Source organism: Pseudochaenichthys georgianus, chromosome 15 (genome assembly GCF_902827115.2).
Source record: "Pseudochaenichthys georgianus chromosome 15, fPseGeo1.2, whole genome shotgun sequence".
Taxonomy (NCBI): Eukaryota; Metazoa; Chordata; class Actinopteri; order Perciformes; family Channichthyidae; genus Pseudochaenichthys; species Pseudochaenichthys georgianus.
In genome coordinates, this window is record NC_047517.1 from 4,789,441 (window position 1) to 4,861,529 (window position 72,089).

Below are 72,089 nucleotides of genomic sequence, written 5' to 3' on the forward strand. Positions count from 1 at the left end.
AGTTATAGCTGATTTTAGATAAACAATTGAAAAGACAAAATCAACCAGCTAATGTATTGAAAGACCAATCTTTATTTTAAGGTGCCTTTTCTTTAAACCTTCAGATCTGAGATATTAGTTATGCAGTAATAGTATTGACAATACAAAAATACTGACCAATTGAGACTGTATTTCCCGTCAGGTGTCATCTCTCTAACCGGAGTACTGTTTTGGATGAAGCGGCTCCGGCACAAACATTACAACATCAGATTCCCCAATAGTAGGTGTAGCAGTACGTACAGCAAGTTGCATTACATAGATTCATTTGAACACACCTACAAAATAGCATTGTGATTATATTACTGGATGGAAACTGAAAGCACGGGAACATTAATAAACTACATAACAGAACGTATGAATAACAATAATGAAATTGTGACTGTAGATATGTTTATACTTTATATTATTTACTGTAAATGTTTAATTTAGATTTAATTATTGTGATTATTCTTTATTCTTTCTATCTATCTATCTAAATCTATTTAAATTAAGATTCCCCAATAGTAGGTGTAGCAGTACGTACAGCAAGTTGCATTACATAGATTGATTTGAACACACCTACAAAATAGCATTGTGATTATATTACTGGATGGAAACTGAAAGCACGGGAACATTAATAAACTACATAACAGAACGTATGAATAACAATAATGAAATTGTGACTGTAGATATGTTTATACTTTATATTATTTACTGTAAATGTTTAATTTAGATTTAATTATTGTGATTATTCTTTATTCTTTCTATCTATCTATCTAAATCTATTTAAATCTCACAATGGGGTAGGTTACAGGAACTTTTCATCAACAGATTGCTTTAGTCTGGCTTAACTCTTCACTGATTGGTTGCACACACTTTAAATGTACTGGCTATGCAAAACAGAAGGTGGGGCTCATTATCCTATTAAAAAACATAGTGGCACTTTGGGCATTCGATAGAAACGGGCTTTTTACGCGCGAAAAACGTGCGTTTTAAACGGGCAAATAGTGACACTTTAGGCTTTCCATACATTACGCAAATTGACTTGCTTGATGTGAACGAGCCTTTTGGGGGGCGTGGTTAAAGTTGCGCATGCTCTATGAGCGCACATACGGGCACTTCTCAGGCATGCTGGGTAATCTGTGACGTTTCACTCTCAAAAGTTGGGCCATTTTGTCATCCATGCGCCAATGAGCAACTCTCATAGGCCCCGCCTTCCACGCTGTATCCAGGGTTGCGTTCCGATAATCCAAAAATCAGCTCCTAAATTCTAACCCTATCTCCTATTCCTAGACCTCTGAGTGAAACGTCACGGGGTTAAGGGATAGGAGAATTCAAAAGGACTTAGGAGAAGAGACTGCGGTACTTTAGAGAATCCGAATGCACTTTCACTATCCGACGTGTTTATGATGCGACAGCGGACGTCATGAATGTGCGTCTGCTGCTGTGGGGGAACCATGGAAACTACAGTTTTCTATACAGCGGACTACAACATGGATGTTCAATAAGAACGAGGGACTACCGTAAACTCATCTAGAGACTCTGCACCGTGCTCTGTTGCTGTTGTTTTGCTTTATGAACGTGGACAACAGAGAAACATATTCCTCATGACCAAAGTTGGATTTGAAATAAAAAAGGAAAGTGAAACTTATGCTCATCACCCTCTCCCTCCGGTCCACATTAATACAAATGATCCCAATACGTATGATTGTATGAACTATGAAAATATCTTAAAATCAATACAAATGTATTTATTATAAACGTTAGTCCTTAACATCTATCACTGTGTATATCACCATTCAAACATCTTTTAAAAGTTGAACAAACTCCACACAGCTCAGTAAAGACTGTGAAATGTTGACTTTATTTGATAATTTCAGTAAAAACTAACGTTCATATTTATCTTTTTGATTATAATACTGATGAACGTTCAGAACAAAGCACTTTGGCAACTTACCACCTACGTTTTAAAATGCTTAATAAGCACCGTAACGTTCATGATATAATTTCTCTGTCATAATCGGTTGTTTCCGTGAACGGCCGACTGTTGAGTGACGGCAAATGCTACGGCTGCAATGCATTGTGGGGCAGCATTTTCTCCTCTCTTTTGTCAAGGGAGGTCCAGTGGTTCCTAAGCTAAAGGAGGTTATAAAGGAAGTTTGAAACCTCCTTTCCTTTCATTTGGAGAATTGGAATGGCACTTAACATGGCTGGATTGGCTGCCACTGACGTACTTCCGGGTCATTTCACTTGGTTAGGAAGGTTCCTAAGCTAAATGGGGCCCTTCTCACTTCTCTTATTTTTCATATCCTCGCTCCTCGGTCTCGGTCTCACCGGAAGTTGATTTGTCTGCGCCATCTTGAGTAGCCGGAGGACCGAGCAGCGAGGAGCGAGGAGCGATAATGGAGGAGCTATAACCGAGGAACCATCAAACCATCCTTCGATGAAATCCTCAGACACTCGCCCCGCCCCCTTACTGTGTATCGCTCACTGATTGGACGATGCAGTGCATGCACTGATCTGATGCTTCTTGACATGAGAGCAGTTTCCCAGCGGAGTGAAGAAAATACATGAACCTCACGGGACTCACTCCTCAGTTTATACCGTGTTTTGTTTCAATTCATGTATCATTTAGTTACAAATATGTGATATATCTGAACAACAAAGTGGTCAAAAATCATTTTATTCATTTTTTGGAAACATTTTCATGATCGCTTTTTTCGTTTTACATTTTCATTTATTGTCATTTCCATTCAGTCAGTCATTAAGTGCTATTTAAAATGTTAATTTGCTACATATCCACACAAACAAACAAAGTGTGTAATCCAATGAATGTTAATCTAACTGGGTTTTATCTAACATATCTCTTTTTCTTCTCTGAATTATTTTTATTTATTTTGTGCACTCTAATCAATATTAATCCAACTAATTTTCGTTTATACATTTTAAGAATGGCGTTTATCTTTTTTGAGAATTATTGGGTCTACAACAGATGATACAAATGTTTGTGTCAGTAAATGTGTACTAACAGAGGCGGGGGGGTGTGTGGAAATAACTGGGACAGAGCTGGCTGCTGTGCAGCGTCATCACAAACGGACGTCGCTTCACGTGACACTCCGGAGGAAAGGACGTCCCATTGCTCTTAAAACTCATTTCCCTGCTTCTTGTGGTTTCCTTGCATCTCTCCATGCTTCCCTGGTGGGAGGGACTAGTTTCAGGGAAAATACGCAAGTGAGAGACGCAAGGAATCCATTTAACCGAAGTGAGAAGGGCCCATAGACTATTGGAACGCAACCCTGTTCTTATTATACATCCATGGTAGTGACCTGTAGTGACAGTTACAGCGGAGGGCGGAGCTGAAGTAAAGATGGCGAGTCTTCAACAACTGAGCTGCCGTTACAGCTGGATGTGGTGAGTGTGAGTGTTTCTGTCTGTCTGTCTGTCTGAAAGACCTTCTGGTATGAATACTTCAACTTATCGGAAGCAGGAAGCACGTGTTTAATGGCTTCATGTCAGCATGCCACGGTGTTTTACTTTCCGCTTAATAACTTCGTGTTGCACATTTTCATCTCCATGCCATCACAGATCCAGCAGTGATGTGTCGCTTCCGGTCGGCTGCTTGTTGTCATCGTATCCTCCTCAGGGCTGCAGGTGTGGTTAACATCTGGTGCTAGCTAGCCAAGCTAACGGATATAAGGAGCTTTTTCAACAACAAGGTGGAGGGAGAACTATCTCCTGTCAGACGGAGAGTCTCAGGTAACCTCAGCTCAGGTGAAGTAAAGGACTCTCAGTGTTTAGATAGTTAACTTTAGTCTAGTTATCTCAGTGGGTCTCAAACGGTTTGTTTTAAAAGGGGAGTGATTTGCAAAATATCTATAAAGAAATAGAAAATCTGTTTACAGTTCTGTTTCATATGGGTGTTGTTGAGAGATGTATCCATAGATCTCTTAATGTTTCTCTCAAAGTGCACCAGATTGATGCTTTTAACTTCAATATATTAAAAAAATCTTCCCGAGGAAGCATGCCCCCGGACCCCACTAGAGGAGGTGAGGACCCTCCTAGAGGAGGTGAGGTCCACCACCCACTTGTAAAAATAGCACTTTACCCCGCTTACACCTATATGCCGTGAGCTGATTATCGAGCCTTCATTGTAACAGTCGTGGGTACACTGTGTGTATGTGTGTGGGGAGTGTTGCAGTAGAAAATGCAACTGAGAAAATCTCTGGCGCCGCCACTGGCTACAACTACAACAAGATGAACATATTTGACCATGATTTAATTGTAATACACGTTTCAAAATGATGCCGAAGTAACAACATACTCATACCGGTTAGTAAAAACCATGAATTAATGCTTTGACAAGTCTGCAGACAGACGGCAGGCGAAAACCCCTTTTTTTAAAATGCGTGTTTTCTAAATGGAGCTTGGCTAAGCTAACGTTATGCTCCGACCGTCCACACTCACAACAACGGCCTATACAGACATAAATAAACCAGCGACTGTATTCTCCATGACACAGGCAGTCTGTGGTTTGTACTTGTTTAACTTTTGTCTAGTTTCTGAACAGATATGAAGAGCTGTGAGCTCTGAGAGCTAAGAGCTAACGGCTGTGTTGTTTTTCTGGGGCTCTCATTGAAGATGACGTCACGGGTCCGCCTACACTGCATTACGATAGTAACTACCCCAGTTCCTAAACTGTAATGGAAGCGCAGCATTTAAGGGCATAAGATATTCTAAAAAAACATTTTTTTTTAAATATATTTAAAACAAATATTTCTTTAGTTATATTTTTCATTAGTATTACCAAAATAGCTTGATTTTATTGTATTTAATATAACATTTCCAAAGAAATAATTCCTTCGAATCTGCCTGTTCAGTTTCTTTTTCTATAAAAAGTCACGGCTCGCCACTGAGTTTGATGACGTACCAATGTTAATATTTCAAGTAAACGCCAATAGAATTAAATAGCTCTAATGTAGAATTGGACTTACGGTTCCCTGCACACACATAAATACATGTTTCAAGTTGTTCTTCAAAAGTTATATTTAAAATGACTACAGTGAGTGATTAACCTTACGTGCTTACAGGTTTTGTCTTTGTAGAGTTTTGCTATCTCCCTACCATAAACGCAGAACAAACTATGCATTTTTAATAAACAGATTCTGTATTTGTATGTGTGAGGGCGTAATGCCATGGTCCATGAAATCATAGTGTGAGTGGAGGAGGAAGCCAGCTCTAAGAGATATCTATCTGTAACCATTTGGTCAACCATGAGACCCGGGATTTAGCTAATTTCAGACATGTTATAACAGTAAAAAATAATACAATTAATATTTACAATTTGGGTCTAAAGACTCGACTTTAACTGGTGCATTACAAGTGTTACATGACACTCTCTCCTGGTTCCAACAGTGCTCTGCTCTACAGAGAAGACAGACTGTAAGAACTGTAACCTCATAAAACCGCTTCAGACCATCGTCCTCGTCCCTTAAGGTCCTCTACCTAGAATGCCTGTGCCTGGGATGTCTTTTGATATTGTATCATAAATATTAATAAACATGCTTATTGAGAATGATGCCAATCGATACTTAAAATATAGTATTTTCTTTTAAAATAGAAATTTCATATAAATTATGAAATCAATCTTCTAATTGTATCAGCCTAAACCCCTGATCAAGGACAGTATGTTTAATGTTCATGAACATTTAGCACAATTCAGTAAACATTTCCAGAGTTTTCGAAATTGCTATTTTTCCTTGTCAAAACAGTTGAGTAATTATTAACAAACCACCCAATAGTTCACACAAAACAATATTTAATATTAATACTTCTGTGGAGCAGTTTTCTTCGCCCATAGAATGTTGCAGCATTAAAAACATGATCCAGGAACAGGTGAGCTGGTGAATAGGGTTAATGTACTAAAATCAAGCATGTGGTTAACACTGCCTCTACAGAATTCAGCATCAGTTATCAGATCATTTCTTATCATTAGAACTAATATAGACACTATACTTCTAGCTTTTTGCATGATTATTGAAACCACTGACTCATGTAGACTCATGTTTTGAGCAGATGTGCTAAACCATAAGCCCATTGTCTGCTTCACACCAAGTTTGATATTACAAAACACACATTTATCAAGAACTACACACTGTTATCTTCAGACACATCATAACCAGAAGCCTGTGTGTTGTTTGTCAAACATTGAGATTAAAATACCAAACTAAACTATCTGCAGCCAGATAGCATATTGAAACACCGGTAGATAATCACTTGGAAAGCTTTGAATAGGATTACATTTTGGTTTTTGTTGTGCAGAACAATGGAGGCCAATTTTAGAGATACACTCTTTGTTAGTCCCTACAGGAACCATGTTAATTTCCCCTTCAGTTATAGTGAGGTCATTGTATCTGATTCTTCAATAAGTATTGAGAATAAACATTTCTGTTTCCTTATTGTGTTTGTTTTCATAGTCTTTATTTACAGTGTGCCACCACAGACAATTCCAAAGCCTCTAGTCTAGATAGTCTTTTTGAATACCTAGAACAATCAGTGTGCATTTGGAGTGTGGACATAAATCAATATTAATGTGTTGTTGACGTAAAAATGCCACTTTTCAAACGATTATATAGTTTTTGCTGTTGCAATAAATTAGAAATATTTTGTAAGTTTGAGTCGTTTTTGTTTTTGTTTATACAGTGTTGTGAAATCGGGCAAATGGCTTCAATAATTGTGTTTTAGCAATTAAAAAAAAACTACAAAATAGAACAGAAGCGAATAATTGAACTTGTCTGAGAAACTTGTCTTTGCATATGGCAATATATCCATTTGAATCGACTAATATCTTTTATCTAATAATCACCTAACGGACAATGTTCAGATTCAGTTCACAAAGTAGTACGTACACAAAGCATAGATTAAGAGATCGAAAAAAATTATATAACTACATATCATTTATTATTATCATTATTATAATTATATCATACTTTTTCATTCTAGACACATTGTTTGTTTATTGTATTTTACAATCTTTGACTATCCAGGGACTGCAGATAAAAAATAGCCTCTTGGCTAACTCTGGCACATTTACAGAAATGTTGATTAATGTGCAAAAATAACACGGCTACTGTGATGCCATGAGCTAACAGGTTTCTTGGCAACATTTTAACATGATTTAAAGGAAAATGTTCAAAAATTACATTGGATAAATCAAAGATGAATCATACATGATATACAGTATATATATACATTGGGGTCCTTTGTATTTGTATGTGTGTTATAAAGCCTTTTGTTGTTATTGTTCATTCAAATCAGTGACATGAAGATGACACTTCTATTTAACATTCAAATATAATATACCTAGTTTTTCCTTAGGATGCCAAAATAAAGTGATATTCGAACTGATCGAATATGAATGAATCAAACAGCCCCCTGGCCTGATTTGGCCTTACGGCTGGTGTGATTCACTCATTGCTCGATGATACTTTTCAGGGAGACATCAGGAATAAAACAGCCTTTGATCAGTTCACCCAGCTTCAGCTTCTATTCATTTTGAGCTTTACCCCCCAGGTGTTAACACTTTCCTGCATAGCTCTAACCAACATGTAGCATGGCCTGATGCTGAAGAGAGCTGACTCATCATATGGGTTGTGTGACGACTAGGCACATAGGCATAAGTTATGTGCAAAGCATAGAGACATGGTACACATTATTGTTCCTGTACACTCCCAGACGAAACAATGCCTCATTTCCATCTGTAGACTATAACGGTTTAACTGGGAAACAACATGGAGCCTGCAGCAGATCAGTCTGATATACTGAAGGAGGACTCGGGATCTCGAGGGGACTAAGCATGCAGGGCCTCACGATTCTTAAAGATGGGTAAAGTTTGTGTTGTCAGGCTCCCTCAAACAATGCTGTTACTAAATCTATAGGGCTTCAACAAACGACTAATTTGATGATCCATTAATCTATCGATTATTTCTACGATGAATCGATTAGTCGGATAAAAAACGTGCAAAAAAAAACGTTTTCCATTATTTTATTCAGAAAACTGCATTTCCAAATTGACAACATCAACACACAAACAACCCAAATGTAGGCTATAAAACATATGCAAAAGCTATATAACAGCTTGTTTTGAACAAAAAAGATGTCTCTTTAGGTTGCTCGAACAAAAACAATGTTCTTTCAAATTATCAACAATGATAACTAACCTAACTGTTATTGTTTTTTAATGCTTTAATGGACCTGAGCCGTTATAAATAATAATACATTATAAAACATAGAATTGTGAATCACAAACCAGAAAGTGTTTACAGGCTTTGCTACAACCAGAGTTGAATATTTTTTTGCCGGTCAAAATGTCCGTTAAAGTTGAAATCTTCCGGACAAAATGAGAAAAGTGCCGGTCAAAAGTCTTCTTTGTTATTTATTGAGATTTAAAACAAATTGATATGATTCGATATTAAACAAACTAATTATAGTAGATTAACTACATTATTCAAAAGTGTTCAGTAATTTATAATAACACGGAATAATAAACGGAGCACTCTCTCCCTCTCCTGACAGCCCGTCAGTATCATGCAGCTCGCGGATCCAGTAATGAGTGACCCGACAGTAAAACTAAACATATCTATAACTAGCTTAGGTAGTTTTGAGAAGTAATTAAAATAGCTACGTGTGATATTCTAAACTGAAGTGTGTGTTTTGCTCCACTCACCGCTGCATGTGATCATGCAGAGCTGCTTGTCGACTCGTCAGCAGCAGCTGATCTCTCTCTCCCGTCAGATTAGACTTCACTCGCGTTTATGTCCATATCGATCAGATCCAGCTAGTTCTAGCTAATGATAGGACTACCTGCTTATTAAAAGACACCTAAACAATAAGTGTCGCTATGCAACCGGGTGAGGCCGCAAAGTATAGCGCAGCATTATGCATTTGTTTACATGCCCACCGGAACCGAGGCATTACCAACAGATCAACGCACAATCAACCCACGCAGGACATCTCTTTCTCCACATTAAAGCTGGGGTAGGTAAGTTTCAGAAACCGGCTCGAGATACTCTTTTTGTTATATTCCATGGAATGCTCTTAACATCCCGATAGCAATGAATATCTTAAGTGCTTTGACAAAAAATCCATAACAAATTTTCATCTGTAGAAGCCGTAATACTGTAAAAAGTACAGCCGGCCCGGCTAAACGGATTGGATGGCCTACCTGCCTGTCAGCCTTCCATCGGGGCACAAACTTATCTCGTGCCCTCATTGGTCATGTGCGTGTTCGTGTGTGTTGGAGGAGGGGCTCTGTAAGGAAGTGGCAGATTTTCTCCGGTTGTGTATTTTCAAATTCTAGCGATCTCGAGCCGTTTTCTCAAACTTACCTACCCCACCTTTAAGTGTTAGACATTAGAATTAGAGATGTCCTGATCCGATCACGTGATCGGGGATCGGAGCCGTTCACGTGATTTAAAAAAAATCGGGGATCGGGAGAAAAAAATCGGGGATCGGGATTTTTTTTTTTTTAGATTTTTTTTTTTTTGGATTTAATGTTACAAAACAAAAATGACCATGTTCACGTCTTAAAGTCATCCTGAGGACTTAGTTTTGGTTTAAAATTACACAATATCATGTATGTGTTGCTTGGGCTTGTTTTCAGACCTGGTTGCTTATTTCTCTGACATCTGGCAACAGAGTGGGCGCAGTGTCTAATAGTAGCAGTAAGCTAACGAGAGGCTACGTTCAGCTGGTGACTCGGGAGTCGGGACAGAGAAAATGTCAGGAGTTTGGAAGTATTATAAAATTGAAAGCGAAGGCAGTGTAACAGCCAGATGCAATGTTTGCAAGGCAGAGGTTCCGCGTGGTGGAAAGAACAGAGCTACGTTCAACACGACTAATCTAATACGCTACCTGAGAAACAAACACCAACAACAACACGACGAGTACACAGCGGCCACTCAGATAACGGCACTGAAACAACCGACACTTTCAGAGACTTTTAAAAGGAAAGAGAAACTGCCCCAGAACAGTTAACAGCCAACAATAACAGCCAAGATAGCTGAATTCATCGCGTTGGATGACCAGCCGTTATCTGTTTCCTTTTTTTTCTCTTAATGCATTGCATAAAGATCAGATCGGGAAAAATCGGTATCGGCAGATTGTCAAAATCAAATGATCGGAATCGGATCGGGAGCAAAAAAAGGTGATCGGGACATCCCTAATTAGAATGGACTATTCTTGTCTGTCACATACTATTCTTGTCTGTCACATAAGTGGGGCAGCTGATGAGGTATTGCGCTAAGGGGACATTATTTTGACCGGACATTTTGACCGGAGAGATTTAGGTTTGCCGGTCTTCAGCATATTTTAGCGGTCATAGTCCGGTAATTACCGGCTAATGGGGACTCTGGCTACAACAAATAGGTAGAGTGCAGTTACACTTTTGTACACACACATAAATATACAGCACACATCCCGACCTATTTTCTGCAAATTTGCAAATACTTTGAAATAGCTGAATCAATAAATTGGCATAGTATAAATAAGTCAAGTTAGTCGTTAGTTTGTTTAGTATTTGGCCGCGTAATGTGCAGCAAGCAAAAAAAAACACCGGCAGTATGATCAGAGACCGACGCTAAGCAGAGGGATCTTGATTGGGTAGTTGTTTTTTTACGTTTGAGATGTTCCCGCATCACTGTGGTGCTCCCGTGCCATGCAAGTTTGATTTTACACAGTTTGCAGGTAACACACTTTTACTGTTGTTTAAAGTGAAGTGCTCCCACGCTGTTGAAGATTTTAGTCGGACCGTGCTTCTCTCCGCCTCCGCCATTTTTCGAATGTTTTTCTTCTTCCGATGGACGTAGCCAGCTCCGCAAACAGAGAGTAACAACTTAGACCCAACAAATCAACGATTGAATTAGTTTGCAACTAATTTGGTCATCGATTAACTCGATTAGTTGTTGCACCCCTATATGGAATACAAATCATGCATTCCAAATACAAATCCAACAAATAAGAAAAAAACACATGGTGCAGACAAATAAACACATGGAGTTCCCCCAATGTGAAACCAAAAGTTCTTCAATGCATCCACAGCTCTTCATTTCAGTATCTTTGAGGGTATTATTATATATGATATGTAGTTATAAAATATTTTTGGATCTCTTAATCCTTAAGCATTAATTATGCTTTGTGACCTTCCCTTCACACAGGTACACCCATAGGGCCCCATTCTGATGGCCATTTTGGCTGCAGGTTAGCTGTTATGCCCCTTTCACACCAACGCGGTTCCAGGGCCGGTTCGGAGCTACAGCCTAAAAAGCACCGTTTTTCCCTGTTCAAACCGCAGCGCCTCTAAGCTCTGAAAACCGGTGCTTTTTAAGCACCAAAAAACTGTCGGTCTAGAAGCAAGAACCGCATACGGTCAAGCTTACGTCGGGGGGGCAGGGGTGGGATCAACCTCCTGAACAACAACAAAAAGCCCGCGTTTTAGGCAGTTTGTACACAACGATGGAACACCTAAAACTATAGGTTACTTACGTAACCCCAGGCTTCAGAGTAACATGAAGTGAGATGTCTCACTATGGGATGCGCCTCATCGCGGAGCAAACAGAAGCATCAATCTCATTACGCCAATCCTGATTGGCTGGTGATCTTGACGTCAGCGTCAGGGGAAATCACCCCCTATAAGTAGCTTGCGCCACAACGCATGTGTCATTCAAAATAAGCACCTCTTCTCGCTTCACCATAGCAAGGAGGGCCGTCTGGTGAGACATCTCACTTCATGTTACTCTGAGAACTGTAACCTATAGTTCTCATTCATAACACTCCGTTCGATGTCTCACTATGGGATATTGTAGCTCCCGTATTGCCAGACGAGCTTATCTCGAAAATCGCCAACCAACCAGAATTTTAACAGGTAGGACTCCGACTCAACCAGGTGCCCAGCACTGCGTGAGTCAACCTGGGAGTAGAACGCCCAGACTATTAAAAGGCGGACACAAGTGAGCAGCGAGGACCAGCTCGCCTCTTGCACCAATGTCTTGAAAGGGAGACATCCTGAACAGAGCCCAGGATGCCGCCAGACCCTGAGTCAAGAGAAAACTCGCGAACCTGAGGGTGCCTGTGAGCTCTGACTTGTACGGGCCCCACAGCATTTTGCTTCCACACAACAGTGCTTAGTAATAGGCTTGCCCTTGTAAGGGATAGCCCAGGACACAGGGGGCTTGGTCATTATGACAGAGCACCCCCGATCATGGTACCGCTCACGGGCCAGGCCCATAGAGCCAAGCGCTCTGGGTGTGGGTGAAAGATCGCCCCCCCCTGCTTGGGACAGTATGTCCCTGCATAGTGGGAGCTGCCAAGGCTGCCCGCACAGCAGCTGATATATCTCCGCTAGCCAGTACATAGCTGGCCAGTGTGGAGCTATCAGTGTGTGGCGTTGCTCTCTCACTCTGGCCAGAGTTGGAGGTATCAGAGCCAGGGGTGGAAACACGTACAGAAGGCCTGGGGGCCAATCGTGCGCGAGTGCATCCACGCCTAACGGTGCATTTAGATCACGCATCGAAAAGAACAGCCGACACTGAGCATTGTCTTTTGATGCGAATAGATCCACCGCGGCTCTGCCGTAACGCACCCACAGCTGGCTCACAATCCTTGGATGTAGAGTCCAGTCTGCATAAAGTGGTGCACCTCTGGACAGCAGATCTGCCCCGAGGTTCATCACTCCCGGTACGTGCGTCGCTCTCAGAGAGAGGAGACGTCTACCGCTCCATAGGATAAGTTTGCGCGCCAGTGTGTGTAACTGGAGAGAAGGCAAACCCCCATGGCGGTTAATATACGATATTGTGGTCGTATTATCTGTCCTCACGAGGACGTGATGTCCCTTGAGGAAAGGCAGAACGCGTTTTTAGGGTGAGAAACACCGATTTTAGCTACCGCTAAAAGCTCCAGGTAATTTATGTGCGCCCACTGGAGGTCTCTGCTCCAGAGACCCCTTACCGGGCAACCTTCATAAATACCTCCCCAACCTGTCAGACATGCGTCCGTGGTGACCACTTTCCGTGAAAGGACAGCACCCATGGGCACACCTCGTACTGCGTGAAGATGGACGGTGTGGCGCAGTGCGCTGTGCAATGATCATCAGATCAAGGGGTGAAACCCGCCGCTGCTGCGTCTGTAAAGCCGGTGGGTCCTTGGGCAAGACCCTTCACCTGAACTTGCTCCTGTGGGTATTGTCCACAGTTTCTGACCATTGCATGTATGATGTGCAATGTGTGTATATGTAAAGCGCTTTGAGTCATTGATAATGCGCTATAATAAATGTAAGGAATTATTATTACTAGAAAAGTCGGGTGCAGCCAGTGGCGCAGTGCCCTTACGCATCTCACAGTAACCATCACTCTTAGGTTTAGTTTTAGAGCGGCCACCCAGCGCTGAAACTCCCTCATGTGTAAGCGTCCCAGTCTTACAACCAGGATGGCTGACGCCATGAGCCCCAGCAATCGCAAGCATGATCTGAAAAGAACATGTTTGCGCAGCTGGAAAAGAGCAAGACAAGCTCTGAAAGCTTTCACTCTTTCCGCTGACAAGCGAGCTGAGTTCAGGCGTAACCCCAGGAAGAGTATAGTCGCGCGGGACACAACATGCTCTTCTCTGTATTCGCTTGGCGGTGGTGCCTTCACAGACCTGTCAACAATCCGCCTTTTGAGAGATGCCGTAGCTGCTCTCAGAAGGGGAACAATTGGCGGGCTGTTTATTGGCTTTATTGATTTTCTATTCATAATTTTTTTGAGCTGCGCCCTCGGCCTGAAGTCTGGATGCGTCAGCGGAAAATGTTTTATGACAGAATGATCAACCAATGTGTGACATGTGTTTGTGCAGACTTGAGGATGGTGTTTAGGCATCTCTCGAGGCGGCGGGAACACATTCACGGAGGGGAGAAGGAGGGGCTGTCACGCCGCTCGCTTCTTCTTCCTCGACTGCTGGCCGAAATTCTGGGTTGGCTGAGCCTGAGCTGCAGCCGGAACAGGAGAGTTTCTAGGCCAGCCTGCCCTTGTCTCCAGCCTGGGCTGGGGACTCAGGGTGAGCTGCGACCTCTGCGTCTTCGGTGTTCTAAACCGAGCAGAGTTCGAGGCAGCTTGGGCAGAGGACTGCTGCTGCGAGAGCAGCGGCTGGGCCCTACGAGGGAGGCAGAGGTGGAGTGCCTCGTCCTCCCTCTGCTTCGTCTCACACCTCCTTTGCATGGAGGCGAGAGCAGAGCTGAAGATTCCCTCGGGAACGATGGGCATTTCCAGCACATCCTCCTTTTCCCGGTCTGAGAGAGTGGTGAGGTTGAGCCATCTCGCTCTTTCCTGCACCACCAATTGCTCCCAATTGCTTTGCCCGTGGCCTGGACGGCGCAGCGTTGGACACGGAGACAAATGTCCGTGACCGTTGACATCTCGTCCAGAGTGGCTGCCCCCGGGTTACCCGACAGGTCCTCGCAGAGCTCCTCTTGGTAGGCGGTTAACAGCGAGGACACGTTCAGGGCCCTAGGGGACAACGCTGCCGAATATATATAATATATATATATTATTCTGTTATTGTTATATTTAACACTGTAACCACCAAATGAATGAAAATAATGTTTTTGTAAATGAAAGAAGCAAGAAACACTTATTTGTACTCAACAAATAAAATAGTTACCGTGATGGTGAGGTTCGAAGTACTCTCCTTCCTTCTTGTATAGGGCTCTAAAAACTGCAGCCTGGTTATGATCCACTGCTGTCTGCCCGTCCTTTGTGCTCCACAACTACCCGAAGGGGCAAGTCTCCTGTACCGGGTGTACTGGGTTCGCAGAGAATCCCAATTCCTCAGCTCTTTCTCTGAAGCACACAAATAAACGATGTAAGCATTGTGGCTAGTTAGCATGTCCAATTCATATCTATATGCAGTGCCAAACTGCACAGCTAGCAACAGCTAGCAACAAGATAACAACAAAACACAAGGTTGAAATAACATGTTACATTTCACATTAACGTCACTGTACGCTGGCAAACAATAAAAAGCCAACAGTATCTGCTAAAGAGCTCAATTGATTAAAAAGATAATCTTACCCGAGAAACCAAGTTGCGTTTCAATCTCTCGCCAGAGTCCGGTTTTCACTACTCGGTTAGAGTATCTTTTCTCCGTAATATCGTACAGAGCTGGCCTCTCCTGGATCAAGGTGATGAGCAGGTCTTCGTTTGCGTCATTCCAGATCGCCATGATGAGATGAAAATGAATAGCAGTCTGTGTGTGCCTTCTTAAATAGTTTGTTTACGTCCCTCAGTTCCGCTTCGCTTCTCATGCACTGATTCGCTAGCTGAACAGCCAATCAGAGTGATTATTTGGTCCGACTGCCAGACCCGATGCATGGCCGATTAAACATGTTGAATCGGCCATGCATCGGGTCTGGCAGTCCAAATAAGGCGTGTCACGGTCGACGGTGCGGGACACACCAACCTGACTACGGCGCCGTGAATGCCCGACAGCCTCTGACGGCCTCTGACTCCCAAAATCGGGTTGGTGTGTCAGGGCCTTTATGGACATCAACATGACACTGGACACAAATCGGCTGTTCCTTCAAGGTTCATGCCTTAAACCAGTGGTTCCCAAACGGTGTGCCGCGGCACACTGGTGTGCCGTGAGGCAAGTCCGGGTGTGCCGTGGGATTTTGTGACAACCATACGTTATTATTGCAATTATACAACTACACAAAAATAATTATTTTTTAATTTACTATATCAGTACTTTGTAGGTTTATATGTACGTAATCTGCGCGATTTGCGCCTCCACGTGCAGTGCTGCATTCACATGGCTGAGTCAGCGATAACTCTCGAGGGGTGGAGGTCAGCCCATTACTTTGAGTTCATCCGAAGAATAGACAGGAATGTGACGGTGAGGTGCAAACTGTGTCCAGGCCAGAAGCTGTTATCCACTGCTGTGAACACCACGTCAAACCTCAACAAGCACCTGCAAAGAACACATGCTAAGGTGGAGCTACCGCACACGCCATTTGTTGTTTGTTTATATCACAGTCTGTTCTTCTTCTCTGTCTTCCGGTTGTTGCCTGTTTTGAATGACGAATACACACTACCGCCACCTGCTGGTAAGGAGAGTTATTGTCACTCGCGCATGCGCAGTTCGTACGTGCTCGGCTGAAGTCTTTGCGGTGTCTGGTTCCAGTGCAACATATGGCCAACATGCAGGAGAACACGCCGACGCAACAGCGTGAGCAGAGATAGACTGCGCAAAATATACAGATAGTAGGAGACAGAGGACAGCCACGGTCAGATAGGAAAACGAGTAAAGTAACGAGTTACTTTATGTAGAGAGTAACTAAGTAGTGTAATATATTACTTTTTTTTAAAGTAATATGTAATATATTACTTTTTTTTTAGTAACGACCCCATCTCTGCTGAAATGTTACATTTATAATGTGTAGTTCAGGACCATGGACCGTGCAGCTTCCTTGCATTGACAGTTCTCTGTGCTGAATTTCCTTTCTCATTTTTAATGTTGTTACCTGTCTGGTTTAAATGAGTGTGTTGCTGCTTTGATGAAGCCTAATTTTGATAACGTTTCTAATTAATTTCTGAAATATTTCGTTAATAAATATTTCATGAGTAATATAGTTGTCTTTGTCACATTTTATTTGGCATTAGTAAATAATTATGCACATTTACAGATATTTTACATGATATGAGAGATAACACGTGTTAAAATAGCCCTTATAACTTATAAGGGCTATTTTGCACAATAGGTGTGCCTTGAGATTTTTACTTGTCCTTTGGTGTGCCTTGGGCACAAAAAGTTTGGGAACCACTGCCTTAAACTACGAAATAAAGCAACAAATCAAAACTTTTTTTTAAGGTTTTAGGTGGATTTATTACCTCAGTTGACAGGACCTTCCTACAGTTCCACTGTCCAATGGAAGCTAATGGGTGCAGCCAGAGGTGGGGGGTGCTTCTCCCAGAGTATGAACAGAGCAGGAGAGGCTCCAGTCCTTCTTCACCACACACACGTGTTACTGTGGCTGCAGACAGACAGTATGTCAGGAGGACGCCCCTGTTCTCTGCACATCAACATGCGTCCATCCTAAAGAAGCACACAGACAAGGTGGAGTACACACTTCATCTATCCCTTTAATGAAGCTGCATCTAACTAAATACCTATGCTTATTATGAGGACTATAAATGTCATGTGATCTCCTGTATATATCTAAAAGTCATACCTACAATTTCCCTAACAATGGTCAGGTCAAATGAAGAGTTTTAAATACACAGACTTGTTGTATATACACTATACTGTGAGCTTTATACAAATGGCTGAGAGTTTTCTTATGATTTTACTCCCAGTGTCCCATACACGTTGTAATATCGTCTGTTAATATTAGACACTTAACCGTCTCTAATGAATGATGACATTGAGGATTCACTGTGAGGCAAAGCCAGTTTAAAAGTGTGAATACAGCTGTTGCAGAACTTCTCTAACGGAGTGACTGCTTTAAAGCCTTCCCTGTAACAGATGACGGCTGTCTGTGCCTTTTAGGAGAACCCGTTGGCTGTCAGCAGACCTGAAGAACAGCTCACTGACAGGACCTCCTGCAGCAGAGTGAAGGAGGAGCTCAGCCTAGACAGCTTCAGCCTCTCTTACAGGGACATGTCCCCTCCTTCACCCTGGAGGAGAGACCTTGCCTCACCCATGGTTGTTTCAGATCTCAGGGACCGGCTGTCCACTCTCCCTGGCAGCAGATCCGCTCAGCAGAGCCTCTCCAGCTCCAACATGAAAGTCCAGAGACTGAACAAACCAGTGCGCCTGCAGCTGACCTCTGCCGTCCTGCATCCGACATACAGCCCTCGCTCAGGGGACTCCAGGAGGAGTCGTCGGGGGGTGGGCAAACTGTGCCCTTCTGGAGGACATCCTGTGACTCCCTTTCAGGCCGAGTACTGGGCCTGTGCCATCCCCCCAGCTCTGCCTCTATCTCCGGACAGACGGACCGCGAGCTGGGATCCTAACAGGGAGTACCAAGCGCTGTTGGACTACAGCTACCCTCTGAGAGCGGGACAGCCGCTCTGTGCGTGGGCCAGCCCTGAGCACCAGGAACACACTCTCAACCCGCAGGACTCAGGGATAGAGCAGGACCTCCTATGTAGCTCTGCCAGTCTGTCTCTCAGTGGGGGGCACAGGTCTCCTAGCCTACGGGGGCTCAAAGCCTCTGGTACCTCGCTCTCCCTTGCAGACTTGTACTGCAGTCCTCATCAGCAATGCGCACTGTCCAGGTGTGCATTTGAGGAGCTGGACGAGGTCTTCTGTCCTCTTCCAGAGCAGCTGGAGGGGCTGCAGCTGCTGCCCAGACAGGTGGGCACACTCTGAGACCACTGACCTACATCTGGTTCAAACGGCTGCTTCCTCATATTCAAGATTCTAGATTCAAAGGCTTTATTATCATACGCACAGTAGCTACAGTGTAGTTATGGCAATGCAAATCTGAAGTCCAGGCTCCACTAACAATGGAACATTATATATACAGATGAGTAAATAATTATTTGATCCTTTGCAGATTTGGTAAGTTTGCCCACTTACAAATAAATGAATGGTCTATAATTGTAATGGTAGGTTTATTTGACTAATGAGAGAAAGAATATTAAAAAGAAAATCGATAAATTGACATTGACAAGATTTGCATTTAACCATGGGAAATACATATTTGACCCCCTTGTAAACATGTGTTAGTACTTGGTGGAGAAACCCTTGTTGGACACACAGAGGTCAGACGCTTCTTGTAGTTGGTCACCAGGTTTATGCACATCTCAGGAAGGATGTTGGTCCACTCCTCTCTGAAGATCCTCTCCAAATCCAGAAGGTTTTGAGGCTGATGCTTGGCATCTGGAAGCTGCAGCTGCCTCCACAGATTTTCTATGGGATTAAGGTCTGGAGACTGGCTAGGCCACTCCATCACCTGAATGTGCTTCTTCTTTAGCCACTCCTGTGTTGCCTTGGCCGTATGTCCAGGGTCATTGTCCTGCTGGAAGACCCCTCCATGACCCATTTTCAGTGTCCTGGCTGAGGGGAAGGAGGCTATCTGCCAAGATTTCAAGGTATACAGCCCCGCACATCCTCTCCTCGATGCAGGAAGTCCTCCTGTCCCCTTAGCAGGGAAACACCCTCAAAGCGTAATGTTTCCAACTCCATGCTTGACGTTGGGGATGGTGTTCAGCATTTTTCTTCCTCCAAACACGGCCTGTCGAGTTAATTCCAAAGGTCTCATCTGACCACATCACCTCCTCCCAAGCCTTCTCTGAATCATTCAGATGTTCATTGTCAAACTTCAGACGGGCCTTTCATGTTCTTCTGGAGAGGGGGGGGGGGGGTGCCTTCAGGCGCTGCAGGATTTGATCCATTATAGTGTAGTGTGTCACCAATAGTTTTCTTGGTAACAAGTTCCTCCTGTGTAGTTCTTGGCTGATACCTCACCTTTCTCATGATCGTAAATACCCCACGGGGGGGGTGATCCTGTGTGGAGCCCCAGACCAAGGGCGATTGATTGTTGATTGATGCTCATTTTGTGTTTCTTCTATTTCCGAATAATCACACTAACAGCTGTCTCCTTCTCACCAAGCTGCTTTCCGATGGTCTTGTAGCCAATTCCAGCCTTGTGCACAACAAGTTGATATTAGGAGTACTTTTTTAAAGGAAGAGGAGTTATGCTACCGGTCTGTGGGAGCCAGAATTCTTGTTTGTTGCAAGGGGATCAAATATTTATTTCCCACAGTTAAATGCAAATCAATTTTTATCTTTTATATAATGTCAATTTGTGGATTTTCTTTTTGATATGCTTACTCTCACTGTTAAAATAAACCTACCATTAAAATGATAGATCGTTAATTTCTATGTAAGTGGGCAAACTTAAAAAAAATGCAAGGGATCAAATACTTATTTCCTCCACTGTATATAAGACATAAACAATTGAACAAAAGAAATAGTGCGAAAAGAAGAAACAGAATAGATATACAATTGTGACCAATGTGCAAGTTATGCAGAACTAATGAACTATATTAATGGAATGGAATAAGTTGAGCTAAAACCAACATTTTAAATAAATATAGTAAGAATATAAATATGTAACAACAGTCCTATATTGCAACAGCAAATAATACTGTGATCATGGAGGGTAAATCTTTGTTAAGGCCTCTGAACATGGCCGAAGTCAAATGCTCCTTTCATATCCTTATTCAGAGACTGCAGGATGTTTTTAAATGGTGTTTCTGGCCAACTAATATGCAGGCTATATATCCAGTAGAATAAAGATAACATTGGCCAACATTGAGTTTTAAATACACCTGAAAAAAACAATTGAACCGCTTGAAACTCATCACATACAGAGCTAATACGGCTACATATCTTTTGATCAGATACCAAATTTTGACTATTTTACAGATTCATTGTTGATACATCTGATCTAATCAGTTACAGCTCTTTCAAATGAAGTGGTGTTTTCCAGCTTTAATCTGCAGTTATCAGCTAAAGATGAAATGTTTTGCTGGTGTGTGAAGGTGAGGGAGGTCACAGCCAGCTGGGAGTCTGTGCAGTGGGGGGGCTCCAACCTCTCCCCCGTCCCCCTGCCTGAGACACAGGAAGCGCTGCAGGACACACCAGAAGAAGAAGAGGAGAAGAGAGCCTCAGGTAGTCTGCTGTCTATCTGTCCGCCTGTCTGTCTGTCTCGGTAGTTCAGATCAAAATAAAGTTTTAGTTGAAAATAGCCGTTTTCTGAGTCATTAAGCCCCCCCCCCCCCTGCCCACACACACAAACACACACACACACACACACACACACACACACACACAACATCTATGACCACTAGTATGATCCCATGCAAGATTGAATCCAGTTTGTCTCTAAGATTGTTGTCTCTATCCCAAAATCCTGTCCATCAACAGCTGACCACAGGGACTCTGCAACAGTGAGGAGCCCTTCTGGAGCCTGGGTAGAGCCTGCAGGGGGGGGTGGGGGAGCCTGTCCATCCAGTATCAGGGTGCTGCTTGGCAGCCAGGAGAAGCAGGAGCAGCACAGTGACTCCCTGATGCAGCACATCCAGGTAGAGACACTGGCTGTGTAAGAGTGCCACTGCAGTATTCCTGAAAACATTGCCTTGGTGTTTGGATTCAGTGTTTTGAGTGGCTTCGAAATCAAATTGTGTTTATCCATTTTTTATGTTTCAGGTCTTCTGCTCGCAGCTGGAGCGGCTCATTCGGCAGCTGCATGCAGTGTCAGAGCAGATGGAGCTGCAGACTGTGCCCACTGTGGATATTGCCGGTGTCAAGTCCTCTCTTGCTGAGTACCAGGTGAGCCTGCTCCACAATGCGCACTTCTGTGGCTGTCTGCATAGGTGGGCACATATCTGTGGGGAAAAACAGATCTTCTCTTTGACTCGGCTCTTTGCACTTCAATAGATAATGGTTGTGTGTGTGTTTCAGAGAGCAGTGAGGGTCCAGCAGCCCCTGACCTCTGTGACCTCCAGCGTGCTGTTCAGCGGTCAGCTCCTCCTCCGCTGCATTGATCACATGTCTCCATGTACGTCTGTCAGCTGCTACCATGCAACACTCTGAACTCACATTTCCTCTCAGCATTTCATCACTCATTAAGTCTCTCTGTTTCCAGTTTTAAGAGACACCCTGCAGCTGATAAAGAGTCACTGTGGAGCTCTTGAGAGCCGCACACAGCACCTCCTCTGCTCCATCCAGTCTGCCATGGAAAGCCTTAGCCATCAGAACCAGCAGAACCATCAGAACACCCAGACCAAAGTAGAAGAGGCTGCCTCCTCTCTGTCATAGGATATGTTACACTTATCTTTGTACGATCTAACTTTGTTCCAACAATTCACATACTGTATAATGCACAGCTCTCATTTGAACATGTTGGCATCTTGTGTGTCGGCTTGGTATGTGAAAAAGAATGTCTCAACCCAACTTATCACATTGAATATTACATAAAAACAATATTCTATTATGTTTTTTCTTAATCATATAGATGTTCACCATGGTATTGATTTGTCGCTTGTAATGTAAATGTAATTGACCTTTTTCAACTGTTTTGAGATGTAATCATCATTCAAAGACAAAACAACATCATGGAATCTATCCAGTGTATAAGTTCAATGTTTACTAATTCGAAGTAACACTTTCTAACACCTAATTACTGCTGAGTCAGCCCTGATTTTTTGTTTTGGAGAAGCAAAGCTGTGTGTATGATCAATTGACTTCGTAATGTTTTATTATCAGCTAGTCCAACATTTCCCACAGCCGTATGGTCTGTTGTCACTCTTTTCAGTCCCTTGTGTTCTAATGTTAAATAATCACGTTTAAGCCTGAGTCAAACGCTCTGTTCTATCCAGGAACACAGCCTCCACCACAATATATATATAATATGAATTATCATATTATAATAGACATGAATGGGATTTCGTTTTTGGTGCCCACAGTATCGACAAATGATCTACCAGAAGGACAGAAGAAGAGGGCAACTTATATAAGTGCATGTTGTGAATAAGAGAGTAACAGTCAAAGCCGAAAGATGACATTTAAAAGACTAGGTCATAATAATTCCCTTGTTATTTTTGGGTGGCAAGAACAACAGCTACCATTTGCCCTTCTGAGGTCGGACACACCCATTCCTGTGGCAATGCATCCCTTAAATACCTGTGCCCTAGGACAGCGATACCCTATGGCACACATTGAATTACATACAATTGTGCAGAATTGAACCCAAACAGAACACTTCATTGAAATGGCTCAGTTACAGTTATAAAGGGTAACAACATTTGTGTTGTGTTGTCACTACTCAAAACCTTCTCAAATAATTTGAATAATTTTGTGTTACATTCGTAACTTGTTTCTGTGGTCGTGTAATAAGTCACGGAATGTTTTTAAATTATTCTTAATTTCACAATATTGATTAAAACACTAGCAGTCAAATGTGACATATCTGTCCGTCCCAACGTGCAGGACTCAATTCCTTCATTTCAGAACCAAGCACCACCTTTTAATATATGTAAATACATTATCATAAATACTGCTAATTTCCTCTCCTAGCTGGGCCAAAAGACTCAATTGCTGGTGAGTCAGTGGAGGGGCCTCTGCACCCCAACCGGAGGTTTAAAAAAAAAGGGAAAGGTTGTTGCACAAGTGTTTTTGTTATAATTGATATTCACCACAGAGGTACATTATTTTGTATTTGTCCCTCAAAAAGAAACAATTGTTGGAGTTTCCATACTGCTGCTGGATGTTATTGTCTTTTCTCCACAAAACCTTCTTTAAATTGTAAAATACGTTTACTGAGGAAGACCCTCTACGTCTCACACAGTGTGTCAAATATTTACTTCAGGCTACAGGGCTAAAAAATGTAAATTCATAATAAAACAGACATTAAATGAGTTGCACTAATGACAGCTATTACAATAATACTGACACTAATATTTTAAGATAATTTATTAGAAAAACTATTACATTGATCACATTTATTGTGGTAATTTATGTTCAGTGATAAATAAACATAAATATATGGGATGTAATGAACAGGGAAGTGAAGCCTGCAGGGAACTAGATGCAAACTGAAGGACCGGAAATGGTAATAACATCGTTGTCTGTTTTGGTTTATGCTGAACATGGATGTATAATAAGAACGATGCTGAAGGGTCTGACCGGAAGTTGTGTATACCGTTCAGTCAGACACCGCTGGTGTCTGTTCTTTGCCACGTTTCACTAATGACGTGATCCCTCCCGGTGACAGCTCTATTGCGGTAACGACACACAGACAGTTGGTTACCGTTCCATGTACGGCTGTACACCGAATTAAAAGCCCCAGACACACAAGGCATCTTAAAACCACCTGGCGGATCTGTGATATTCAGTACTCGATTCATCAGCTGGCTGATGGTAGCTGTTTCCTGGTTGGAGTTGCAGCCATTTTGGATTTTTAACAAGAAACAACTAGCCGGCTGTGTTTCTGGAGCAGTGTGAGCTAGCTGTTTATCTGCAGACAGGGATACACTATACACCGCATCCACAATGAATCCCGAATAGTAAGTATCAGCCTTAAGAACACTGTGTGAGAGCTCTGTGATAACAAACTACCGTGTGAAAAGAACTTCATATTAGCAACTAACTAAGTTAGCGGCTAATATCAGCTGACATTAGCCTTCATATCTACTTGTGCCAGTCTGAGATACTTTTAACATTACTATGGATATGGTGGGATATTCATGTTAACACCTATTAGTGGATAGCTATATGTAACGTTCAGGCTACAGGATATTAAAGCGCAGGACGTATTAAAGATACTCTATTGTCAGGGACAATCTAAACTAAGCTAGAATGAACTGATTGAATGTATCCTATTGAAAATTCCCTTTTGCCGATGTTAGTAATGGTGCGTGTGTCAGTTTCCTGCTGCTACACGCTCACGTACAGCTGCAGCAGTCATCCGCTGTTTATGCCCAGCAGGGCAAAGCATTAGAAACCAGTTAAATGCTAAAATGTGCAAGTGGCTAGTAAATTGTTTCACGTACTAGCCAAAATGATAATGGTAATCTATTGAGTGTCTGGTAACACGTAAACTTGCACTAGCGATTTGAAGAAGTAATGTACGTGTTTCTGTGCTGAGCATGACTCAGTGCAATTCATGTGATCTGTGCTGAGGCAGCTCTCAGTCATGTCTAGCTCACATGCTATAGGCCGTGGCCGTTTCTCAATCGCGAGTACACATGCTGCAGAGCAACTATTTCAAGTATACTACGTCATAGAGTGGCGTATAATGCTGGGCATTTAAACAGTCCTTCGGCGCCACTCGATGACGTAGTATACTTGAAATAGTTGCTCTGCAGCATGTGTACTCGCGATTGAGAAACGGCCACTGTCTCAATTCAGGGGCTGCAGCCTACGCGGTCCACGGCGGACCCAGCCCACGTAGACCGGGTAGGCTGGACCGAGCGGCCTACGAAATGTGACGGTCTAGCCTACGGTGCGCTTCGTATTTACGTCACGTGATACGCGCTGTTCTGTTGCGCTGCTCCAGCAGCCTCCTAGCAAATTAGCTTACAAGCTAACTCAGCTGAAAAGGATCCAGAAACTTTGCTTTTTTACTTTAACCATTTTCTGGAGATCACCGTCGGCGATGAAATAAAGAGGACCATGGGCAGGTAAATAAGATTAAGCTGTTCCTTTAGCCCCCAGTAATGTTACATTAGTAGGTTAACAAGTACATTATATATATATATATATATATATATCTGAGATGTAATTTAATCATATTATTTCATATTTAAAATAAGTCTTAATTTTTCTGTACTAATAAAACAATGTTTTTTCAAATGAACAAAAGCATGTTGTATAGATTGATTCTTAACAATATTAGTGTTCTAATCTTAATAGCTGTGATTATAACAGTTTATGTTCTCCATCCACCCCTGAACCAGCCTAGATGATGTCCCACTGACTCCAGATCAGCACCTCCAGGTCCAGCAGCACTGTGACCCCCCGCTCTGCTGAAATACACAATTAAAAATGTTCTATGACCTATTTTTTGTATTAATAAAATTAAACTGAACTTAAGACGGTTGAATGACCTAGAGATATCCTATTATTCCACTGCTTATGTACACATGTTGTAAATAATGGTTAAAACCTCAGTGAATGAAATAAACAATGTGTTTAACAATTACTATTTTAATTTGATTTTGTATTTTTATCTAATCACAAAGTAGAGGTAAGAATATATCCATCCTCTCTCTGCAGCTTCATGTATTCTATTATTATAACTTTCATCATTGAGACAGAGGAAGTCAATCATGTTATTTAACATCACCAGCAGTAAAACAAATATCAGCAAAAGTGTGTTTTATGGAGTTGTTTATTTGTAGTGTATGTGCAGCAAGTACACTGAACAAAAATATAAATGCAACACTTTTTGCTCCCATTTTTCATGAGATGAACTCAAAGATCTAAAACATTTTCTATATACACAAAATAACCATTTCTCTCAAATATTGTTCTCAAATCTGTGATAGTGAGCACTTCTCCTTTGCCGAGATAATCCATCCCACCTCACAGGTGTGGCATATCAAGATGCTGATTAGACAGCATGATTATTGCACACGTGTGGCCACTCTAAAATGTTCAGTTTTATCACACAGCACAATGCCACAGATGTCGCAAGTTTTGAGGGAGCGTGCAATTGGCATGCTGACAGCAGGAATGTCCACTATAGCTGTTGCCCGTGAATTGAATGTTCATTTCTCTACCATAAGCCGTCTCCAAAGGCATTTCAGAGAATTTGGCAGTACATCCAACCGGCCTCACAACCGCAGACTACGTGTAACCACACCAGCCCAGGACCTCCACATCCAGCATGTTCACCTCCAAGATCGTCTGAGACCAGCCACTCGGACAGCTGCTGCAACAATCGGTTTGCATAACCAAAGAATTTCTGCACAAACTGTCAGAAACCGTCTCAGGGAAGCTCATCTGCATGCTCGTCGTCCTCATCGGGGTCTCGACCTGACTCCGGTTCGTCGTCGTAACCGACTTGAGTGGGCAAATGCTCACATTCGATGGCGTCTGGCACGTTGGAGAGGTGTTCTCTTCACGGATGAATCCCGGTTTTCACTGTTCATGGCAGATGGCAGACAGCGTGTGTGGCGTCGTGTGGGTGAGCGGTTTTCTGATGTCAATGTTGTGAATCGAGTGGCCCATGGTGATGGTGGGGTTATGGTATGGGCAGGCGTATGTTATGGATGACGAACACAGGTGCATATTATTGATGGCATTGTGAATGCACAGAGATACCGTGACGAGATCCTGAGGCCCATTGTTGTGTCATTCATCCACGACCATCACCTCATGTTGCAGCATGATAATGCACGGCCCCATGTTGCAAGGATCTGTACCAAGCGGCAAACTCTGGGGAACAGCCGGGACGTCAATACGGAAGTGCCACACACTGCAGTTCATACATGGGCCGCTAGGGACTGGCTGCAGAAAGGAGCAATTTCCATAGACCCCCATGTTAAAATGCCCAACTTTACAGCAGAAAAAAACATGTTTCTACTAATGCTGTCAAAATTATCGCGTTAACGGCGGTAATTAATTTTTTGAATTAATTGCGTTAAAATATTTAACGCATTTAACACATGCACAGAATGGCCCGCCCCATACATCCCACCAGTGGCAGCACCAGGGTATGGCTGGGGTAGGCTACACCTATACCAAGAAATGGCTTAGCCCCACCATGAACAATGATGTTAAAGTAAGCAAAATAAAGTCCGCCAACTCGCGCGGAGTAAATTGCACAGACAGCAGTTAGTAAGATTGATTTCAGCAGCCACTAGTATGGAAATACCGAAGACTAGAAACGGTTTTGAAAACTTTTGTCACGTAGTGATCGTCTTCTCAATAGAACATCTTTGATAATGTCTTCTGGCCAATCAGAATTACGATAACGGCGTGGTGTTGTTGCAGGAAGTCCCGACGGAGAATACTTTTGCTGTAGTCCATCTCTATATACATCAATACAACATTATGTGTTGATAGAAATCAACACGTAATGAAATAAGACCCCACGGTTTGATGATTGATAGGTGTGTGGGCTGTCTTTCATTTTGACACACAGAACAATGTTATAATAAACGTATACTGTATGTTAAATGGATATATCCGCCTTTTTTCATTTATCTTTCCATTCCCACAACAATATACATAAAGAAATGGCATAGTTCGAATGGTGATTAATCATGATTAATTAATTTCTAAACTGTGATTAATCTGATTAAAAATGTTAATCGTTTGACAGCCCTAGTTTCTACCCATGGATGCAATAAATATTATTATCGATATAGTTAGATTCCACCTTCATGATTATGAATCTTTGAGTGAATTGTTTTCTAACACGACCCTTTTATTTATATTAGGTCTTAAAGTTTTTGCATAAATTAGGTCACTTTGATGGACATGTACATGCTTCACTGTCAGCTAACAGCAACGTGTCCACTCTGCTAGGCTACAACGTTAGTTAGTCATAGTACTGTACTTGACCCTTTTAGCTTTAGCCGTGTTCGTGGTGATTGTGCCTTTTAGGGAATATTGTTACAAATACCAGACAATTAAAATGTCGTGCTGTGCGCTTGAATGTACTAACAGAACTTCCAAGAAGTCTAAAATGATAATATTATACATGTTAACCCCGTTCGCAGGTGTTTGTGTGCTTGGTAGCTTAGCTTCTTACTTATTAGCCAGCTAAGGACGTAACCCTTTATGCATACATATACATTTTAGTTTATGATTCAGCCTTGGGTAAGACTTTTATAGTCTATGGCTATGACACCCATAATGCTAAACGGCAGCAAATGTTAATAGGGGACCAAATTATCCCAGTGGTGGCCGCCGGAGCTAACGGAGCCGCAGGGGGCTAGCTCCAGCCGGCGTCCCGGAGCTAGCCCACTTGCTGTCAAGCCATTAGTGGCCGACTCCGCCTACTAAGGGCTTCTCGGCAACTCTGCAGAATCCTATGGGTGACGTCACGGACACTACGTCCATTTATATATACAGTCTATGATCTGTACACAATTCCTGAAGGCTGAAAACATCCCAGTTCTTGCATGGCCAGCATACTCACCGGACATGTCACCCATTGAGCATGTTTGGGATGCTCTGGATTGGCGTATACGACAGCGTGTTCCAGTTCCTACCAATATTCAGAAACTTCGCACAGCCATTGAAGAGGAGTGGACCAACATTCCACAGGCCACAATCAACAACCTGATCAACTCTATGCGAAGGAGATGTGTTGCACTGCGTGAGGCAAATGGTGGTCACACCAGATACTGACTGGTTTTCGGACCCCCCCAAACCCCCCCAATAAAGCAAAAATGCATGTTTCAGAGTGGCCTTTTATTGTGGCCAGCCTAAGGCACACCTGTGCAATAATCATGTTGTCTAATCAGCATCTTGATATGCCACACCTGTGAGGTGGGATGGATTATCTCGGCAAAGGAGAAATCTCAGATTTGTGAACAATATTTGAGAGAAATGGTTATTTTGTGTATAAAGAAAATGTTTTAGATCTTTGAGTTCATCTCATGAAAAATGGGAGCAAAAACAAAAGTGTTGCATTTATATTTTTGTTCAGTGTATATAGAAGCAGCTGTTTGGAGAATCAGACAGACTCGAGCTATAATTGTTAAATATCTATTAAAGAAAGGACACATACAAAAACAAATTCTGAAACTAAGACACAAGTCTGTAGGACGGCAGTAAGCAGAGGTCTGGTTGGAGGATGCTCCTGATCGCCGTTTTGCTTTCTCCAGCATCTCGGGGTGTCCAGGTGGATGGCAGCTCTGTCCTGATGATCCGCTGGGGTTAGGAGTCCTTCTCCAGCAGATCCATTTATCCAGAATTGTCCTAATTACAGAGAAAAACAAGAGAAAAAGAAAAAAGTGAATTAATCATATTAAACACAGGGTTGCAAAAGTATTATTGCAAAATGTAACTAAGCATTTCAGACAATCCTTAAAGGATCATTTAAAAAAATGTACTGTTTTGGTTTTTAAAAAAACTAAAGAGATGAAGTGACAGTCACACTTGCATCCCTTTGACAGCACTGCACAAACATCAAGCAAAAAGCTGCTGTCTATTTGTGATTGTGTTATTATTATTATTATTATTATTATGGGATTAGGATACATTACATAAACTTTAACCTAAATAAAAGATGATCAAATCTGGTGGAAATATTAAAAATAGGCTTTTTTTTTAGCCCTACCTCAAAGCAGCATGAGCTGAATAAAAAGTAAAACATTGCAACATGTCAGAGAAATAAATAAAGCAAACAGCAGCTACACGTCAGGGTAGCATTTTATAAATCCCACCGTACTGTAGCCTATACCGGTCTAAATGTTTTCACTTTGGTCTATTTATGTAATATAAAGTATAACTTATCTATAACAGAGCCAATATCTCTGTATGACTTTAGTAAACTTCTGAACTGAATTTAAAAACAAGTGTAAACAACAGTGCAGTACGTCCAGCTAGCTTGTTAGCGTCATTAACGTCACATATTTAACCGTATTATTTACGTTGTAATGCCCCTTGGGTTTGACGTGCTTGAGGTTAGTTAATTTAAAGTAAGTTAAAACCCAATACTCACATTTATTAGTGATTCCTCCGCCTGCTGCTGCTTTTAAATCCACTCTGCTAGGGAGACGGGACCGTCATTTCATTTGAAAAAAACTCACTCTTCCCTGCGTGCATTGCACCCTGGGATATGCTATACCGCGGAGTGTACATCAGATGTATCCTTCAAATTGGGGAAAAGTAGGCCGCATTCGGAGGACTCTCGTATTTTTTTTAAATTGGGACACCTTTCTTTTTGCAGAAGTGACGTATGCGGTCTACAAATGCAGCCCCTGAATTGAGACACGGCCATAGAGTGTAGGGCTGCAACAAACGACTAATTTGATAGTCGATTAATCTATCGATTAATGAAACGATTAATCGATTATTCGGACTATTACGCCTTGCACAATTTCTCAAGCGCTCTTATTTAGCCATCAACTTTTAGATTTAGCTTGAGGTTGTTTTAGGCATGTGGAAACTAACAATAAAGACAATAAAGATGAATACTTGATTAAAAAATACATATTATTAAATTAACTAAACAAATTGTTTACAAAATGAACATGGCTTTTCATTTAAATTAAATAAATAATATTTCACATCAAAAGAAACAACAGTGTTTTAGCAAATAATAAATAATGTGATGACAGAACTGTAAACAGAATAGCTGAAACTTTAACAAACTAACTAACTCAGTTTCCTCTAATCATTAACCCATGTTTGTATAATGGAGTTAACTCCGTGTGCTGCTGCTAGCATACATAACACCTGACGTGAAAACGTTGCTCGTGGACGGGGCTACAGAGCTGCTAGAAAGACAGTGGAACCCGGTGCATTCCTCCGTCTGGATGTGGAGCACTTTTGATAAATGTTTAGATAAATTGATCGTGTTACCGCCCTTACATGTTAAACTCTTATTGCACTATTGGCAACGAGCATCGAGACGGGTAAAGTTTAACAACACCTCGGAGCGGCGTTCTCTCCGCCATCTCCGCAGTGTGTTGCTGCATGTAGCAGCAGTGTGTGTGTAAACTGCCCCGCCCCCTCCCACACAGACCAGGGAGAGAGATCTCGTCTGATCGAAAATACATCATAGACGCATTTGTTTGTCTTTTTGCATATTAGAAACGAGCTGGCCACACTAAGACTGCGATATAATGTTTTTGTATCAATAATACATGACCTATATTTTTTTAATGTCCCCAGTACCGATAACGTTGTAGTTTAACGGCGCGTAAACGCACCTGATGACGTCACCAATGAATCGACTGAATTAGTTGGCAACTAATTTGGTAATCGATTTTAATCGATTAAGTCGATTAGTTGTTGCACCCCTAATAGAGTGCCGTCGTGACATGTCCTAAAACCCGGAAGTAAGTTAGCATTTTACCACTTCCGGTTCCTTCGACAAAAACCAATGCAATTTCTCCATAGGATTTAGGAAAATAGCTCAAAATAAGATCTGTGGTTGACACACATTTAAGAGACAGATCACGTTTTGTTCAGCCGGATAATATCCACATGTCTACCCTACTTTTATAATTTTCGAATCATAAATCTAATCGATAGATTTATGATTCGAAAATTGGTGGACCCACGGCACTATCAGAAACGTCGCTGTATCGGAAACAATTCCCGACGTGTTTTGGACGTAATAGTCTTTGTTTACTTTAGCAAGCTTCGCTAACACTCAGAGCTAAGCTGTACTGGAGAGAGCATGTGTAAGAAGCAGGAAATAAAAAGGAACTCACCTTGTGGTAAACCCGCAAGAGAGAAAGCTCCGCCCCCTCTTATTTTTATTTTTTCCAGTTTAAAAAAGAACAGCTTTGTACCCAGAATCAGCACTTTTGTAACAGGAAGATAAATAGAGGGACATGAGGCATGGCTAGAATGGGTGATCTGTTTGGTTTTTTGACCAAAACACTTCATAGACATGTTTTTTATATTTATCTGAGACCTATGCTATTGCCTAAAAAATAGCATGATAGGTGACCTTTTAAGTGATAATAAACATAATACGCAGGCACAGGTCCCTTATTAGGTGTAAGGGATTCTCCTGCCGACGTGAGAAGCACATGGAGATTTATTAAAAAATGTTCCCTTTTATAATAGACGAATACAACGTTTACTTGGCCCAGACTTTTTTAACCAACTAACGATTGGTAGACTATTATGGGCCTTTACATGTCTAGTTTAAATGACAAACAAGCATGATTGGCCTGCAATAACTTTTCATCTATGGCATACTTTGGATGTCATAGTGAATAGAGTTTGGAGAGTGGTAATTTGAATTGGTGGGTTTGAAGTTAGATAAACAGTTTGTATTTAGCAATGACGCTCTAAATCAGGGTTGTCAAACTCAAATGTATACACAGTGGGCCAAAATTTAAAAAAGTGGGTACTAGTCGAGGGCCGGACTGGTTCAATGTTTATTGCAAAACGTATTGAAATGAACTTATTGCACATATTAAACCTGGAACTAACGAAGCTTAAATTATTGCCTATAAAAACAACATTAAACATTAAATAATTCAGTTGCATTAATTTCTTATGGCTCTATCTGCAGCTTTTCCGGAGTCATTTCTTATGATTACATTTTTCCCAACTTCGTCAAGCCGGAACCTCTTAGCTCGCTACTTCCGGTTTCCGGATAAGGGGTTACCAAAATAAGAGTTCTGCGTGTAGCAGTATAATTAAACATAACAGGTTGTGAGTGACATTAGTTATCATATTTAATTATGCTTGGTAGGTTGTGGAAGTTTATTATAAATTATTTATTTAAAAGTAGATATAAATGTATTTATTTTATAATTTATTTTATTGGTTTTTCATTATACTTAAAGTTCAGGGTAATCAACTGTTAAAAACATACTGTTCAAATAAAAAAAATGTTTTAATATCAATAAATGGATGTTTTCAAAGTCAATGGATAATCGTTTTTAATAATCGAGATATTAAAGGTGGGGTAGGTAATTTTGGAGAAACCAGCTCGAGCGCGCTAGAATTTAAAAATACACAACCGGAAAAAATCTGCCACTTCCTTACAGAGCCCCTCCTCCAACACACACGAACGCACTCATGACCAATGAGGGCACGAGATAAGTTTGTGCACAGCTAAAACGATTGGTCGTGCTTTTTACAGCGCCACGGCTTCCACAGATGACATGTTTTTATGTATTTTTTGTCAAAGCACTTCAGATATTCATTGCTATCGGGATGTTAACCTGTTAAGCCCGAGAGACCCCTGTACCGGGGCCCTCCCGCAACATCTTGCAGGAAACAGTGTCTGAGGGCATCTTAACATTTAATAAACTATGAATGTTTTATATCCATGTAACAGGAAGAAACTCATCTAACTGTTAATTTTTATTTAAAAATATAAAATAAAAATAAAAAATAAAACACAATGCTAACGCTGAGCCTCTGAATTAGCAACGAGTGAAAAATGCTAACAGATTACTGCACCGAAACTCACTCTTAAAACCTTATTATTTATCCTTTTGCACATCCAACACATCGATTCGCACCGTGAGATGACACAGAATCGATGGGTACATACATTATCTATGTAAGATAAGAACTTGAGACTTTATAAACAAAAACAGACATCAAAACATGTGGCGCTAGGTAGCTAAAAACGCTAACAAGGCTTACTTACCTGTGTCGTTTTCTGGTAAAAAGTGGTCTTCAATGGCATTAAAACGATAAAAGCGCTGCTGAAGTTAATCCAATGTGTCCTGTCCCTTTTAAATGATTTCTGATAATCCATAAGAAATAAACCTGCTTTTCCGTTTCCAGATGTCAGAGCGAGAGATAGGTTCACTCTGATGCAAACCTGCATGTGCCAAGCCCCGACCTTTTTTTACACCGTGTGTGTGTGTGTGGGGAAATTCCCCTTCGATTCTATTGGCTCTAACGGTCAGAAAGAGATGTCAATCACCAAAATCGACCAATGGGTTCCAGAGAAACGGTAAAACCCCCATTTCCACCCAAATCACCTCAGAGGTGGAGTTTTTTTTGCTAAACCTCTCTAAAAAGGTCAAATGTCACTTGTTTTGCATCAATCTTGATACAGGGTACTTATTATATGTTGTACTTTGGATTCCTAAAGCTTTTAATCTACCTTACCATCATCCAAGGGTAGTTTTCACTATAAGTAAATAAGAATTTTTGGACGGACACTATAATTTACAGTTTTTTACTATGTTCTGACTTTTCTACATCCAACTCAAAGGTTTATCATTACTTTGAGAAAAAAGATTATTAATTTAACCCTTTTTAGAAGGGAAGAGATGTCATTTTCGAGCCTGAGACCTGAAAAACAGGCTCAGGGTTTAACAAAAATAATCGTGATTATGATTTTTGCCATAATTGAGCAGCCCTACTTTGTGCCAGTTACTACTTTTACATGCTTTCCAGGGCTCGAGCTTAAGGACGTTCCGTCGTCGGAAAAAATAGTGTCGGGGAGGATAAAAAATCATTTTGGGACGCGAGTTAAAATAAAAATACGAATGGCGATGAAAATGAAACTGACTGCACGTTTTGTGTAGCACACAGTTATTAAACCTACTGTCAACATAAACACACACGTCAACATAAACACACACTCACAAAACATTTAGCAACCTGCAAAATACACACACACACACACACACACACACCTGTGCCTGCAAATTCGTGGGTCTAGCTATGTACTGAGTGTGTGTATTTCACAGGTTGAGTGATGTACAATGGCATTCCGTGAAGGAATTCTGGAATTTTTTACCGTTACATCATGAAAACGCACAGCAGAACCAGACCCTGGAGCGCCGGCCTCTTTGTTTACTTACTAGAGATGTTAAGATTCACCGATTCGCATCGGTGCACCGGCATAAACGTTCAAGATGCGAGTGCACCGGTTGAAAGAGTGCACATCGGCTACAGTTTGGGTTGAACTCGCGATGCATCGATTGCGTAGCGTCTTTGCATCGGTAAAAAAACGATTCATTCATATAAAATCCCCTCATCTTGTCAACGCTCAGCAGAGACGATCTTTGATATTTGCTTCGCCACTACGGAGGCCGAGAGTCTCAGTTATCAACCCACACGGAAGTTGAGGAGAAAGAGAAACACAGCGCACCGAAAAATACCTACAAATCAAACGTTTGCAACACTTCGGATTGTTCAAGAAAGACGGTGTAATAATCCTTTATGCTATATAGTTGACCGCAGGTCATGGAGAGTAATAAGGTATCCGTAGACCTTTGTATGAGGTATCTTTATTACTTAACAGGTCTACAGCCATGATACATAGATCCGTCCTTGATGCGGGCTTGCATACACACAGTATCACTCCGCAGCCGCACCCCATCAGTAACGTCCTGATGGTATATGTGCGCGGCACTATATACTACAGACGGTCAACTTGAAAAATCGCTCGCAAATTGTTAACGATGCCGAGCCACTTTAAAGTACACACGTAGTACGAGGAACTTAGCGACGCACATAAAGAGGCGACATGGGGTCTGCGGCTGAAAAGAGAAACCTGAAAGTTAGACATATGAGTTCAATCACTCAGTGAGGTGTTCTGTCAGAGAGAGTGGTGTTTAGTTTACAGCAGCCTGTGAAGGCCAATAATAATTTAAATGTCTTTCTTACTATAAGCAGTTATGAAATACCTGTTTGTGAAAGGTTATTTATATTCTTTATTGTTATAGAACCCACTGCTTCCTGCTCACTGGTGAGTTAGCCTATGAGTGTTAAGCACATCAGGCTGGCAGCTGTATGGGCATGGCACCATGGTAGCTGTTATTTGTTAATCATGAGCAATGCATCCTTACATTGTTTAACTGTGAGGTGTTATACAATTGTACTGTACTCTGGAGAGCTTTTAAAGGTAAAAAAATAAACGGCATGATGGGATGTGCAGTACCAAATATGTAAAGCACTTTTTTGTTAATGTATGATTTGCTGCATATAAGGAATAAAACAAAAATCCTCTGTCGTACCATGTTGAAGTATCATTATTTTTGCATAGTGTTGAATCGCATCGTATCGCACCGAATCGCATAATGTTGAATCAAATCGTATCGAACTGTATCGCAACAGGGGTGAATCGTATCGTATCGCATCGCCTGGTGTTTCAAATGTATCGTTAATGTATCATATCGTGGCAACGTATCGAGATGCGCATCACATCGGCCTCAGTGATGGAGATGCACATCCCTATTACTTACTCCTCTTCATCCCCTATGGGTAATAAGGCTTAGATGAGAACTCTCCATCGTATTTAGTCCTTAGCAATATGCTGCGCCTCTCCCCATGTAGGGATGGGTACCGAGCCCTGGTATTAAACGGGCCCTGGGCCAGAAATATTAAAGACAGTGGTACCGTTAAGCTCCGACGTTATCTGACTTTCTATCGGTACTGGAGACATTTAAAAAATATGTCGTATGTATTATTGCTACATAAACATTATATTGCAGTTTTAGTTTTGCCAACTACGTTTCTAATATGCAATAAGACTACAAAATACATCTATGATGTATTTTCGATCTTATTTTTGATCTTTCCAATCTAGACGAGAGATCTCTCTCTCCCGTCTGTGTGCGAGGGGGTGGGGCAGTTTGGAAAGGTCTCCTGACTGTGTTACAGACTGTCATCCTGGTTAGTGGTTACTCTGGGTTCTGTCTTCAGGACAGAGTGTTGGCTTTGTTTGTTAATTGGATGAGACTTAATTGGATTCAATATTAGAGTAACTTTCTCGTTTGTGTGTTTTAAAAAATATATTTGGCCTTTGTTTATGTGTTTGACTGATTTACTCAAATAAAAAGGTTGATGAATTATCATCTGATGATTTGTATGGTGTTTTAATTATGTTAAAGGTCACTTTGAATGATTTGAACTAATGATAATGTAAATTCGGGATGGTCCACATTAATTTATGGACGGCTTAAATTGTATTTCGGGACGGTTCCGGGAGGATGGTGAAAAAAGTGAGTCGAGAGTCCTGATAGTTTAAGGCTATTATTATTATTACTTGTAACCAGGACACTAGCATACTGATCAAACAAGGACACGGCACATTCTTCTTTGCTAGAACTCAAGTCCTTGTGCTTGCTCATGACTCATACCTGGAGGCTGTATGAGCATAACATGCAGGAGATGTCCTTGAAATTGAAAGAAAAGAGTCTTATTTATTATTTCACCAGGGCACTGTATCTCTTTGGCTTTTTAGAAGTGATGTGGTGCAGATGATCACTTAGAAAAGGAAGAGAGAGAAAAAGGCTGAACACTTGTTGATAAGCCAAATATTAGACAGACAGTCTTAGAGGTTTGTAGAGGAAAGTGGTTTTCCTTCTATGGCGACCTCCGTTGTTCGCCTGTTTTGCTATTCCTATGTCACATACAGTTGTCTTCTCATTGGTTTCACTTGAATGTCAGAATCGAATCACCAAGGTCAAAGTTGAAATCATTTGAACTTCGAGTGCTTTACCGCAGAATTCAAATACCATCACTCGCTTTCTTAACAAAAGTGAAGATGAAGAAAAGTAGACCAGTAATCCATTAAAAAGCAGCAAGTACTTAAAATCTCTGTTGTGTGCCTGATGTTGAGGTCAATTTGGAAGGTGTTTATATGTTACCATTCAAAAACAAGCAGCAAACTATAAGTTTGAGAAGGTTTTCCCACCTCTATTGCTTATTCACTTGGTTTTTGAAACACTAACTAAATCAGCTCCATGGTTTTCATTTCAACCGCAGTGTAATACAAATAAGAAATTGTAAACTAAATGTTTATAGTAGCACAAACTAGGGCTTCCTTGCTGTCTTAGTAAATGCTGTACACAAGTGTGGTGTCCTGCTCTTTCCATCCTAATTTTGTTGGCAAAGTCCAACCTTAAGAGCACCTCAGAAAAACCCACTACAGTGGTGGAGGAAAAATGAAGAATAGAATGATACAAAAAACTCAGTGTCCTGGTAAAGGAATACCTGGCTATTAGGGCTGCAACAAACGACTACTTTGATAATCGATTAATCTATCGATTAATGAAACGATTAATCGATTATTCGGATCGTTAAGGTTTTAACTGTACTACTACTTATATCGATACTGCTTATCGATCCGGTCCTTTTAACGATAGTATTAATGGTTCTTTTGACAAGAAATAAGGTAAACTAACTAAACAAATTGTGAACAAAACTAACATCGCTTTTTATTTTAATTAAATGCATAATATTTCACATAAAAAGAAACAACAATGTTTTAACAAATCATATTAAATAATCTGACAGAACTGTAAACAGAATAGCTGAAACTTTAACAAAATAAATAACTCGGTTACCTCTAATCATTAATCATCATGTTTTTATAACTGAGTTAACTCTGTGTGTTGCTGCTAGCATACATAACACCTGACGTGGAAACGTTACTCGTGGACGGGGCTACAGAGCTGCTAGAAAGACAGTGGAACCCGGTGCATTTCTCCGTCTGGATCTGGACCACTTTTGCTAAATGTTTAGACAAATTGCTCGTGTTACCGCCCTTACATGATAAACTGTTATTTCACTTTTGGTAACGAGCATTGTCCACATCGAGACGGCTAAAGTTTAACCACACCTCGGAGCGCGTTCTCTCCGCCATCTCCTCCGTGTGTGTGTGTTGCATGCATGAAGCAGCTGTGTGTGTGTGTAAACTGCCCCGCCCACTCGCAAGCAGGCTGGGGAGAGATCTCCCCAGCATTATTAAACAAAAGCCTGTTTGAGACTCCTCAGTGCACACAAAAACGTAACTTAGTGAAATAAATCTATACGGATATGTTATTGAAAACCACCTCGAATATGTTTTCTTAATATTATGAAATGTATTCTCATAAATGATACTGTTACATTCCCAATTGGGCTAGGGGGACCAAAAGGACACGACACGACCAGATTAGAATTGGTATACATTACCGGTGGTTTATTTGTTACTGCAAATAAGTAAAATGATGTACACAAACAGCTTGGCCCAACAACGGGTCAAGCTGTCACTATCCAACAAAAGGTCTCCAAAAGAGAGTTGCCCAGATATACAAAAGGAAAGAAAATCTCACTTCTAAAGTGGAAACAAAACAATAACCAAAACGGACTGTGGAAGAACACAGCTGGTGCGGGTCTACAGGTGCTAATCACCTGGATCTACGCAATACACACAAAAATGCTGATCTACAGGCGCTACTCACCTGGGTCTAAGCAATACACACCGACATGCTACAACACACTGCTAAGCAGTCTAGCGAGGCACAGAAAATACACTGCTAAGCAGTCTAGCGAGGCACAGAAAACACACTGCTAAGCAGTTTAACGAAATCACGGAAGTAAGGCTTTGTCACAAGGAGGGAGTTGAGGCGTCTGTCACAAAATACAGAGCCTCCCGAATGGTGTCCGTGCCCAGCCTTTATACTCCTCCCCCGGATGTTGAGAGGTCGGGATGATGGCAGGGGAACTGCACAGCTCATTTACATCTACACACACAACCAGAGTTAAGGGCACAAGGTAGCAGCGGCTGTAACAGATGTGGTAAGCAGAAGGACAGAATTACGTCTAAACTAGGGGTCTGCAACCTTTTTGACCAAAAGAGCCATTTTGCCCCCTTTTCCACCAATTTTTTTTTTGTCGGAACCGCAAAACCTATTTGATAGCTTGGTAGCTTATAAAGTTATATATATTGTTACATCATACACAAAAACCACAGTTTTTTTGCATTTATTATTTATTACATTATAGAAAACTGTTAACCTCTAATAATAAATAAATAACTCCTATAAGGAGGATACAAAAAAAATACACAGGCCTACTTTAAAATAAATCAACACAGCACTTGGGGAGTCCTCTGCACATTTGAAGAAAATTAATATAATTAAAATGGGCCCACTTTGAAATAAATAAAACATATAGTTGCACCCTAAAAGAGTTATCTGATTGAATTATGACTGAAGATCGTCAGCTGTCTCCCTCTTTCGTGTTTTTCCTCCAATATGTAAAGGCTGCAGCACCTTTGACAACTTCTCTCTACATATCAAACATACCGGTAAGCCAGCATCGTTTTCTGTGAAAACATATAACTCTGTCCACGCAGAATTAAACCCTCTGTGTTCCTCCGATACTTTTATTTTCTTTGATTTATCCATAGTTTGCTCATCGAGCCGGGGGTCAGGTTATTCGCCTGCAAGAAAAGGCGCTGGTGCGGGACCTAAGCAGGATATGACACATATTTTAGTTGACCTAATTAAAACCGTTAAAAATAATAATAATTATGTGTCACAGTATCACCTCAAAATACCAGATACGAAACATTTTTCAACCGTGCAAAAAATATAAATAGTCCTACAAATATTTTTATTTTATTTCCTTCTTATTGTTGTCTAAGATCAAGGGAGCCAGAGTAGAGGGCTTAAAGAGCCGCATGCGGGTTGCGGACCCCTGGTCTAAACTGAGGCTGTTTTGCATTTCTATAGGTTGTATAGATGCAAGCATGGTTTATACTATCATGTTTAATCATGTTTTATGCCGTTTGCTAAGACTTGATAAGTCGCTCATAAAACATAGGAGGTATGGAAACTAAGAACACCTGCCGAGAAACTGCCGAGGGAGTTTACAACGATTCTTGTGGTGGCTGTTTACCTCCCGCCTAATCCCAGTAGCGAGTGTAAAGAGGAGGCACTCGGTGAACTGTACAGAGCCATCAGTGAGCAACAGACAGCACACCCAGACGTCCTTCTCATCTTAGCTGGAGACTTCAACCACTTAAAACTTAAAAACTGTGCTGCCTAAAATATATCGGCATGTTGATTTTCCCACCAGGGGAAAAAACACATTAGACCTGGTCTATACCAACATCAAAGGTTCTTACAAGGCATCCCCCCTCCCCCACATCGGCCTTTCTGATCACCTCACTGTTCTGTTGGAACCAGCTTACAGACCCAGGGTAAAAACCACCAAACCGATTTAAAAACAGGTACGGGTGTGGTCAGCGGACAGCACAGCTGCAACAGAGACTGCTTTGACACTACAGACTGGGACATGTTCAAGCAGGCAGCCACATACAACCGCCACACCAACATACAAGAATACACAGAGACAGTCACAGGCTACATCACCAAATGCATTGACGATGTGACACAAAACAGAACCATCACCATCCGGGCCAACCAGAAGCCATGGCTGACAGGGGAGGTCCTCACGCTGGTGAAGGTCCGCAACATCGCCTTCAAAGCCTTCAGAGCTGGAGATCCAGCTGGGCTGAAAGCAGCCAGGGCTGACCTGATCTGTGGCATTAGGAAAGCAAAACAAAAATTCACCCGAAAAATTACAGGACATTTCAAGGATAGCAGGGACTCACGGAGCCTGTGGCAGGGCATAAGGACCCTAACAGGTCTGTGGCCACAGACCTGTTGGGGACCTGTGACAGTAATGTGACAGTAATATCTCCCTGCTCAACAACCTCAACGGCTTCTTTGCACGCTTTGAAGCACAGAACAACACACCTGCGCAGAAAACCACCCCCCCCCCCCCACCGACGACCAGGCTTTGCGTCTTTCACCAGCCAGTGTGAGGAGCACACTGTTGAGGATTAACCCCCGTAAGGCTGCAGGACCTGACAACATTCCTGGTCGTGTGCTGAAGGACTGCACGGAAGAGCTCACAGATGTCCTCACAGACATTTTTAACATCTCCCAGAGCCAGGCTGTTGTTCCCTCGTGCTTCAAGGAAACCACCATCATTCCAGTGCCAAAGAAGTCATCTCCATCCGGCTTCAACGACTACCGCCCCGTCGCACTAACTTCCACCATCATGAAGTGCTTCGAAAGGCTGGTCATGAAGCAGATCAAATCCCCCCTCCCCCCATCGCTGGACCCGTTTTAGTTTGCCTACCGAGCTAAACGGTCCACAGAGGATGCAATCTCCTTCGCTCTCCACCCAGCCCTCACACACCTGGACACTAAGACTGACACTAAGACTATGGACCCATATGTCAGAATGCTATTCATAGACTTCAGCTCAGCATTCAACACCATCATCCCCCAGCAGCTTGTAAAAAAACGTACAGACCTGGGCCTCAGCCCCTCTCTCTGTAACTGGTTGCTGGACTTCCTAACAGAGAGACCACAAGCTGTACGGGTCAACAATAACACCTCAAACACCCTCATACTGAGTATGAGGGCCCCCCAAGGATATGTGCTCAGCCCCCTTCTCTTCACTCTGCTGACCCACGACTGCAAACCCATCTTCAGCACCAACCACATCGTGAAGTTTGCAGACGACACTACTGTGGTGGGTCTCATCAGCAACAACGATGAGACTAACTACAGGAAGGAAGTGAACCAGCTGGCCCTATGGTGCCAAAATAAAAACCTCTTCCTCAACCTGGAGAAAACAAAGGAGATAGTTGTTGACTTCAGGAGAACCCACCGTCGACCCCCTCTCCCATGACCATCAACGGTGCTGCTGTGACGCACCAAATTCCTTGGGGTGACCATCACTGATGACCTCACCTGGAAAATCAACACCACCGCACTAGCGAGGAAAGCCCAGCAGCGCCTGTACTTCATCCGGAAGCTCAAGCAAGCCGGAGCATCACCCCCCATCTTGCTGTCCTTTTATCGAGGCGCCACCGAGAGCATCCTCAGCAGCTGTATCACGCTGTGGTTTGGAAGCTGCACCGCCGCCGACCGCAAGAGCCTGCAGCGCATAGTGAACTCTGAACAGAGGATCATCGGTGCCTCGCTCCCCTCACTACAGGACATATACAACACCCGCCTCACCCGCAAAGCACTCAGCATTGTGGGTGACTCCACCCACCCCTCCAACAGCCTCACAACCAACCTTCCTCATCCAGCACCAGTCACTTTTCTGCCATCTCCGCTGAACACTTTAACATATTATTAACATTTTAAACTTTATACCCCGGTTATCTAGGCCCTTTTTTTTTGTTTTTTGTTTGATGTATATATGTCACACTGTAGGACCTCGAGAAATGATATTTCGAGATTTCTGGATGTACAACATGTATAATTCTTGACAATAAAGCTGACTTTGACAGGCTGCAGTGGAGACGCTGCGCACAGCTGATTGACAGCTGGAAAACAAACCACCAAATAAAAAAACAAAACATGAATTGACTTCACTCCGCAGGGATCCCCCGATACTTTCTTACAGTTTCTCATCATAGGGGGGTCTCCTGTCCCCGGCACAAACACACTGACACACTGCCTGAGGAAGGTTATGTGTATTTTGTCATTAACTTTTTTCGGACCACTTATTTATTTAGGTGATGATCCGACCTCCATGTTGCTACTCTGGTTCAAACTCCATCCACCAAACAATATGATTTGTCTTCCCAAATTAACCAAAATCTGACACGATGTGAAATGTTTTTATTAGCTGTTCTGTCATAATTTCCTGCGATCTTCTTCATGCAGTCAGTCTGAATGAATATTAATACGGGGCGTTTCTTTGACTATTTATAGGTTACGTGAAGCCCGCAAAAGCTGCGCTGCATTTCGAGTTGATTGTGATTTATAAAGGGAAACCGGCGTAGGACGTGCCGCACAGTGTTTTATAAATCGGAAAATGTCTGCGTATTTATTTGCTTTGTCCTACGTAAGCAACCTTCCCACGTGAATCCTTCGCAAGTCTTTATAAATGAGGCCCCTGATCTGATATTAAGCGAAAGGTTTCTTATCGCATTCAAATACAATTCCATCTCATCTTATCTAACCTTCCCAATTGTCAAGTTTTTTCATATTAGTTTCATATTGTATTTGTATGGACTGTTAATGACACCAAAACATGTCGCCATATGCTATTTTTCAGTTGGCATAGGCAATTTGAAGTGCTTTTAATCATATGGAAATCAATGATTTGTATAACTTGCATCCACATTTCATGGTATTCTGTATTTTTAGTTTGAAATTCCTGGGAAAATTCTGTTGTTCACTCACTTCAATTTCTGGATATCCTTTAACTAAAGTTATTTTTTACCTTTCCTCACAGTGACTATTTATTTAAGCTGCTCCTGATTGGTGACTCTGGTGTTGGAAAGTCTTGCCTTCTTCTTCGATTTGCAGTAAGTTTCACCAAAATGCCACAAACTGTTTTTTGTTTTTTAAAAAAATGCATTTTCCATTTACAGTCTTACAGTATTTTAAAATATGCATTTACTATATGCTACTGTTGAAAGATGTTTTCAGTTGGACAACAATATATAAAAAGAGGACATTGTGCAGAATTCAGGAGGCTGTATTGTTATATTCATAACTATGTTTTCATCTTTGTATAATTACCTGAAACTGGTCTTGTCATATCTTCATATATAAATGTACATAAGGATGGGGGGCCTTTCCAGTTCTCCATGGTTCACTGCCATGTTTCTTTATAGAGGGGTATTTTGTGTTTTACATTACCTTAAGGCCACCATAGTTGTGACAGGCTTGTAAAACTTAGATAACTGAATCTGTTGCAACTGTAACTCCAGTTGTCTCCCAGTCCTACACACTGTCCCTTTAACTGTGATTCTCATTAATGTAATAAGAGTAATTTATATGATTACATGTGCAAAATAAAACATGAACTTGCCCTTAAGTAGTATGTCCACTGTGTATCCATCCTGCTGCTCTTTCACTTTATCCACACCTTGGCCACTTATTTAAAAAATATTATTATTATTAAAAAATAAAACTGTTACTTTCAAGACCTCCTCACCCTGGTTCACACCCGCACTGCGTAAAATGAAGCAGCGAGACCGCCAACTTGAACGTCTTTCAAAGAAATCATCCCTCACAGTCCATTTCATAAGCTACAAACTCCATCTCAATGCATACAAAGATGCTCTTATTGCCGCTAAATCTGCCTACCTCTCCAACATCTTCACTGACCCCTCCCGTAAGCCCAGGACCCTCTTCTCCACAGTTAACAAGCTCTTCAAACCCCGTGCTGATAACCTCCCTACTTCTACTTCCGCTACTTGCAGCTCATTCCTCCAGTTTTTCGCAGACAAAATTAACGCCATTAACCACTCCTTCTCAGCTCCATCTGATATACAAGTATCTCCCCCAACCTCCACCGCTACCATTTCTCCCCCCTTCTCCCTTGACCTCCTGACTCCTCCTCCCCAGCGCCGCCTCTCCCAGTTCAACCTGGTTACCCCACTTGAAATACTCCATCTGATCGGTTCCTCAAATCCCACAACCTGCTCCCTTGACCCTCTACCCACTCCTCTCCTGAAGTCCTGCCTCCCCGTCCTCTGCCCCTAGCTTGCTAACCTTTTCAACACCTCGCTGTCCCATGGAACCGTCCCCTCTGCCTTCAAAACTGCTGCCGTTACTCCAATCCTCAAAAAACCTGGTCTTGATCCCTCCTCCCTCACTAATTACCGCGCCATCTCCAACCTACCATTCCTCTCAAAAACTCTTGAACGCATTGTAGCCAAACAAATTCACTGCCATCTCCAAACCAACCAGCTTTATGAACCCCTTCAGTCTGGATTTCGTCCTCACCACAGTACAGAAACTGCACTCGTAAAAGTCCTCACCTCTGCTGACACTGGTTCCCTCAATATTCTCATCCTCCTCGACCTGAGTACAGCCTTCGATACCGTGAGCCACAACATCCTGCTCACCCGACTCAGGGACATTGGTATTGAAGGTATTGCACTCAGATGGCTCCAGTCTTACCTCACTGAACGATCCCACTTCATCTCCCTCCCCAACCACTCCTCTGCCACAGCCTCAGTCACCCAAGGCGTTCCTCAAGGATCAGTACTTGGCCCCCTCCTCTTCATCATTTACATCCTCCCCCTCAGTCAGATACTCTGCCACTTCAACCTGGACTTCCACTGCTATGCTGATGACACTCAGATCTACCTCAGCACCAAATGCCTCCATAACCCACCCCTTACCCACATCGATTCCTGTCTGACAGCTATTAAAACTTGGATTAACATAACCTCCTCAAACTGAACAGCAACAAAACAGAACTCCTCCTAATCGGCTCCAAATCCACCCTCAGCAAGGTCACTAACATAACACTCACCATCGATGGCACCATTGTTTCCCCCTCCAATCAGGCACGCAACCTTGGCGTAATCTTTGACCTCTCCCTCGAACCTCACATCCGCCAAACAGTCAAAACCTCATTTTTCCACCTCCGCAATATTGCAAAAATCCTACCCTCTCTCCCCCGCCCCGCAGCGGAACGACTAATCCATGCCTTCATTTCCTCCCGCCTTGACTACTGCAACTCACTTCTTTACGGCATCAGCACTACATCCCTCAACAGACTTCAACGGGTTCAAAATGATGCTGCACGTCTCCTCACGCATACCAAATGATGGCATCACATCACCCCAGTCCTCAAAGACCTCCACTGGCTTCCTGTCTCCCATCGCATCAACAACAAAGTTCTGGTCCTCACCTACAAAGCACTCCACCATCTTGCCCCCCCTTATCTCACAAACCCTCTCACTCCTTATCAACCCCCATGGTCCCTCAGATCCACCGCAGCCGACTCCTATCCATTCCCACATCCACACTCTGCAGCTTTGGGGACAGAGCCTTCTCAGTGGCAGCTCCTAGGCTCTGGAATTCCCTCCCCCAAGATCTCCGTGACTCTGAGTCCCTCACAGTCTTTCAGTCCCGCCTCAAAACACATATTTTCAACTCTGTCTACCCATAAGCCCCCCCCCCTCTCAATCAACTTCCTCTTGACTGCCTTTTTATTTGTTACTTATTTGTTTGCCTGTCCTTGTTTGTCTACCCTCCCTCATACTGTAAAGCGTCTTTGAGTTGTGAAAAGCGCTATATAAATAAAATGCATTATTATTATTATTATTATTTGAGGGTGCGTGTATGTGTTGGGGCGGCACCATATCAGAAAAAAATGCAATATGCAATAACATTGTTGAATATTGCTATGACGATATCACTTGCAATATTTAAACAAACAGTTAAATATATATTGTTTCTGCTTTGGGTTCACACCATAGACTGTATATATAAATGGACGTAGTGTCCGTGACGTCAGTCAGAGTTGCTGATAAGTCCTTAGTAGGCGTAGGCGGCCGCTGCCGTCTCGACAGTGACGTCAGTCTAACTCCAGCACGCTCCACCTGATCCAAATAAGGGCAAAGAGGCGGAGCCGAGGCGGCATAAGATAAGTCCGATATTGAAATGAAGAATACTCCACCAGGCACCAACACAACAAACACGTCCGAGTTCAAGCTGTGTTCCCCGGATCAGCCTGGCATCTGAGCCCCTGTAGCATCCTGGAGCTAACAGAGCTAACGGAGCTAGCAGAGGGACAGAAATCTAGAAGCAGCAGTCACCGTAGTGACCACGCCCTAATTTATGCAACAACTTTAAGACCTAATATAACTAAAAGGGGTGCGTTATAAAAAATGCACTCCCCAATTCATTGTCATGAAGGTGGAATCTAACTATATCCAGAATAATTTGTATTGCATCCAGGGGTAGAAACATGTTTATTTCTGCTGTAAAGTTGGGCATTTTAGCATGGGGGTCTATGGAAATTGCTCCTTTCTGCAGCCTGCTTCTACCGGCCAATAGATGAACTGCAGTTTGTGGCACTTCCTTATGGGCTTCCCGGCTCTGCCCCAGAGTTTTCCGCTTGGTTCACACAAATCACGTAGTGATAAGCCTATGCAGAAAAAAATGAAATTAATTATTTACATTCCAACAACATGATTTTATTGTTTATTACTTTATGATCACTAAGACAAAATTACAACCATTTCTGGTACTATAAACAAAAAGATACATACTTCCAGGATTATTGAAATACATCTATAAATATATCTGAAAACAAGAGAAATTATTTCATTTTAAACAAATGTGACTGAAAGTTGTTGGGCTGGCCAGCTGTTCTAAATAACCACAAAATAGTCGGCATGCATTCATTTATCATCATGTCATTTAAGTTGCACACTCACAGAGGACGAAAGCGCTAAAAACATGTAGTTCTTATTTGCCAGGTATATCCGATAATATCATGATTTAGGATTCAGCATTGTCACACGTCTGCTGCTCGCTGTGTTACCTTGTGTGGTGCTGCCTGAGCAAACCGGAAACTCAATCCTTCTTTTTTTTTTAGGAAAAACAATATTTGCAGTTCACCTAAGGGGCCATACAGACAGGTTTTTGTACTTGCTCATGTCCACTGTTGTCATTGTACACGCACAAATTGTTCAGATCACAACCAGGGTGACCGGACGTCTCCTTCATCAGAAAATATCCGAGCATCTGTGGTAGGGGTCGACCGATTATCGGCCAGGCCGATTATCGGGGCCGATATTCATCATTTGACCGATTATCGGTATCGGCCTTTTTTTAATAAAATTGCCGATAACACTTTGGCTCTGATGCGGCCGTTTCTCTGTCTGCAGTCACCACTCTCTGTACACGAGCAATGTCCCGCCCACAGCGCTATCTGATAGGCTATTACTGAAGTGTCAATCAACACTGAAGATTTTCCGGGCGGGAGCCAGCCATAGAGACGGGACCTTCTCAGATTACAGGCAGATGCGAAGAACGCAGACACAGACAGAGGCAAGCAGCAGCGCTGAGTGGCAGAGCCATACATGTGTTTCGAAGGTAAATCAGTTGAAAGCCGAAGTTCAATAAACATCCCAATCCCCTATGCTGAAGTTGCAAAAACAGCACGATCTATTGATTTAATTCTATCAGCTTCCCAGTTACACAGGGACGCGGGAAGTCAGTCAGCGTGCAGCGTCTTGCAGCGGAACTGTGGTGCGGAGGAGGGGCTGCGAGTGAAGCCTCGCAGTTTTTCAGGTTGATATGTGAAGCTCATTAGCTAGCCAACATGTATTTAGCAAATGTTTAGCAAAATATTAGAAGTGAGGCTACTAGTCTAACTTTAGGTCTACTGCAATAGCCTCACTTTTAATAGTTTGCAAAACATTAGCTAGCATAGTGTTTTGCAGTTGCTAGCAGTTTATTGGGATTGTATGCTAGACAGACAGGCATTGGTTTGATATAATAAATTAAGCATTATTGTTAGTTAAGCATGTCAGCCTGCTGCCCCACTTCTTGTCTCTCTAACTCATTGCAGATGGCTGCACTAAAGAAAAGGGCACAGAGAGGAAACCAGTTGTAAGATGTTTTAAAAGTTCATTAAACATAATATAGGCTATGCTTAAATGCATTTCAAAGAAGTTGTGTTGGAGTTTGTGTTATTTTACATTTTGACACCAAGATTTTCTGATTTTACTGCAAATGTATATCGGTTCCAAATATCGGTTATCGGTCTCCTTGATTACTAATAATCGGTATCGGTATCGGCCTTGAAAAAGCCATATCGGTCGATCCCTAATCTGTGGCCTATACTACGAAGCAGGATTTGCGGTTAGAGAGGTAACTTCAGGGTTAACTCTGGGTTAGAGAGGTAACTTCAGGGTTAACTCTGGCTTTCCGGTCCTATGACGCTGGTTCACTTCTTACCGGGGTAGAGCTCCATGGTAACTTATGCTGAACACCTAACCTGCTCCGGAGCAGGTTATAAGAGATCAACTCAGTGAAAGCACCTCCTGCTGACCAATCAGAGCTCAGTGTGGGGAGTTTAAAGCTATCGCGTCATATTACAGGATAAAATAAATATAGCTGCTGTATGCAGGAAAAAGGTCCGGCAAAAATCACAGACTGTGTGCACATGAAAATTAATAGAATATCACCTCCCGTCTTCAGAGCAATCTGACTATTGTTACATTAGCGTTAAGAAAGCTTACTTATGTTACCGGATCAAACTAACATTACGTAAATGTTTTACCAGCTGTTCCTGGATTAAGTGTTTAAGTCATGGATGTTTACCTTCTTCATATTTGTCTAACATCATAGTTTACTATTCATTCATGAAGTATGACGCTGCGCTGTCAGTACACTTCTCCATGTTTGTGATTGGTCAAATGTTGCTAACCCTGCCCCTTTCACGTGAACGTGCTCTCAGCCAGACAGAGAAACCCGGGGTTGATTTACCGAGTACCAGCGTCGTAGGATCACTTAGCGAGATCTCGTTTGTTAGGGTTAGTTAAGCCAGATAACTCAAAGATATCCAGGGTCTGTTGAACTGGCTTCGTCGTACAGGCCACTGATGTGTGTAGAGTTAGGGATGGTTATACTGTGGCAGCACCTGTAGTTTTGAACAGATATAATGAAGGTAAACAGTGGCCGACTGCACGCTGCCACTGCAAGTCTCGGATCATGCAGGCAGGCTACGTGTTCTGTCTGCTGCCGTCTGGCAGGCGTTACCGCAGCATCAGGACAAAAACCACAAGACTGAGGGACAGTTTCATCCCACACCTGAGCTTGCAATTTTTATATTTTTATTTGGTGTTATTTATAAATAACACCAAATAAAAATATAAAACACCAAAGGAACCTTCTATCTAAGTTTTTCATACATGACCTAACTGCACCATAGTTGTGTATATGTTATGACAACACACCTTTGCATCTTGACCTCTAGAGCAGGAAGCCTTCATCTGATTTGCCACGTATTTTAACATGCAGAGCATGAATACATAGCACATGAAATAGGCTATCATTGATCGCAGTTCCAGCAACCTGTGTGTGTGTGTGTGTGTGTGTGTGTGTGTGTGTGTGTGTGTGTGTGTGTGTGTGTGTGTGTGTGTGTGTGTGTGTGTGTGTGTGTGTGTGTGTGTGTGTGTGTGTGTGTGTGTGTGTGTGTGTGTGTGTGTGTGTGTGTGTGTGTGTGTGGGTGTGGGTGTGGGTGTGGGTGGGTGTGTGTGTGTGTGTGTGTGTGTGTGTGTGTGTGTGTGTGTCATCTAACTCTGACTGTTTCTCTCTGCAGGATGACACATACACAGAGAGTTACATTAGCACTATTGGTGTGGACTTCAAAATACGAACCATAGAACTAGATGGAAAGACCATTAAACTTCAGATTGTAAGTATCCTGCTGATCTCTCTTCTCTTTGTTCTTCCATGAGTCGCTCAGAGATAAGAATCATTGTTAGGACATTGGCATTAGATCACATGTGTCAAACTCAAGGCCCGGGGGGGATTTAATTTTGGCCAACAGGATAATTTTGAATTACTATTAGATCTTGCCCACCGGTATATTGCACGCACACCTTCACTCAATCCTGAGGATTTCCTCAGCTCAGAGCCTGACCCCAAACATTGATGAACTTGCACCCAAGATGAGATGCCAAGTATCTGGCTTGAACTAGCATCACAGAGCAGCAAACTGAGTTTAAATGGATGTTTCCCAATGCACTTTTTTTCCTGCAAGAACAGGGCTGGTTTGTTTTTTTCTTTGAGGGAAATAGTTTTTTTGAAGCTGTTGTTGCCCTGTGGAAAAATGAATAATCATATGAAATGACTCCGGAAAAGCTGCAGATAGAGCCATAAGAAATTAATGCAACTGATTATTTAATGTTGTTTTTATAGGCAATCATTTAAGCGTTGTTAGTTCCAGGTATATTATGTGCAAAATGTTCATTTCAATAAGTTTTACAATAAACATTGAACCAGTCCGGCCCTCGACTAGTACCCATTTTTGAATGATGGCCCACTGTGTATTTGAGTTTGACACCCCTGCATTAGATGATCCACATCAAGTGTTCTAGTGAGTATTTGGCACCAGCACAGTATGTATGTGCAGGAGTTTTTGTAGCAATGTATTTAAAGAGTGAATACATGAGATGAACTATGAATGCTACGTTGATTTGCTATATAAGGGCTTAAAGTGGAGAAGCTAAATGTGCCATGAGCAGCAGAGAGCCTGTTTTACCAATAAGATAAGATGTTGAATATTAAACAAAAAATGAAAATGCTGGGTAGTGAGAACAATTGTATTGCTTTGGTCTTTGTCTCCTGTCAAAGCTGTACTTATGTTTTCCTTTTTAAAGTGGGACACGGCGGGTCAGGAAAGGTTTCGCACCATTACCTCCAGCTACTACAGAGGGGCTCATGGGATCATCGTAGTGTATGATGTCACAGACCAGGTCAGTACGCCAACTCATACTCTATCCATCTAGTCCGTGTATGTATTCAATTATCAGCCATCACATATCTGCCATGCAACATGAAAACATCCATACATACAGTGATGATCATGAGAAAGGTGAGGGATCAGCTAATAACTACATGGGAGGAACTTGTTAATGATCTCAAGGCAGCTGTGACCACAGTCACCAAGAAAACTATTGGTAACACACTACACTAGGGCTGCAACAAACGACTAATTTGATAATCGATTAATCTATCGATTAATGAAACGATTAATCGACTATTTGGACTATTATGCCTTGCACAATTTCTCAAGCGCTCTTATTTATCAACTTTTAGATTTAGCTTGAGGTTGTTTTAGGCATGTGGAAACTAACAATGAAGACAATAAAGATGAATACTTGATTCAAAAATACATATATTATTAAATTACACATTTTGAACAAAATTAACATTGCTTTTTATTTAAATTAAATAAATAATATTTCACATCAAAAGAAACAACAGTGTTTTAACAAATCGTATTAAATAATCTGATGACAGAACTGTAAACAGAATAGCTGAAACTTTAACAAAATAAATACCTCTAATCATTAACCTATGTTTGTATAATTGAGTTACTGTAACTCTGTGTGTTGCTGCTAGCACACAGAACACCTGACGTGGAAACGTTACTCGTGGACGAGGCTACAGAGCTGCTAGAAAGACAGTCGAACCCGGTGCATTTCTCCGTCTGAATGTGGTGCACTTTTTCTAAATGTTTAGACAAATTGCTCGTGTTACCGCCCTTACATGCTAAATTCTTATTGTACTTTTGGTAACGAGGATTGTCCACATCAAGACGGGTAAAGTTTAACCACACCTCGGAGCGCGTTCTGTGTTGCATGCATGTAGCAGCTGCGTGTGTGTGTAAACTGCCCCGCCCCCTCGCACACAGACGGGGGAGAGAGATCTCGTCTGATCGAAAATACATCATAGACGCATTTGTTTGTCTTTTTGCATATTAGAAAAACTAGTTGGCGACACTAAGACTGCGATATAATGTTTTTGTAGCAATAATACATGACATATATTTTTTAAATGTCTCCAGTACCGATAAAAAGACCAATAACGTTGGAGCTTAACGGCGCGTAAAACACACGTGATGATGTCACCAACGAATCGACGACTGAATTAGTTGCCAACTAATTTGGTAATCGATTTTAATCGATTAAGTCGATTAGTTGTTGCACCCCTACACTACACCATAATGGATCAAATCCTGCAGCGCCTGAAGGCCCCCTGCTCAAGAAGAACATGAAAGGCCCGTCTGAAGTTTGACAATGAACATCTGCATGATTCAGAGAAGGCTTGGGAGAAGGTGATGTGGTCAGATGAGACCAACATCGAGATCTTTGGCATCAACTCGACACGCCGTGTTTGGAGGAAGAAAAATGCTGACTATAACCCCAGAACACCATCCCCCCGTCAGCGTGGATGTGGAAACATTATGCTTTGGGGGTGTTTCTCTGCTAAGGGGACAGGAGGACTTACGCATCGAGGAGAGGATGTACAGGGCCATGTAATGTAAAATCTTGGCAGATAGCCTCCTTCCCCTCAGCCAGGACACTGAAAATGGGTCATGGAGGGGTCTTCCAGCAGGACAATGACCCTGGACATACGGCCAAGGCAACACAGGAGTGGCTAAAGAAGAAGCACATTCAGGTGATGGAGTGGCCTAGCCAGTCTCCAGACCTTAATCCCATAGAAAATCTGTGGAGGCAGCTGCAGCTTCCATCAGCCTCAAAACCTTCTGGATTTGGAGAGGATCTTCAGAGAGGAGTGGACCAACATCCTTCCTGAGATGTGCACAAACCTGGTGACCAACTACAAGAAGCGTCTGACCTCTGTGCGTCCAACAAGGGTTTCTCCACCAAGTACTAACACATGTTTACAAGGGGGTCAAATATTTATTTCCCATGTTTAAATGTAAATCAATTTGTATCTTTTATATAATGTACATTTCTGGATTTTCTTTTTGATATTCTTACTCTCACTGTTAAAATAAACCTACCATTACAAATATAGACTGGTCATTTCTTTGTAAGTGGGCAAACTTACAGATGTAGCACTCTAGAAAAGACTCCAGCCAACAGGTTCCTGCCAAAGACCCAACGGATCCCAACGGATCCCAGCGGCTGGGAATGTTAAGCCCTTCCACTATTTTCCAAGAGGGCGTTGCCAGATTTTCAATTTCAGGATTTAACCATGAGATGGCGCTTCATTCACAAATACAGAAAGACAAGTTTCATGGACTTGCAGTACTTCAGTTGTGTTTTGGTGAAGAGCATTTGAACACATATTTGTTATGGTTTTCACAGGCTACGACAGTATAACGAAAAAACATCAATATTTTAGATCAAATAAAGTATATCTAATCTTGTAATTCAATAATATATAGTCTTTATATATTAAATAATCATAATAATAATGTAAATGTTTACACCCTTATACCTTTACAATAGTTTGCTTTAATATGCAGTATATTTTTTGTAATATTTCTTTGGGTGTTTGCTTCCTCCTGCTCCCTTTCGGACACATATTAATATGAAGATATTATTAAGATAAGATGTTAGTTTATTGATTGAACCTTTTTGTTCATACTGATATTCTGTACAAACTGTGAAGTCCACTGAGACAAATGTAACATTTGATATTGGGCTATATACATAAACATTGATTGATTGATTGATTGATTGATTGATTGATTGATTGATTGATTTGTTTAGAGTTATCTGCTGTCCCACGGTAATTGAGAAGGCTCACATTCCGACCATTATTTAAAACAATAGGCGCTTTCACACCGTGTACAGTTTGATTTGTATAGAGGAACCTGTGGCTGAATGGCCGGCGATTAGGTGTGGCGCATTTATCATTAGGTGATCAGAGCAGATCAGATTTCATTTAAAAAACAGGTCTGATTTTAAGAACCTAAAATAAATACAAATAGCCTATATGTTTTTTCTAATATTGTTGTGGTCACGTGACTTTGGTTTGAGAAGTGGGGGACGGACACGAAACACAATTTTAAAAAAAAAAAAAAAAAAAAAAAAAAAAAAAAAAAAAAATTCAAGTTCCTGCCTTTCTACAAATATATTAGGGACTATGGTGTTAAAAAATCCAAGAAAAATGTGTAGTGTAGGGTTGGGAGGGTTACTTTGTAAATGTAATCAGTTACTGATTACCGAATACAGTAAAACTCCTGTCTCCTGTACACCAAAACAAAAGACACAAAAAGCAAAAGGAAACTGAACGTGTTTTTACTGTTTTAATGGCTTATCAAGAGCACAACTGAAACATCACATCTGAAACGATGCAACAACATAATACACTTTTTGGGGATGCAGCTTGGGATGTGAGGAGTGAGGGACACGGCTTAGAACGGGCTTGTCGCCTTCTGTCCTACCAGTATTGGCAGGACATGAATTAAAATGTCGAACTTCATTTTAAGGACATTTCGGCCAGGGGTGTAGAGCTATATTTGTTTAAGCCTATTGTATGATAACTGTGTGATTACTATTTCTTTTCAAATGCATATATGCCACCCATTTACACCCCTCTTTCCGTCAAGAATTGGAATTTGAATAGAACTTAGTTTTAGTTTCTGGATCTCACTGAGAACACTGTACCGCTTCATTGTAGGATGTCTGCCTTGTCTCCACTTTATAAATAAGTAATTAGATAGGCTACCTTACCATTAGGCTACTGCGCTCATAAAGAATGATAAGAATAAGAATAATGCCGGCGTGATCAGATCACATGACCTGTTCAAGCCGGTGCCGCATAAAAACAACAGTCTGGACAAGTACTGGCTTGAAACTATATGTTAGTCTTTGTTTCATGCAGAAAGACCCAGGAAACATGGAGATACGATGATATAAAGTTAATAGAAATATATTTCAAAAGTATGAAAAATTGTTCTAATGTTAGTAACTATTAAAGAAACAATGGGGACAATTCTGTTTTACCATTGTAACTGCTGTGCAGACATACTGATAAAATAGGGCTTCTATAGGCTAATTACCTTAAATAAACTCACTAAGAGGAAGTAAAGTCCCCTGGTTTGTGACTAGATGTGAAGTCAAAAGATAGTCACTCAGAGGGGGGTACTATTTATTTTCAAATGCATATAGCCTATGCCACCCATTTACATGAACACCGCTCTTCCCGTTAAGAATTTGAATAGACTTAGTTTGGTCACTCATTTTTAATCACACACGTCTCCCCGTCCCAAAAATAATAAAACACTTCACTGAACATAAAAACATAAAAGTCAACTGAGTGTCACTTGCAATGACAGTGTTGTGTTTTTATTTTATGAACCTTTTACATTAAAAATGGTTGTTGAATATATCAATATTATTATGAATATGGATAGTGGCTGTGGCTGATGGGCCATTAGGTATGTAAACACACAGCTGAGAGCTGCTGTTTCATTCAGACTGTTTAAAAAACGGTAACAACGGACTATTTTTCTTAGCGGATGCATGTCAATTTAAATCAATAAAAACATTTTCTAAATCCATAAAAGCATTTAAATTAATATTGGGAGTCATGTCACTTTGTTGAGAATGTGGCCATGTAATAAGCGGGATAATGTGCAGCGACTTGATCCTTATGGGGAAAATAATACAATTCATGCTGATCAAGATCCCTCCGCTACGCGTCGGGACCCTCATCTGCCTGACGAGGCTCCATTAAAATATAAATATTTTTAGTGAATTACTGAGTTTAGGCACGTTAATAACGTTGTAATGAAGTTGAATACAGTATATTCATATTTGTCTGTGCTTTCATGTAAATTCGGCGAACATAAATGATCGTGGTGAAGATAATGATTAAATTAGGATTAAAAATCGAACAGAGTGAAAAGCTGAATTGTCTTTACGAAGACACTGTCTTCTTCATCTTACTATTTGAGGATTAAGCTTCTGTTCACTTCCCTCAAAACATTGATCCTATCCTCATTCTGCACAAAGGTTGTTATTACTGTCCACACAATGCAGCCTTGTGGTGGCTCATAGAGCCACAAACAGTCCTGCCACATCTGGTTGCTCAGTTTTAATGTTTAACTGATCCCTCTTTTAGGAGTCCTTCAACAACGTCAAACAGTGGCTGCAGGAGATCGATCGCTATGCCAGTGAAAATGTCAACAAGCTATTGGTGGGGAATAAGTGTGACCTGACGACAAAGAAGGTGGTGGACTACACAACAGCCAAGGTAAAGCTGGTGTACAGAAACCTTCACTCTCCTCTCTTGTAGGGAGTCCGTGTCTCTGCTTTAGTTTGGCATTTTGGAAGATGTCTTATTTAAGTTAGACAAGAAGAGGGGCAGAGCAGAGGGTTGAACGCTGCTCTCTACTTCAGCCAAAGGGGATACATACAGTGGCAAAAAAAGTATGGGAACCCCTTGAAATTTCCTGGTTTTACGCATGAATTTGTCATGAAATGTGACCTGATATTCATGTACGTCACAGTTAAAGACAAACACAATGAGCTTAAAGATCCCCTATCATGCAATATACACTTTTTGATGTCTTTGATACATAGTTTCCCCAGTATGTAGGAGACGTCAGAAAATAAAACCTTCTCTCTTTTCCTACTTACCCACATCTCTAAAAACGGTGTACAACGGAGCTGATCCAGATTTGATCTGGTCATGACGACATTACAAAATGTTGGGCTGGCTTTACACCCACGGGCCTATCAGAAATGTCGCTATTTGTCGCGGTCTGTGTTTACACTAGCAAGCATCGCTAACAGTCAGAGCTAACACGGGGTGAACTATAGGCCAAGTCTAAAGGCTGAGTCTAAAGCTTAGGTGTTCCTACCTGTTTTTGCTATCATGCAGGGTCATGTAGTGTTTAAATGTGTTATTACTGTTCACTAATTAAATAATGTAAAGTAAAAGCCTAATTTATATCCACAATCTGTGCTCTGTGCTCCTCTGCTATGTGCAGGAGTTTGCAGACTCTTTGGGCATCCCCTTTTTGGAAACTAGCGCCAAGAACGCCACCAATGTGGAGCAGGCCTTCATGACCATGGCTGCTGAAATCAAGAAGAGGATGGGCCCCGGGGCCACAGCCGGAGGAGGGGACAAACCAAACGTAAAGCTTACCCCCGGCACTACTGTCAAACCATCGTCAGGAGGATGCTGCTGAGCTCTTGCCCCCCCCCCCCCCCCCCCTTGTCCTCCTTTATCTGCAGGCCTGTCAGACTGTCTGCCATGTCCTCAAACTCCACTGTGTCCCCCCCCTCCAATAGACAGGACAGGGACGATTTACATGTCTCTGTGAGCAGAACAAGAGGAAGTCTCCCATATTTGTACTGTACATAGTAGAGCCGCACTACCAAAAATAAATAAAGCATCATTCTTATTGTCACACTGTCCTGTCTAACCCCGCTGCTCAGAGACTACTTTTTTGTTTGGCCCCCTTCATGCAGGCTTATGAGAACAGTGTGTTTATCTGCATTCCTCATACGGATGGTAATGAATCACTTTGCTAATTAGCTTTCTTTTTTTCTATGATTATGTTGCTGTGTCCTTCAGTCTGCACAGCAGCGTCTCACTGTCCACCATCTGAAGTCTAGTGTGTGTGTGTGTGTGTGTGTGTGTGTGTGTGTGTGTGTGTGTGTGTGTGTGTGTGTGTGTGTGTGTGTGTGTGTGTGTGTGTGTGTGTGTGTGTGTGTGTGTGTGTGTGTGTGTGTGTGTGTGTGTGTGTGTGTGTGTGTGTGTGTGTGTGTGTGTGTGTGTGTGTGTGATCGGATTTGCCAGTCCTATAGTGTTTCTTGCATTATTGAATCTTAATTGTGGTGGCTAAAGACAACCTGAAGTTTGTAGCTCAACTTTTAACTCTTCAACTGAAATAAATATTGTACTACCAAACTGTATGAAATGTGAGGACCTGTCTGCAATTTCTGGTCAGGTGTATAGAAAACCTGTTTGAATTATTTATTCTACATTCTTTTGGCATATGTTTTGCCAATTACACAGGGTCTGTTTGCAAATGGCTGTAGGCATATATAAAATACAATGTTCTCTTGTTTTCATAATAAATGAATGAATGAATTCAATGTGAAAGGAACTCTTGGGATAGTGTTTCCTGTAGGCCTATGAAGAACCATTTGAAACAGTGCTTTAATGTGTGGCTCTAAATCAGGGTCAGGTCACCACAACATGGCCAAGGATGTGTTTGTGTGGACATGCATGAGAATCTTCATTATCACATGTCATGGCCATTTCCACTGATCATAATTCCATTGTTGTGGTCTACTAGAATAGATGTATACTGTGCAATTTTCCAAACTCACATTGGTTTCGCATACAGCATCTCTGTAAAGTATGTGTATTCACTCTCTCTACTAAACGGCTCGTTGCAGCTCTTGCCCCCCCCCCCCTCCCTGTGAGCCCAGTGTGCGCCGATTGGTCGGGACCAGTCGGCACGTTGTGAATCGCGCAAAGCTCCGTGGAGGTGTGATTTCCTTGTTTAGCGATACACAGCGATACACAGCGATACACAGCGAAACTCACCCTGAGCACACACAAAGTCACAGCCGAAGTAAAAACAATAAGTGTGGCTTGATATTGAGTAAGTAAAAGGTTGATAAACGCTGTGAGAATGGGTCTGCAGAGAGAATCCCAACGATCCCGCGATCCCAACTATGTTATCAGCCTGCAGCCAGGAGGAAAAATCAGCAGAGCTGCCTGCACTGAGTGTGTGAGGAAGTCCGTGGATTGGTCAATTTGGACCAATCAGCGGGGGCTTAACGTAACGGCTCCGCGGTTGTAACGTAACGGCTCCATGGATTGGTCCATTTCGTTCCGGGGACGACATGACATCATGATGTACCCGGAAGAATCAAATGGACAGTGACGTATCTCCAACGAGGCGTTTTGGGGAGGTATTTTCTGTTTTAGAGTTTTACTCCCTACATGGTGTACTTTGAGGGGTTTGACTCTGCAGACCGTTTACATGCATAAAAACCTTCATAACACACAAGGGGACGGGCAATAACCGGAAAAGCATGACATGTCACCTTTAAGCTCACAGTGGTCCAGCTTCTGAACACCAGCTTTTCTCTAAAGCATAATTTACAGCTACAGTCAAATATTGTACCATTTGTATCAAAGCTTGAGGTTCAAGCTACTTCTATTTAGATTATTTATATATATATATATGTAAATCAAGTTCCTGTGGTTAAGGTACACAGCAGTATATGAAGTAATAAAAAAGGTCCACCTTATTAATAATTATTATCCAGGTTCAGATTTATATATGACAAACATTAAAGAGCCTGTGACACGGGTTTCACCCATCATCCAAACCTGTTAAACTAATAAAGTATGCGCAGTCATTGTTCTTCTTTCATCCATTTATTCAGGGGCATGAACCAGCAGCATGGCAGTGCTTCGAGGCTTCTCAATACTCAAATGTCCCCTCCTGAGAGGCTTCTCAATACTCAAATTTCCCCTCCTGGACTCCTCGGTCCTCCGGTAGTGACCCGGAAATGAATTTCAGTGCGCCATTTTGAAGGACGTCTCATTTCTCTAAATGCACACCGAGGACCGAGGATCGAGCGTCGAGGAGGCTCTCTGGAGGAGCTATAACCGAGGATACACTGATGGTTCCTCCACGGCTCCTCCGCGGATGCATTTCCGGGATCGGTGGAGGCGTGACGCACGGCCGGACTTATCTCAGCCAATGACAGCTCTGCATGCATCCCCTGGATATTATTTTAGAACCTGCTCTCATCGCAACGCGATGTTTACAGTGGCCCTTTCTCATTTAATCAAATCCCCCTCCTCGACTCCTCGACTCCTCGGTCCTCCGGTAGTGACCCGGAAATGAATTTTAGCGCGCCATGTTGAAGGACATCTAATTTCTCTAAATGCACTTCGAGGACCGAGGACCGAGCGTCGAGGAGGCTCTCTGGAGGAGCTATAACCGAAGATACACTGATTGGTCCTCCACGGTCCTCCACGGTTCCCTCATGGATGCTCAATGACAGCTCTGCATGCATCCCCTGGATATTATTTTATTAACTGCTTTCATCGCGACGCGATGTTTACAGTGAGAACAGCTGTGAGGTCCATGCAGAAAGCAGAGCAGTGTGTAGAATGTATATCACTCAGTATAACAGGCCTACTCTCTTTATTTGCTTTAGTTTAGTAGATATCTACAAACAAAGAATCGATATTTTTCTAAAACCATTTAGTGCTTCACAATAAAATACACAACGGCTGTAGCCTGTTTTAGGAGCTGTAGGTGCGTGTGTGTGTTACAGTGTGTGCGTAGATGCAGCGGACAGACAGGTCTCATTTGGTTTGGTGTCCTCTGCTTACCTTTAATACTTGTAAATAAAACTTTTGGCCCGTAATTTATTTTCCTCATTGTAGCGACCAGAGAGGGGGGGTATATCCAGTCTCTGATAGTGTTACGTTATTATGAGAGTGCTCTGTTTGATTCTGAAATTGTATATATTTATATAAATATATACATATATATGTGTGTGTGCGTGTCCGCATCTGTAGCCTGTTATTGTCTCATTATACCGCACTGTGAATGAATCAAAGTAAATATATAAGTCATCATGAACACATCTGTCCATCAGACAGAGGGCTGCTGTGCCTCCTGTCATCATTGATGGACGTCTCTTTAAAATGACCGCTCAGAGAAGAGGAGTTCTCATTTCTCTAACTGCCTGCTGCTTCCCCTCCTCTCTCCTCGGTTCCCCTCCTCGGCTCCTCCGCTCGCATCTCCTGTGGGCGGGACTAAGTATCGAGGATAGGAGTCGAGGAGGGGAGTCGAGGAGGGGAGTTCGAGAAATGAGAAAGGGCCAGTGAGAACAGCTGTGAGGTCCTGCAGAAAGCAGAGCAGTGTGTACAATATATATCACTCAGTATAACAGGCATACTCTCTTTATTTGCTTTAGTTTAGTAGATATCTACAAACAAAGAGTCGATATTTTTCTAAACCCATTTAGTGCTTCACATAATAAAATACACAACGGCTGTAGCCTGATTATGCTTTAGGAGCTGTAGGTGTGTGTGGTATAGTGTGTAGGTGTGTGTCACACACACCTACACACTGTACCACACGCACCTATACACTGTACAACACGCACTGGTACAGTGTGTAGGTGCGTGTTGTACACATAGACTGTATTGTACAGTGTGTATGTGTGTGTTGTACAGTGCACAGATGCGGCGGACAGACAGGTCTCAGTTGGTTTGGTGTCCTCTGCTTACTTTTAATACTTGCAAATACAACTTTTGGCCCGTAATTTCAATTCCCCATTTCAGCGACCAGAGAGAGGGGGGATATATATCCAGTCTCTGATTGTGTTACGTTATTATGAGAGTGCTCTCATACTTTAAATTGTATATATTTATATAAATATGTGTGTGTGTGTGTGTGTGTGTGTGTGTGTGTGTGTGTGTGTGTGTGTGTGTGTGTGTGTGTGTGTGTGTGTGTGTGTGTGTGTGTGTGTGTGTGTGTGTGTGTGTGTGTGTGTGTGTGTGTGTGTGTGTGTCCACATCTGTAGCCTGGTATTGTCTCATTATACCGCACTCTCAATGAATTCAAAGTAAATATGTGGGGGAACAATGTTCAGATGATCTAACAGAGATTATAAAATATGACGAAACACCCGACAGCTGATGCAGCTGTTGCCACGTAATAATGAACGGACGTCGCTTTAATATGACCGCTCAGAGGAGAGGAGTTCTCATTTCTTTAAACGTCTGCTGCTTCCCCTCCTCTCTCCTCGGTTCCCCTCCTCGGTCCTCTGCTCGCATCTCCTGTGGGCGGGACTAAGTCTCGAGGAGGGGAGTCGAGGAGGGGAGTCGAGGAGGGGAAATTTAAGAATTGAGAAGCCTCTCTGGACTCCTCGACTCCTCGGTCCTCCGGTAGTGACCCGGAAATGAATTTCAGTGAGCCATTTTGAAGGACGTCTCATTTCTCTAAATGCACACCGAGGACCAAGGATCGAGCGTCGAGGAGGCTCTCTGGAGGAGCTATAACCGAGGATACACTGATGGTTCCTCCACGGCTCCTCCGCGGATGCATTTCCGGGATCGGTGGAGGCGTGACGCACGGCCGGACTTATCTCAGCCAATGACAGCTCTGCATGCATCCCCTGGATATTATTTTAGAACCTGGGCTGCAGTCGGATAGTTTAAAAATCAGCTCCTAAATTCTAACCCTATCGTCTATTCCTTGACCTCTGAGTGAAACGTCACGGGGTTAAGGGATAGTGGATAGGAGAATTCAAAAGGACTTAGGAGAAGAGACTGCGGTACTTTAGAGAATCCGAATGCACTTTCACTATCCGACGTGTTTATGATGCGCCAGCGGACGTCGATGGCTGAAGTCGAATAGTCCATTTAGCTTAGGAACCTTCCTAAAGGAGTGAAATGACCCGGAAGTCCCTCAGTGGCAGCCATGATAAGTGCCGTTCGAATTCTCTAGAATGATGAGAATGATAGGAAAGGAGGTTTCAAACTTCCTTTATAACCTCCTTTAGCTTAGGAACCACTGGACCTCCCTAACTGACAGGAGAAGCGAAAATGCTGCCCCACAATGCCTTGCAGCCGCAGCATTTGCTGTCACTCAACAGTCGGCCGTTCACGGAAAAAAACGATTATGACGGAGAAATGATATCATGAAAGTTACGGTGCTTATTAAGCATTTTAAAACATAGGTGGTAAGTTGCCAAAGTGCTTTGTTTTGAACGTTCATCAGTATTATAATCAAAGAGAGAAATATGAGCGTTAGTTTTTACTGAAATGATCAAATAAAGTCAACATTTCAGTCTTCACTGAGCTGTGTGGGGGTTGTTCAACTTTTAAAAGATGTTTGAAAGGTGATATACACAGTGATAGATGTTAAGGACTAACGTTTATAATAAATACATCTGTATTGATTTTAAGATCTTTAGTTCATACAATCATACGTATTGGGATCATTTGTATTAATGTGGACCGGAGGGAGAGGGTGACGAGCATAAGTTTCACTTTCCTTTTTTATTTCAATTCCAACTTTGGTCATGAAGAATATGTTTCTCTGTTGTCCACGTTCATAAAGCAAAGCAACAGCATCAGAGCACGGTGCAGAGTCTCTAGATGAGTTTACAGTAGTCCCTCGTTCTTATTGAACATCCATGTTGTAGTCCGCTGTATAGAAAACTGTGGTTTCCATGGTTTCCCCACAGCAGCAGACGCACACAATGATGTCCGCTGGCGCATCATAAACACGTCGGATAGTGAAAGTGCATTCGGATTCTCTAAAGTGCCACAGTCTCTTCTCCTAAGTCCTTTTTAATTCTCCTATCCACTATCCCTTAACCCCGTGACGTTTCACTCAGAGGTCAAGGAATAGACGATAGGGTTAGAACTTAGGAGCTGATCTTTGGACTATTCGACTGCAGCCATTGTGTGCGTCTGCTGCTGTGGGGAAACTACAGTTATACAAAATACAGCGGACTACAACATGGATGTTTAATAAGAACGAGGGACTGCTGTAAACTCATCTAGAGACTCTGCACCGTGCTCTGATGCTGCTGCTTTGCTTTATGAACGTGGACAACAGAGAAACATATTCTTCATGACCAAAGTTGGAATTGAAATAAAAAAGGAAAGTGAAACGTATGCTCGTCACCCTCTCCCTCCGGTCCACATTAATACAAATGATCCCAATACGTATGATTGTATGAACTAAAGATCTTAAAATCAATACAGATGTATTTATTATAAACATTATTCCTTAACATCTATCACTGTGTATATGTATGAAAACTAACGTTCATATTTCTCTTTTTGATTATAATACTGATGAACGTTCAATACAAAGCACTTTGGCAACTTACCACCTATGTTTTAAAATGCTTAATAAGCACCGTAACTTTCATGATATCATTTCTCGGTCATAATCGGTTGTTTCCGTGAACGGCCGACTGTTGAGTGAGGCAAATGCTGCGGCTGCAAGGCATTGTGGGGCAGCATTTTCGCTTCTCCTGTCGGTTAGAGAGGTCCAGTGGTTCCTAAGCTAAAGGAGGCTATAAAGGAAGTTTGAAACCTCCTTTCCTATCATTCTCATCATTCTAGAGAATTCGAACGGCACTTATCATGGCTGCCACTGAGGGACTTCCGGGTCATTTCAATCCTTTAGGAAGGTTCCTAAGCTAAATGGACTATTCGACTTCAGCCCTGCTCTCATCGCAACGCGATGTTTACAGTGAGAACAGCTGTGAGGTCCTGCAGAAAGCAGAGCAGTGTGTACAATATATATCACTCAGTATAACAGGCATACTCTCTTTATTTGCTTTAGTTTAGTAGATATCTACAAACAAAGAGTCGATATTTTTCTAAACCCATTTAGTGCTTCACATAATAAAATACACAACGGCTGTAGCCTGATTATGCTTTAGGAGCTGTAGGTGTGTGTGGTATAGTGTGTAGGTGTGTGTCACACACACCTACACACTGTACCACACGCACCTATACACTGTACAACACGCACTGGTACAGTGTGTAGGTGCGTGTTGTACACATAGACTGTATTGTACAGTGTGTATGTGTGTGTTGTACAGTGCACAGATGCGGCGGACAGACAGGTCTCAGTTGGTTTGGTGTCCTCTGCTTACTTTTAATACTTGCAAATACAACTTTTGGCCCGTAATTTCAATTCCCCATTTCAGCGACCAGAGAGAGGGGGGATATATCCAGTCTCTGATTGTGTTACGTTATTATGAGAGTGCTCTCATACTTTAAATTGTATATATTTATATAAATATATGTGTGTGTGTGTGTGTGTGTGTGTGTGTGTGTGTGTGTGTGTGTGTGTGTGTGTGTGTGTGTGTGTGTGTGTGTGTGTGTGTGTGTGTGTGTGTGTGTGTGTGTGTGGGTGTGTGTGTGTGTGTGTGTGTGTGTGTGTGTGTGTGTGTGTGTGTGTGTGTGTGTGTGTGTGTGTCCACATCTGTAGCCTGGTATTGTCTCATTATACCGCACTCTCAATGAATTCAAAGTAAATATGTGGGGGAACAATGTTCAGATGATCTAACAGAGATTATAAAATATGACGAAACACCCGACAGCTGATGCAGCTGTTGCCACGTAATAATGAACGGACGTCGCTTTAATATGACCGCTCAGAGGAGAGGAGTTCTCATTTCTTTAAACGTCTGCTGCTTCCCCTCCTCTCTCCTCGGTTCCCCTCCTCGGTCCTCCGCTCGCATCTCCTGTGGGCGGGACTAAGTCTCGAGGAGGGGAGTCGAGGAGGGGAAATTTAAGAATTGAGAAGCCTCTCTTGTCTCTACCCGATCTGCAGTGCGCATGTGCGAGATGGTCCGCCATATTGGACAACTCCGGACGGCAACCCAAGATGGACACTTGACACAGTGGCTTATAACAAAGCTCAAAAATAAAACGAGAGAGAGATGAGTTATTGTTATTGTTATTAAAACGTGACTTCACTTTATGGGGTTATTGTCAGAATAAGTGAGAAATTAATTTAACTTATGTTAGACAGCTATCATACTGAATACATATTTACTGTGAATGTGTGCAAAAATGTATGGCATATAGCTGTCTAACAGAAATTAAATCCATTTCTCACTTATTCTGACAATGTACTTAACCCAAAATAAAAGAACCCAATAAAAAGAGTTGTTAAATAATAATGAAGTTATGTTGTAATAACAATAACTCATCTCTCTCGAGTTTTCCTTTTGAGCTTTGCCAAAAGCCACTGTGTCAATGTTGTCCTACTTGGGTTGCCGTCCGGAGTTGTCCAATATGGCGGACCATCTCGCACATGCGCACTGCAGGTCAGGCAGAGCTGCAGATCGGGTAGTGACTGTCACTACCCGATCCGTCCCCCTGCCCGATCGGTACTGCGCATGTGCGAGATGGTCCGGAAGTCCAGACGGCAGGCCCGGTTCTACGGGGGTGCATAAGGGTGCATTGCACCCTCAGTTGAGTCGTTATGCACCCTCATTTGAAAAATGAAAAGTAAAAAAATTAAAAGTGAAAAAAATTACATTTTGCCTACTATTACTAACAATAGTAGTAATAATAATAATAAGAAGAAGAAGAAGAAGAAGAAGAAGAAGAAGAAGAAGAAGAAGAAGAAGAAGAAGAAGAAGAAGAAGAAGAAGAAGAAGAAGAAGAATATAGTTGAAATAAAATAAATTGTAATTGTGGTTGAATAGCATTGTCTGCTGCATTTATTTGATCAATTTAAACGGTAAGTAACGTTATGTCAGGTGCGTGTGACCTGTGCCGCTGCACATTCATCATCTGCAAGGTGCTTACACAGCAGTCAATGATGGATCAAAAAATTGTTAAAACAACCAGCCCTGATCGCCAGCATACACTGCATCTACTGCAGGTAATACCAGTTCAGATCATGGGGATATTACATTACTGTCGTGGACACTAACGTCCTCCTGCCCGACTCGCCGGCTTTGCCCGCCTCGCCCACAGAGTCGGAGCAGCCACAGCCGTCTTCGTTACCTCAAACACCGCCACCCCTCGGCGGCCCGCAAGTGCCAGAGGACCTCAGCAAAACAGAGCCTGCCCAGGTATATTTAAAAAAGCACCCAACTCGCCTGTACAGTGGGGTAAGGCGCTCAGTTTGCAGCTCATGGTCTCAAAACAGAGATTGGCTGGAATATTCATGTAAAAAAGATGCCATCTTCTGCTATGCATGCAGACATTTCGGTTCAAGTAAGTCAGATGCCTTCACCACAACTGGCTACAACAACTGGCGCCATGCTCTTATAGGCTACGTCAGGGGTCACCAACCTTTTTTAGGATGAGGGCTACTTTCTACAAATAAAACAAGTCGGGGGCTACTTTTACTCCTCTCTTTTTTGTTTTTTGCAGTGTATATATTTAACACATTTTAACATTATTATATGCTTACCTTTAACCTTTTTGTGCTGTTTGGGTCTGTGGGACCCGTTTTCAGTGTTTACTAAAAGAACATGTATGCAATTTAATTATTTTAACCTGCTTTATTTGGGGGTGAACCTCACCTCCTCTAGGGGGGGCCTCACATCCTCCAGGGGGGACCTCACCTCCTCTAGGGGGGTCCTCACCTCCTCTAGTGGGGTCCATGCTCCCCCGGGAAGATTTTTTTTTAAATGTTGAAGTTAAATGCATCAATCTGGAGCACTTTGAGCACAACATGAATTTATGGATACAGCTCTCAACACTCAGATGAAAGGGAGCTGTATATTTTTCAATAATCCAAACATCTTTATCACAACCAATAACAAATAATTTAAACTTGTTTATTGTTATATTATGTTACCTAGTTAGCATTCTTTCTTTTTATTTATGCATATTTTACTAATCACTCCCCTTTCAAACTGTTTTTTGTACTGTCCTATTGTACACATTGGAATGATTTCTTACTTTATCTATATTAAATAGATAAATGGGGTGCTCTCTCTCACTCACACACGCGCGCGCACACACACACACACACACACACACACACACACACACACACACACACACACACACACACACACACACACACACACACACACACACACACACACACACACACAGGCTGTGTGCTCTTCCGTAGCGATGACGGCTTGCGTTAAAAAATAATAAACATATTTGTAAAGTGGGGGGACACAAACGGGATTTCGAAAAGAGCGGGGGATATGTCTCCCCTGGAGATTACGCCATGTGCGTGTGTGCGTTAAGTGGAACAAATATATGCAAGTTACAACACACAGAGTAAAGCTCTGCCCCTCATGTGTTGTATAGACTGGCATGACTAGGCTGTGTTCAATGGGGATGATGTGTAGTGTCGATTCTGCCAGAAGGAAAATCAGCGGGGAGGTGACAAATTGCTTTTCTTCCCGACTGCAACGCTGGTCCCGCAAATCAAGCAAGAACGTGATTGGTCGATATTCATTGTGGGAGTGGGGGGAGGAGGGGTGTTAGATAGATATAGAGTTGTAGTAAGTAGATAGAGTTCGCTATGATTTAGGTTTTGTTTATGCATAGGGTAGATTCTTTTAATTACATTTCCTTTTTTGTTTTGTGTATTTTATACATTTTGGATTTTCTTGGTGAGCTATTTTTAGAACGTGCCCGGCGGGCGCCTCACGTTGCCCCTGCGGGCGACTGAGTGCCCGCGGGCACCGTGTTGGCTACCCCTGGGCTACGTGATAAGGAACTGGGACCGAGCACATAGATCCATAGATCTCTTCATGCTGCTCTCAAAGTGCACCAGATTGATGCTTTTAACTAAGAATCTTCCCGGGGGAGCATGCCCCCGAACCCCCCCAGAGGAGGTGAGGACCCCCCTAGAGGGTGTTAGGTCCACTCCCGACTTATAAAAATAGCACTTTACCACTGCACCCTCTCTAATCTCAGATGCACCCTTAGTCATTTTGTTCTGGAACCGGGCCTGCCGGACGGCAACCCAAGATGGCCCCTTGACACAGTGGCTTTTAGCAAAGCTCAAAAAGAAAAACCGAGAGAGATTAGTTATTGTTCTTACAACGTGACTTCACTATTATTTAACAACTCTTTTTATTGGGTTCTTTTATTTGGGGTTAAGTACATTGTCAGAATAAGTGAGAAATGGATTTAACTTCTGTTAGACAGCTATCATACTGAATAAATATTTACTGTGAATGTATGCAAAAATGTATGGCATATGGCTGTCTAACAGAAGTTAAATTCATTTCTCACTTATTCTGACAATGTACTTAACCCCAAATAAAAGAACCCAGTAAAAAGAGTTGTTAAATAACAGTGAAGTCACGTTGTAATAACAATAACTCATCTCTCTCTCGTTTTGTTTTTGAGCTTTGCTAAAAGCCACTGTGTCAAATGTCCATCATGGGTTGCCGTCCGGACTTGTCCAACATGGCGGACCCTCTCGCACATGCGCAGTACCGATCGGGCAGGGGGACGGATCGGGTAGTGACAGTGACAGTGCTGTGTAATCAACAAGAAACATATAGCGCTCCGCGCTTGCTTATGACGTCACATTGGACGTACCATTAAACATGGAGTAAGGGTGCACAATGGGACGTACCATTAAATATGGAGTAAGGGGGCTATTACAAAGTAATACTTAACACTCCCACTCAACCTTAACTCTATTGGTTACATGAAAACAAAACAACAATACAATAAGGCTTTTCTTTTGCCTTAACAATGTGAATACACTAGTGCACTTTTAAGTGCCAAACATGTCTTGAGCAAACCTCTTTAGCTGTAGCTTTGTAGCTGGCTTGGTCATGACATCAGCTATCATTAGTGCGAATGCTGTTTACAGCATTCCACTATAGTTCTTCAAATCTTTATTAGTGTGAATGCTGTTTACAGCACAACATATTTTTTCATGAAAAACGTAGGAAAACCTCTCCTAGGTTGGAAAATAAAAAAGAAATAAGAAAAAATATTAAACAAAATGCCTCTTGAGGGCATGAAGAGAGAACAAGTCCAGCTAGCTACCAATTGATTCCCATGTTAAATTGTTCCGGATCTTTCTTCAGAGCAGGGAGAAGTACACTTTAGATAAACTGCTCCCATCTCCACATTTTACACACAAAACCCCCCCAAAAAACATATTTTAGTTCATTGGGGTTCCCTGATGCTCACGGTCTGGTCTTTTTTTGATAAGAGCCATAGTTTTTGAACAGGTGGCAAAATTGTCAGATATAATCCCCAATGCATTCTTATGGGACTCAGTGCTGCAGTTGGTTGTCATGGTGTTGCTGGGCAGATTGGAGCCACACACACGTGAGTGACATCATCCAATCATAGCAGACACCATGGAAACCTTTGATCTCTGGGTTTACACCATAGACTGTATATATAAATGGACGTAGAGTCCGTGACGTCACCCATAGGATTCTGCAGAGTTGCCGTGAAGCCCTTAGTAGGCGGAGTCGGCCACTAACGGCTCGACAGTTACGTCAGAGTCTAACTCCCGCCTTCTCCCGCCTGCTCCAAATAAGGGCAAAGAGGCGTTGATGAGGCGGTGCCGAGGCGGGACAGGGCGGGACCTGCTGCCACCGAGCGTGACGTTCTAGACCTAGCTCAGGCTAAGAAGCTAAGCTAACATGCTCTCAGTATTAAGCTAACAACCTATGCTAACAACACAGTCTATGCTAACAACCCAGCTTGCGGTCACTGCTCCTCGTTCCCGGCATATTCTGAAGGTAAGATACCCTGTAACTTTACAAAACTTGTCCTTTTGATTTAAATGTTCTTGAACCTACACTATAAAATAGTTTTTTAAGTGCTTCACCGTTTTTCAAATATAAATGTTATTTGTAACTAAACTTTGTAAACTAGCAGAGATATGGCCAGTGTTGCGTGAATTAAATTTAATTAATGAAATATAACTGTTGAAAAAGAAAGGTGCTTTTATATTGATTAAACCATTTTTCTGCTTTATCTTTTCTTACAGTGCAGACGCTTTTCTGCTTGCTCCTGCCTCTGCTTACTTTTTATGCTGATTTTCCTATTCTTATTCTCTGAAAACTTCGAGCAGCGGCTCCTGGACATTAACCGATCACTGGGACAGTTCATCTTCGTAAATAGACGGAGGTTTTCAGCCATATTTCAACATTTTTACGACGACCCCAGTCTTACAGTAGCGTGGCCTAGCAACAGCTAAAGCCTGGTAGGCTACTGCATGCTATTTAGCTTGCCTTCGTTCTCTACAGATGACTTCCACAAACTTCTACAGAAGATAGTTGTGCTGGAAATGAAAATGCAACGGTTGGAAGTTAACGTGGAAGTGAATGGACTATGTTGTGGGAATGACACCACTTTACC

The 72,089-nt window shown here is 42.1% G+C and overlaps 2 protein-coding genes and 1 long non-coding RNA gene across 7 annotated transcripts; all 3 read left to right on the forward strand.

Annotated features, from left to right (window-relative positions):
* Nucleotides 1-3,140: 3,140 nt before the first annotated feature.
* cep68 (centrosomal protein 68) lies at nt 3,141-23,018 on the forward strand. Of its 5 annotated transcripts, none has more exons than XM_034100917.2 (9): nt 3,141-3,435; nt 3,604-3,774; nt 16,912-17,157; nt 17,590-18,399; nt 20,595-20,724; nt 20,980-21,137; nt 21,262-21,384; nt 21,517-21,613; nt 21,701-23,018. In XM_034100917.2, the coding sequence occupies exons 3-9, from the start codon at nt 16,969-16,971 to the stop codon at nt 21,871-21,873; spliced, it is 1,680 nt and encodes a 559-aa protein (XP_033956808.1). In that variant the 5' UTR covers nt 3,141-3,435; nt 3,604-3,774; nt 16,912-16,968; the 3' UTR covers nt 21,874-23,018. The 5 variants fall into 5 exon arrangements, with proteins under 5 accessions (XP_033956808.1, XP_033956805.1, XP_033956806.1 ...); XM_034100914.2 differs by having other exon boundaries at nt 3,141-3,429; nt 3,604-3,789; XM_034100915.2 differs by having other exon boundaries at nt 3,141-3,429; nt 3,604-3,789; nt 16,919-17,157.
* A 709-nt stretch (nt 23,019-23,727) lies between these two features.
* On the forward strand, nt 23,728-59,349 carry LOC117459660 (ras-related protein ORAB-1-like). The gene is made up of 6 exons (XM_034100698.2): nt 23,728-24,119; nt 44,218-44,290; nt 51,064-51,159; nt 52,127-52,222; nt 57,354-57,485; nt 58,225-59,349. The coding sequence occupies exons 1-6, from the start codon at nt 24,106-24,108 to the stop codon at nt 58,423-58,425; spliced, it is 612 nt and encodes a 203-aa protein (XP_033956589.1). The 5' UTR covers nt 23,728-24,105; the 3' UTR covers nt 58,426-59,349.
* On the forward strand, nt 24,126-25,647 carry LOC117459661 (uncharacterized). Its single transcript, XR_004553545.2, has 2 exons — nt 24,126-25,235; nt 25,512-25,647. It is a non-coding gene; the product is annotated as an uncharacterized lncRNA (long non-coding RNA).
* Nucleotides 59,350-72,089: the final 12,740 nt, after the last annotated feature.

Coding starts and splice junctions, on each gene's coding strand:
- LOC117459660 (XM_034100698.2), top strand. Junction 44,291..51,063: donor GCCTTCTTCTTCGATTTGCA/GTAAGTTTCACC, acceptor TTCTCTCTGCAG/GATGACACATACACAGAGAG. Junction 52,223..57,353: donor TGTATGATGTCACAGACCAG/GTCAGTACGCCA, acceptor TCCCTCTTTTAG/GAGTCCTTCAACAACGTCAA.
- cep68 (XM_034100917.2), top strand. CDS start 16,969: ATGGAAGCTAATGGGTGCAGCCAGAGGTGGGGGGTGCTTCTCCCAGAG. Junction 17,158..17,589: donor TAAAGAAGCACACAGACAAG/GTGGAGTACACA, acceptor TGTGCCTTTTAG/GAGAACCCGTTGGCTGTCAG. Junction 18,400..20,594: donor TGCAGCTGCTGCCCAGACAG/GTGGGCACACTC, acceptor TGGTGTGTGAAG/GTGAGGGAGGTCACAGCCAG.